The 59,634-nt window shown below is 31.3% G+C and overlaps 1 protein-coding gene across 5 annotated transcripts; it reads right to left on the reverse strand.

The window, feature by feature from the left end:
• Positions 1–4,936: 4,936 nt before the first annotated feature.
• Positions 4,937–26,190, reverse strand: LOC145331375 (uncharacterized). Of its 5 annotated transcripts, none has more exons than XM_080175997.1 (6): positions 26,065–26,189; positions 22,437–22,532; positions 9,759–9,811; positions 8,752–8,781; positions 5,884–6,029; positions 4,937–5,174 (listed from the first exon to the last, which is right to left on the reverse strand). In XM_080175997.1, the coding sequence occupies exons 1-6, from the start codon at positions 26,111–26,113 to the stop codon at positions 5,159–5,161; spliced, it is 390 nt and encodes a 129-aa protein (XP_080032123.1). In that variant the 5' UTR covers positions 26,114–26,189; the 3' UTR covers positions 4,937–5,158. The 5 variants fall into 5 exon arrangements, 4 of the variants coding, with proteins under 4 accessions (XP_080032123.1, XP_080032122.1, XP_080032125.1 ...); XM_080175996.1 differs by having other exon boundaries at positions 5,884–6,041; XM_080175999.1 differs by lacking the exon at positions 8,752–8,781 and having other exon boundaries at positions 26,065–26,190.
• Positions 26,191–59,634: the final 33,444 nt, after the last annotated feature.

Below are 59,634 nucleotides of genomic sequence, written 5' to 3' on the forward strand. Positions count from 1 at the left end.
ACTAGTATAATAAACAGCCCATTGTCCCCTCTCTCCATGTATATTATGTCTACTGTCAACCACCTTTAAAACAAGTCAGGGAGGGAGGGGACATTGGGTTGTTTGTTAAGGTAGTCCCCAAAATCTCAAATTAACGTTTTCGTATTCGTTGGCTTAACAACTTTGGAGGCTCTTATTGATTGACATAAATATTATTCTTTATTGATATGATTAAGATATTTTCTCGTATTCATTCGAATCCGGTGGATAGGAACCGGTTCTCATCCATACGAAAAAACTATGTCTATCATCGTATTATATCCAATTTGAAACATTTTTTTCTTTCCAGCAGTTTTTAAGTTGTAGTTTTTAACTTAGTTTATCTTTGATTTTTTCGTTTAAAGATAACTAAATTACCCTGTATTATTGTTTGGGTACATAATGGTTTACTATTAGGTACTTTCGTAGTATATTTACGGTCTAGTAAATTTAAATTTCAAAGCAAATTAATTTTGATTTTGTTTTAGTTTGTTGAGGCTGTGAGGCAAAATTTGTCATTTATCCATCGATACAAGTTTTGGCGTGAACCCAGAAGGGTGCCGCTGAAAAATCTAATTTTTTTTCTTATTTAGGCTAGGATAGAGCTACAGAAGATTTAAACACGGCAAAATGACCGTCTCAGTGCGTAGAATTCACACAAAAAATTTGGGGTTGATAGCTCAACGTTTAGGGGGCTGGACCACAAGATGTAAGTCCATCGATACAAGTTTTGGCGTATCTTTTTCAGCAAACATCGTTTGGTCCGACAGGGAAGGAGTTGGAATCTTGACCCTAAATTTTGTACACGTGTGTATCTCATCAAGACGGACATTTTGCCACCTTGAAGTCCAAAATCGGTTGAGAAACAAAAAAGTTTTCCTAGGAAAAACTGATTTATAAAGAAAAATTGATAAAAAAATCGCCAAAACTTGCATCAGAAAATCAAACATCGTTTGGTCTACCTCCCTAAAAATTGTCCTAAGTCCACCAAATTTTTTGTGTGAGTCCCTGGGGTCGAGACGGTCATTTAGACACCTTAGTATCGATTCTAGCTCAATCCGTTCGCTAGTTATCGAAGAAACATGGATTTTGTCAATTTGGTATTTAATGTTTTTAAACATTTATAAGTGCAATTTTGAAATCTAGTGTATTTTCTTGGGGAACTATGATGTGCGTCTATCTCCGAAAGTCCACGGGGACCCTGTATGAACTCAGTAGAGGTTTTAGTGTAATATCACAACTCAAAAGTGTCTACTAAGCTAGTCAACTGCCCTTTAGAGGGTAGATAGAGCCCTCTTAGCGTAGTAAAGGAAGCTTATAAGTATACAATGGTTGGTTATAACTTTTAACTTATGGTTATAACAAAAGTTAAATATCTTTGGTTCTAGCTTCGAGAGGGCTATGTTGGGGGTACCCTGGCCCACCTGGGTACCAGCTAACCTGGGTATTGGTTTCCTGGCTTAAGTAAGAGTGTCTTTAGGCTGGGTTACAGTAGTCTAAGTACGTTTAAGTAGAGAAAGGATGCCTATAAGCGGGTGACGGTAGGGTAGAGTAGTCTAACCTTCTCCCGCTTGGCAATGGTTACTCTAGGCTTACTTACACTTAATTTGATAAACCAACCAATCAAAATTTATCCAAAGTCCTCAAAGTTGCGAAGCCAATAAATAAGAAAACGTTATCATAAAACTTTGGGTACTTGTGTAATAAACAGCCCATTGTCTCCTCTCTCTCTGTAGAATTCATTATTCAGTGGCATGAACAGGGTTTTGCCAGGGAGGTGCGCTAATCATATACCTATCAATATATATGACATTCAATATACAATATATCTATCTATCTATCCATCTGAAATAACATTTAATTTCTGATAACAATTATGGAGTTGCTTCTCTATAAAAACAAATTTTATTCAACTGTTATAAACTGTTACAGGAATCATCATTTAAAGTTTGAGATCGATATAACAATTCTAACATGCCTAAACTTAATTTAAATTTAAAAATCAATATTTTTCAAATTATAGGTCAACCTATTTTCTCTAACAATTATAGAGTTGCTAAGCTCTGTAAATTGTACTTAAATATCACAGAAATCTTCATGCTAACAATCATTGACCTATTAAATCGAATGAAAAAGAAATAAGCTGAAAATAAATGTTTCTATATTCTTATCTTAACTAATGGCCCAGAAAATCACGTTTTCCCCTGAATGTAGCTGACGGGCATATGAAAATACGGACAGACGGACAATTGGTATCACAGACTAGCTTCGCTACTAAAATTAACATTTTTCGGAAATGAAGAAACAAGGATGGCAACAATTGAAAAAGCAAGGCTAAACAAGCATTGAAGACATTTAATAAAAGTTTCTTTAAAGACGGATATTTGTAATTATAGAGTAGCTGAGCTACTAATAATAGAAAATCATGTTTCCCCTAAAGATAGCGAATATAAGGACGGAGTCTAAGAGATCTTAGCTGACATTCTGATTTTGTTATATTATATTGGAGTAGTTGAGTGATTTTTTAGCTTGAAATTTCGTATATTTAGCAATATATAAAAATAGCCTAAAAACTACCCTGGACTAAATCAAAGTTTTCCTGAAAATTGTATAATTAGTTTTTTTCAGCGGTTTAAGAGATCTTAGATGATATGCAGACTTTGTTATGTTATACTAGCGGCTTCACCCCTAGCCTCTAGGGGCTGTGCCCCAAGAGGTTTGATTCATCTAACTTTTCGTGTTTTAGATTATAAGAAAATATAAAAAAAATTGGAGGGGTATTTTTTTTGGGGGGGGGGTAGGGGTGACCCACCCCCCAAGGAAATAGTTATAAACCTTCCCGGGACCTATGAGAAGCTACCCTGTAAAGGAGAACCCGATCGGTTCAGCGGTTAGCGAGATCCTTGTTACAAACAAACAGACAGACAAACTGACAGACAAACAAACAGACAAACAGACAGACATCGTTCTACTTTGTATTATAGATTGGAGTAGTTGGGTGATTTTTTAGCATGTATAAATCTCACAAATACTTAAAATGCAAAAGGAATTTAGACAATGTCTCTCATAAATACCTTAAAATGCATAAACAATTGCATTATTGAATTCTTAAAGTAGAATTTTGTTGGAATTCATAATAATTTGGCTTCTTTTGAAGCAAGTGGCTGGAAGCTGGCTGCATTATAAAAACACGAATTCTTAATGTAAAATCTACACCGTAAAAACAGATTACTTTAAGATTTCGTTTTTTAGCAGCCGACTGCTAAAAAATAGCTGATTTGAAGCCGGCTGCCGAATTCATATTGAAGAGTTTAAAAAAAGGGAATTAATTGAGCCTGTAAAAGATTTACAAAGTTTTTAAGCAAATTAGTCGACTAAATAACAGCAAAACAGTTTGACAGGGAAAACCAATTTTAAATTAATTTACCTTTATGTAATGATAAATAATTATCTTTATATTTTTATAATAGCTTTAAGTGTTTACCAGTTTTGTTACATTTGTTGAATAAAAAGATTCTCTGTAGATTTAGTTTTATTTTTTGTGTGATTATCAAAACAAGACGACATATCAAAACCTGGAAAATTAAAAGCCAATACCATGACTGAACTTTTGTCCGTTTATTAATAGGTAGGTTGTTTGTCTGTGTGCGTTTGTCTATATCTAAAGATCATGCAAATGCTGGACCGATATGGTTCTCCCCCATATCTCACAAGGATATAGGCATTGGACAATGGGCAGTTAATTCAATTTTAGCATTCGAGCAAAATAGTTCTTGAAACGAGAATATTGCTGTGAATAGTCTGTAAATAATTAAAAGAAATTCAACTTACATTTCAAATTAACAAAATAAAAATATTATTATGGTGCGGGAATAATTGATTAATTACAGAAGTAGGTAGGAGAAAACAGTTTTTTGAACCAATAAACTTTCTGCGAAATTGCGCAAATACAGGATTCTGTGTATGTAAGGATATGCTTACCTTTTTATGACTTGATTAAACAGATGCTTTGATTAAAAAATTGTACCTTGATGTCCAAAGAATCAATCTTCCAAAATTAGATAAATATGGATTAATTATATCATACAAAAAGTTATTGTTAAAAAGTAAAAATCAATGTTTTAAATGGAAGCACCGACTTTCTGAGATGGGGTTTTAAAAAATGCCGCGTTTTTTCGACAATTTTTTAGACATTGATTGATTGAACGAAGACGATGGGATTTCAACACAGAGTATACAACATAAGAATTCAAAATTTTAAAATTATTATTTTAGCCATTTGTATAATGTCTAATACAACTTAAATCCATTTTTGCTGTATATTTATTAATGCATCTTTTTAGATCTGTATTAGACATTATACAAATGGCCAAAATAATAATCTTAAAATTTTGAATTCTCAAGTTGTATACTCTGTTAAAAACCTTATATCATCTTGAAGATCATTGCCCCGTACGATTTTAACAGAGTATACAACTTGAGAATTCAAAATTTTAAATTATTATTTTAGCCATTTGTATAATGTATAACACAGCTCTGAAAAGATGCATTAATAAATATGCAGCGAAAATGGATTTAAGTTGTATTAGACATTATAAAATGGCTAAAATAATAATTCTAAAATTTTGAATTCTTAAGTTGTATACTCTGTGTTGAAATCCCATCGTCTTCGTTCAATCAATCAATGTCTAAAAAATTGTCGAAAAAACGCGGCAGTTTTTTAAACCCCATCTCTGGTAACTAATCAGAGATTCTAAATCTTACCTAATGTTACAGTAATCATCATTGAAATTTTAAAAATCAATAGGACAATTCTAAAAAGCCTTAATTAACGAAAGATGAAATCAAATCAATTACATAATTGATTATCATAATTTTAGATTATATTAAATGACTTCAAATTAAATTAAAACTGAAATTTTATAACAACAATCATAATTTATTTTATTTTAAACATATAATCACAAAATAACGCATGATCAATTAATAAAACCACACTTGCTATCAGTAATAGCAATCTTTCTGGGATTGTTTAAGGTCCAGCGGTTGTTTCTAGAGGCTAGCTGGCACCTGAAGGTTAGCTGGAAACCTGGAGGATACGGGAAACGGTCGCAGTCAAGTATTTTCATCACTGCAACTTTTAAATGCTTGTCATTCTAAAAATAAAATAAATCATTTTTAGAAAAGTCTCTGTTTATTATTTAGTTTATTATCCCGTTCCCGACGCTTTAAAGGGTTTCCTAGGTTAGGTCAAATTTAGTCTATGAGATCCCTACAGGGTTAACGTCTCGCAAGGTTAGAATTACCTATAAAGCTAGAGATGGTACTTTAAAGAAAAAGGAGGGAATATTCAGGAATGAGGTATGGCCAACAAGCGAAATAAATCTAAAATAATATTTGGGGAGGCTAATGGAGGTCGTCAATTTTACGATGTGTTGCCCCCCAACGACAGCTGAAAAACACACATAAGGATTCGCGATGTTTTCAGAATTAATTTCGTTATTGGTATAAGCTGGGGAATATTAGGCATTACAAAATTAACAAATTAGCACATTTAATTCGTTACCTAAAATACAGAGGTGAATTATTTTTTTTTAAAAGGGTCACTGCTCACCGGTGAGGCAATATTGTTTTTGTAATAAATGCTCAAAATCGCAAAAAAAACTATAAATATAAAAGAAAATCTTATGTTAAAAACCATTTTTTTTATTTTATATAGCTTTTAAATATTTTTATGCGATTTTGGATGATTAAAAAAAATTGCCTCACCAGCGAGCAGCGACCCTAATTTTTTCAAGAATCCAACTCTGATTAATTAACGGACATATCCAATTTATAGAGAAGCTACACAGCCTGAAATCTTGCCTGCAAAAATAAACCACCACAACCGATATCCCGATTATCCATAGTGATTGATCGATTGCGCGCGCACGGGTTGCCGCGTTGCACAGATAAAAGTTACAATAGCAGAACTTCTCTGTACCAGCCCCGTAACTGTTGGTCTCACATTCCTGAACAAAAAACTAAAATTCATTTGAATTGTGAAAACAAAATAGATTTTTAACATTTTTAAATAAAACAAGGATGACAACATCCATAAGAGCGCAGCTCTGAAATGGTAGGCGAACGAACATTAACTCTTGTGGAGTGTCATAACAGCACAATATAGATGTATAAGTCAAAACAAAATTGCGAATAAATTTGTTGCAAAACTGCTTAAACACAGAATACTGTTTAAGGACATACTTACATTATTAGAACTTAATTATAGAAAAGCTTCACTTATGACATTCTACCTCGTTGTAATAGGAGTCAGTATTCCGAAAATCAAATGAATAAGATAATTATATCAAATAAGAAATTTTTGTCAAAAAAGGTTAAAATCAATATGATTTTAAATGGACGTATGAACATTCTGGTAACGATTATAAAGTTACTGCGCTTTCTAAGTCGTACCTAACTGTGAAATCAGCATGCACAATTTAAAATCGAAAGGACAATTCTAACATGTCTAAATTAACGAAAAGAACTAATCGTTCTGGACGTTCCGACGAAAGGACCTAACCTAGTATATATAAGCTTCGCTTTTAAAAATAGTTAAATTTATTTTATTTATGCTAAAGGTGTAGGGTGCAGTAATTATAAGGTCTTTTGGCTATAGTCCCTTTCGTAACATCGCACCTTATCGGGCATATTTTTCACAGTAGCTTTTCTCCTATTTCTAGCCCATGCGGGGGGCTCTAACCCTGCGGGGCCAATAACCTTACCCTGTAGAGCAATCACCTAACCCAATATAACCAAACCTAACCTAAAATAACCTATAAAAAAGGCCATTTTATAAATACGACGAATCGCCCCTTATGGGGCGATGTTACGAAAGGGACTATTCCCGGTCTTTTTTAGGTAAAAATGATTTTTTTTGTTTAAGTTACTTATTTTTATTAGGCATTAGAAGTTTATTATTCTAATTTAAAGACAGTATATCAAATTTTTAAATAATCTTTAAAAATAACCATTTTATGATTTTAGTTGAAGATCAAATGTGCTTTTTTGATAAATTTCTTAAATAGTTCACAACTTTCTACTTTTTATTTGGGATTGGGGAGAGGAAAGGGCAGAGGAAGAGCGATAGAAGGGTAAATAGGGGCTTAAAGAGAAAAAAGATTTAAAAATAATTTTATTAATTGTTGGACCTCAGGGCTCGGCGGCCGCATTTTTATTTTTGCAAGAATAGGCCACAACCGCACTATTTTAGAAAATCTTCATCAACTGACTGGGAAAAGTAAAGTGTTTAAGAATAACAAAATCAATATTTTTTTTCAATTCTCGGTCGTAACTACAGCTGCCAAAAAGTTACTTATTTAAATAATTAGCAGCATTAACCAAGCTACTTTTTTGTAAAACTCCCGAAGAAGAAAAAGCCAAGCCCTGGTAAACATTTCTACATACATGCTTGCATACAAAACTTTGGAGAATTGGCCAAATATTAAAACACTGTTAAAATGTACAATAGGATTTCTGTTATGTTATTAATTAATCTCTTCGGCTCCTATATAATATTGATTTTTGGAAAATATTCGGGTATAGTCCTTTCCACGACATCCCTCCATAAGGAGCGATTCTTCGTATTTTTAAAATGGCTTTTTATAGGTTATTTTAGGTTAGGTTAGGTTATATTGTGTTAGGTGATTGCCCCACAGGGTTAGGTAATTGGCCCCGCAGGGTTAGAGCCCCCCGCAGGGGCTAGAAATAGGAGAAAAGCTACTGTGAAAAATACGAAGAATCGCTCCTTATGGAGGGATGTCGTGGAAAGGACTATACCCAAATATTCTAGTCCATAGGCACTCTAAAATCATATCGGCCATGATGATATCATTACAAAGATAGGCGAAATTGGAATCATACTTTGCCTTTTTACAGGGACAAAACTGTAATCATAGATTATAATTCTGCTTTTAAAAAAATTATTTCACCCTCCAAACTGTTTAAGTTGATTGGCGGATTTTAAATATATAATGGCAGTGGCTTGTGGTAGGGGAGTAGTTGGTTGTCAACACCCCCCTTAAAAATTCAAATATATAAGGCATAACTTCCCATTTTTCACCCCATAATGGTTTCACCCCACCCCCTTCTTCCCTTAAGAATCACTAAGCACGCCACATTTCATTTACCAGCTATTCGTTTTCAGTAAATTGTTTTAAAAGACAGTCAAATATTTTTTTTTAGAAATTTAGCCTTTATGAAATGTATATAAGGAATTTAAGGGGCGATTAGTCGTATTTTTGATAGATTATTTTAGGTTAGGTTAGGTTATATTGGTTTAGGTGATTGCCCCTCAGGGTTAGGCAATTGGCCCCGCAGGGGCTAGAAATAGGATAAAAGCTACTGTGAAAAAAATGAAGAATCGCCCCTTAAAGAGCGTTGCCGCGAAAGGGACTATACTCAGAAATTTTAATGATATTAATGATATTAATGATATTTTCTTTCTAAACTGACCCTAACTGTTCATTGCCAAGTTTGATAGGACATTCTAACATACATAAAGCTATTCGTGATAGACGGACAGATATCCCAAAGTTAAGAAAAAGCTTCGCTCTTAGAATTATTATCTAAGGGGTAAACAGAGCAAAAAAATCAAATGAAAATAAGTCCTCTTTATACAGTAACAAGAACAATACTGTCCAAAATTAAAAGTAACACAGAAATGAATAAAAATGATGTAATTCATATTACCTTGTAATAAACAGTCTTTAGTTGAGCATCCTATTTTAAAAATTTATTGATAATAACCCAATGTGAAGTGTTAGCAAGGCATTTTAAACAAAAATATTTATCATGAAAATTTGAGATTCTTTTAAAAAATACTTAAACTTGTATATTGTTTTGATCTTAAAGTTAATATGCAAAAACCTTTTTAATTTTCAAAAGTAATGATTTGAGGCACAGAACGATTTACAATAAATTTACTTCCTCTTATTGATTTTTTAAACAAGTGTTCCCTATTTGATAGATTTATTTTAAATTTAAATTTTCTTTTACAAAATATTGTGAACCAAAAGATAGAAAAGTGGGGCGTGGAATGTGGGGTTATTTATTACCCACTCCCCAAACTCTTTTTAAAATCTATTAATAAGTGTCACCCTTCATATGAAGCTATTCTTAAATTGGCGTTGCTACAAAAGACCAACTCTACAAAAGACCAACGTCTACAAAAGAACAACACTACAAAAGACCAACGCCTACAAAAGACCAACAAATATATAATGTTATATAAACATCAAATAAAGGTCATGGCCGCAGCGCTCGGCCCCCTGGCCTGCCTAGCCGCGGGCGCTCGGCCCCCTAGCCTAAAACCTAACCTAACCTAAAAATTGTAAAAAAACAATATTAAAAATTGTAAAAACAATAATAAAAATTGTAAAAATCTACTAACAACTTTTTGTAAAATCCACGAAATTCTAAACCACCTAAGTATTAACAGTTGAGGATATTTTTCTTAACTAAATGTCCTGGGGCTAACATAGGTTTGGTTAGGTTAGGTTATAGGCTAGGGGGCCAAGCGCCCGCGGCTAGGCAGGTCAGGTACACCATTTGCAGCTATAGACCTTTCAGCTCTACGATTTTTTGTAGGCGTTGGTCTTTTGTAGTGTTGGTCTTTTGTAGGCGTTGGTCTTTTGTAGAGTTGGTCTTTTGTAGCAACGCCCTTAAATTACTCCTTTAAAAAAATATAAAATTTTTACCTTATAATAAACTTTGTCTTTTGTGGAGCATCCTCTACCAGTTATCTCTCCTCCTAGATAGATAGATAGATAGATAGATAGACAGATAGATAGATAGATAGATAGATAGATAGATAGATAGATAGATAGATAGATAGATAGATAGATAGATAGATAGATAGATAGATAGATAGATAGATAGATAGATAGATAGATAGATAGATAGATAGATAGATAGATAGATAGATAGATAGATAGATAGACAAATAGATAGGTAGATAGATAGATAGATAATATTTGATTTGTGTTCCTTAACAAATTAATCAAACGTTTAATTTGTGAGTGTAATCAATCTTATCTAATTTAGTCACGGATACTTAAAGGATAGGAATATTGAAGAAATATATTTAGATTGGGGATGGGGGGGGGCGGGGGGGGGGTAGATGGAAGGAGAGGAAAAATTTCTTTTGGTAGTAGATTTAATATAAAAATAAGAAAAGTTAAATTGTAGAACTAAAAAAATTAATAATTTCAAATTTGTATAAAAAATGAAAATAAAACATCAGATAGTTTTTTTAAAAAACATAAAATAAATACAACACACAAATGACAGACTTGCTTCGATGACAAAGTAGCTGCATTTAAAAATTATTTTTTTTAAAGAAGAAATATTGTTTTTCAAATATGCCATATACCTTATGTCCTTTAATTTAGCCAGCACAAAACTTTTTTACTTTTATTTTAGCAAATACATCTACTAATCTAGACAATTGTTGATTCTGCAATTGGTTGGTTGGTCTGTTGGTAATGCATGTGTGACATTTGTGTGTCCCTATGTTTTTGTTTAGGATTGTAGAATGGTTTTTACAGTATTATAATAGTCCAACCTAGAGCAATACGGCCTCGGGTCGGTTTGCATGTCCGACCGTACGTTGGAGTAAGCTAGCAAGCTAGGAGAATGGTTTTCACAGTTTTAAAATCGTCCAACCAAGCCTTATCATTATGGGGCATTATGAGTAAATTAACAATAACTCTAACTTTATATTAAAGCTATCAGAATGGTTCTTACAGATTTTTATCGTCTAACAAAGCCCAATCAATCTATGACTCTATGTTTTGTAAGCCTATCTGTCTGTACGTCCGTTTAGATAGTCTAAGATCTATGAAACTACTATTCCCCCCCCCCCCCCCCCACCTCCGGAATAATATTAAAACCATCATAGAACAGTAGTTATATTACCTATAAACACAAACTCGTCATTTAAGCAATTACTGAGATCTATTACTTTGTATTATAAATTAACTAACAGTTTAACTGTATTAGAAATGCTTTTTCTTAAGGAAAGTCTAAATGAGAGGTATTAATGAAAATAGGTTATAGCCTAGCCTAGATTTAGATAGCAATAGATATAAAAAAATAGATGAAAAAATTGCACAATTCCAATGTCCCGATTTTCATCCATTTTTCTTTCAAGCCCTTGTAACTTTGAGAGATTAATAAGGCGGAAAGGAATTTTAGGAGTTTTGACCCCATTTGCACGATTTTTAATAGGAATCTGCAAATGACCAATGATGGGCCAGTAAACATTTTACCATTGCTCAAATGGTATGACGCCATTTTTTATTAGGCACTAGTCTATAAGCTGCTTCTTATAGTAGGCACTTTTACCAGCTTAATGTTTTTTTTAATTGTCATAAAGTAAAACAAAGTATAATTTTAATCCATAAAATGTTCAGAAAATATAAAATAAAACTTGCATGTTTAGGTTATTATACAGTTATAGAATAGCAGATAAACAATATAGGGGCATCAAAGTATTTATCTAATAAAAAAACTCTATTCTTAAACATCTAATATATCTCTAGATAAAATTTCCCAATATTTCATAATATTTATAATCCCTACTTCTAAATTCCAAAACTACTAGAGAAAATATTAAGAGTAGATTTAATCTTAAAATTGTTTAAAAATTATCTGGATATATTTAACAATTGTTAAATACTAGCTCGTAAATGTTCAAAAATAAACTATACGGAAATCTTAACAATAATTTGGGATGTGGTTGTCTTTTAAAAAATTACTCGGAACATCAGAACCACTCTTAAAAATAGACAGGTGTTATTTTAATTTTTTTCAGAGAACATTTCTATTTTATTGAGGAATACTAAACCATTTGTAAAATAGCCTAAAACATGTCCAGAACCCACAAACACAAATTTGTGTTTTATTAACGCAAAAGTAATGTTAAATACTATTCTGAAGTCAAATTGTTTTAAAATTATGATACCATACTGGAATAAAAAAACGATTTAAAAAAAACCTTACTAAACTATGTAAGAAAATGAGACGTTTTCCCTCAAAGCACTTAGTCGAGTACTTAATCCTATCGTCCCTTTTAAAAAAATAACTGGAAAAGTTTTTATTTCGGTGATTGCTCATTTGTTTGCATATTTTTCGTCAGACGGACTAACAGTTTAATTTTTTAGTTGCTGCGCTTCTGTTATATGCATACATTAGGGAACCTACGAAATTAGTGCACTGAAATAAAAAAGTAACAGGATGTACTGACTGTTTGTACCGAAGGATCTCGCTCACCGCTAAACCTTTTCTCATAGGTACTGTGAAGGGTTATAATTCTTTTTGGGGAGAGTACCACCACCCTTCCAAGAGAAATTGCCTATAGAAAAAAAGACTTACGACAAAATTTTGAATATATGTTGTGGTCATTAAAAATTTTAAAATGAAATTATCATTTATTGATTAGGAATTATTACAGATTCTTGGGAGGGAGGAAGGAGTTAATTCCGTTTCAAACAATTTACAATCCCCTTTTGCCCAAACAAAATTATTCTTATGGGATACTAGCGGCTACGACCCTAGAGGCCTCTAGTAGCTCTGATAAACCTGAAAATTAACATAAGAAGAACCATATCGGCTGAGCGGTTAGCAAAATGGTCATGTCAAGCAACATCTGACTCAAATCTACCATTTTTTAGTCAAATGCAACCCTCTAATACACATATATATAAATCGATATATTATTAGTTGGATGTTGCACCAGATTTTCATGTTCTCTAATAAAGTAATACTAACAACTGGCTAAAATAACGATCTATTCCGATCACAATCTTTAAACCATCCCGTCCATTCCTACTGGGTGAACGAACTGACCAATACAAGCAAGCTAAACTAATGACAAAATTTCCCCTGTCATAATATCCACGAACAGTATATCCATTTAAATATATCTCCGGCCCCGAGAAATGTAATTCTACCTCAAAACTTGTGAAACTAAGCAAATGAAAAAGTTTTTTTTTGGCTAAAACCAGTTTGGTAATTGGGCAAGTTCAACATAATTAATTGGAGTTTTATTCGCATAGAATAGTTGGGTGGTAGGACAATTAGACAACCGTTGATAGGACATGGCGGCAAGTGTAGCTTTTTTGACAAATTTAAAATGTTGACATCATTATTAATTAATAGGTGTTTACACCTAACTAGAATAGTTTTTGAACTAAACAATTTAGCAACTAATATCTGATTATTATCAAAAACAGCTGCGCTCCTAACTTTTGAAAGGTTATTGAAGACATCCCAAAGCCAGAAATGATGTGAAGCTACCAATATAACTGAGAAACCAATAAGTTTAGTAGTTTTCAAAATATTGAATTTATACAGAAAATCCTTTCAACTTTGTATAATACTAGCGGTTTCGCCCCTATTATCTAGGGACTCTGACTTCAAAGACGAAAAATAGTCTAAAGCAATATAAAATAAAATATCCTGAAACCAACTCAGGACCTAAGGGATTGTAAAAGTTTATTAAAAGGGAGAACTCAATTAGTTTTGTAGTCGAAATCTTAAGCTTCAGCCAGAAAAGCCTTACTACTTTATGGTCGATTAAAAAACTAGCAAACCCTTACAACCAAAATTCAAAAAATGCAATCTTAACTTGACAGAAAGCTTCGAAATAATGAAAGCTTTCAAATCTAACATGCAAACTTTAAACACCAGAAATGAAATCTTTAGCAAGTGTCCACATAGAGACAAGTTCCTTCTTTCAAAGTGCAAGACGTGAACCATATTCAAAGCAGTATTTTTTATATAATATGTATTAATTTGAAACTGCAAATAATAAAATATGACCTATTTCTTTCTCTTTAAAGATTCCTTTTAAATACCTCCCCCTTTTTATATAAAGTTGCTAATTCCCCCAAGCTCATGTGGGATGTAAGTTGTAAAAAACCCTGCAGGGGGTACAATTTTCTAACACTTCTTTTGTATTATTTAGTCTATTAAAAAGATTCAAAATGCAAGGACATATATTTTTTTAACTCTTATTTTATACATCTTAATTGGAACTGATGATCTATTTTAATAGTGAAACAATTGTATTCCATCAATAAAAATTTAAAGAAATAAGCTTTGTTTATATACATAATACTTTATAAAATAGTAAAGTGCTGTTTTTCAAAAATACAATAGACAGACTTTTATTGGTGGTAGGATTGGAAGGGATTTTCCTTAAATAGTTGAAACACCACATTTTCCCCCCACCCAAATATGTGAGAATAGATTTCTTTAAAAAACGCAAAAAAAAAAAAAGATGATACAAAAATTAAAAAATATATTTTATCAAACAATTTTAAATGTCTTTTAAATGGCAAATATTAAGCAAAAATGCTAGGTACCTAATTTTAGAAATAACATTATAAACAATGTCATAATTACACCACAAAAGTTTTCATAAATAAGGAGATAACAGAATAAAAATAATATTTTGCTTCCATAAAAAAACAGTGATATTTTCCTTTTTCTGCTGCAAAATTCAAAATAAATGTTGTTTTTGTATCTTTTAAATATTTTTTCAAGATCGTATGAACACTACAGTGTTGAAAGTTTGAAAGAATGTGTATTCTCTGTTGTTTTACAATAAACCTCATGTTGGTACAAAACAAATAAACTTTTCCGGGTAATACATTTATTTACTATATAATGATACTAGCTTTTATGCCCCTAGAGGCCTCTTGAGCACTAAGTTTTAACAGAAAAATATTTAAAAAATTAAAGGGGTCATTTGTTTCTATGGGCAACTTCTCTTGGGAGGGTGGTAGTTCCCTCTCCCCAAAAATAATTTAAAACCTTCCCAGGGCCTACTCTGTAAGGAAGAATCAATTTGGTTTAGCAGTTAGCGATATACTTTAGTACACACAAACAGAAAGACTCCCAAATATCCTGTTCTCAAAATACCTTGTTTGAAAAATGAATCTTAGGATACTGTTTATAAGATAAATTTCTATTTTGTTTTCTATTTCATTGGCCCTTCTTTTTCTCTCTCCTTACATCATTTTCTTGTTTCAAATATATTTCCTTCCCTTTACTGGGTACTTAAATGGGTGACAATATTTCTGGACCAAATAATATTCAAACTTTTCAGAGATACGTTTTTTTACCTTTTTACAACATATTTTGATTATTTATATCCTAAATATTCCATATTCACACACTTTTATATGAAAAGATAAATGGTATAAAATTATCTAAGTCAACTTATGCTATAAACTTTAGTGCCTAATTTACAAATTGTTTCAATATTCTGAGTAGAATCACATATTTTATAAGCGGGCCACCTTCATTCACCCAATAAATGTATAAGTATAGATATATCCCAGATAACTACTGGATCCAGTGTTCGAGACCTTTTTCTTCTGCTAGGAGGTTGCTTTCTGCTTTTTTGTAGTCACTTGGCTGTGTTAATATTTCCGACGCTATTCAAAGACCCAATTGAAAGTCGGCACAGTGTCAACGTGAAGGAAACATACAATGGTATTATCAATGGTTTATTAAACTACACCCGTTGATGTCTTTGAGGCATAAAATAGTATTTTTTTAAATATATGTAAATATTTTGATGGGGTGGGGAGTTCAGCTATGATTCTCCAATAAACTGAAAGCTTTGGTTGACATATGATAAGCTTCAATGCAAAAGAGAACTATTTAGGTTCAGGAGGAAGTTAAGCTTTTTGAATTACACACGCTGAGCTTTTCCTCCAATAAAGAGATCTTAAACTCTTAAACAAATAATATATTATGTTATAATAGGTAAGCCATAGCACTTTTTAAAAGCGAAGCTTTTCTATAATTAGGGTCCGTCCGTCCGTAACGGATAGCTTTTTTCGTTAATTTAGGCATGTTATAATTGTCCTATCGATTTCAAACTTTGCATGGTGTTTCCTGCAGTAGTTAGGTACGATTTAGAAAGCGTAGCAACTCTATAGCCATTACCAAACGTCCATTTTAAACATATTGATTTTTTTACTTTTTTAACAACAAATTTTTATATGATCTAATTATCTGATTGATCTGATTTTTTGTATACTGATTCCTGGGACAACAAAGTACAATACTATAAGCGAAGCAACTCTATAATTAAGTCCTAAAAATGTAGGTATGTCCAGAAACATTATTCTGCTTTTATGGATGTTGTCATCCTTGTATTCAATACTAATACAGAAAACAATGCCGATAGTATGTCAGCTTCCTATTGCTAATTTTTTAAAAATATTCCTGTAATACAAAAAGTGAAGTAGCTGTTATTATGTATGTAATTAACTAAAAACAAGTACTCCCCATTTATTCCATCCTTTTAATGATTTCAGCTCCCAACTTCATTTTTTTTATTCCTGTCACTAAAAATATTATCTTATGGACGCGCCTTTAATTAGAAGAGATACATTTTCAACCTGTATTTGATTAAAACTTAATTTTGATATGTACCATTAAAAATACCGGTACACCGACAAACGTCCTACCGCGACAAACGTCCTACTACGACAAACGTCCTACGCGACAAACGTCCTAAGCGACAAACGTCCTACTGCGACATCTCTTAAGTAAAACGTCCTAAAAATTTAAAGGTCGAATTTTGTAATGCAAGGATGTATCGGGTTCGAAACCATACCATTTGATAGCCAACACAGACTTTGGGAAAACTGTCGGACAGATTTTTAAAATTTAGCCTATGGTTAAAGTTATTCAAAAAATAAATTTCAGTTAAAGATTATTTTCCTGTGTTTTATCGCCATTTTGAATTTTATATTGATAAGTATTCTTACAATTAGAGGATTTTGTCCTTAAATTTGGAAGATTTTTTTTATTTCATAATTTTTGAAAATTTTTAGGACGTTTTACTAAAGAGATGTCGCAGTAGGACGTTTGTCGCGGTAGGACGTTTGTCGCTTAGGACGTTTGTCGCGTAGGACGTTTGTCGCATTAGGACGTTTGTCGTATTAGGACGTTTGTCGGTGTACCAAAATACCTATTCGGATTCCAACCAAAAATACACGTAGCAAATCACAAAAAAAATCACGGATGAAAATTTAAGGTGATTTAATGGGCAGATGTTAAGTGGTCATAAATCAAGAATAAAAATCATTAAACCTTTCATATGTGTTCTTATATGTTGTAATATTTATATTTTTACAAAAATTCCTTTGTTACACTATTCACGTATATTTTTTATATCTATTGATGTGTGCCTGTCCTTTACTTATAGGGTGGATTACATTTTATATTATTCTGATTGTTTGAAATGACCCCAGGAATGGTTTTCTAGGAGGTCCCTTGCCAATTTAATATGTTCATACATTTATGCAAATATTATGTCAGGTATTTTTAAGGATATGATAATGCACAATAAATTTATGAGCATAACTATTTTTAATAGGCAAAATTACCCAGGGCGGGAGGAGCCATTAGCCTGTTTATTACACTAGTCCCCAAAGTTTTCTTATTTGTTGAATGTCGAACTAGCAACTTTCATTAAATCCTAATTGGGTTGAGTGTCTAAACGTTTCAACCACAGAAGTGGTAATTTTGAGTATCATCACTGGGGATGTACATCAATTTATCGGCCATTGTCATATCCCTTTAGATCCCTGAAAAATAACCACTTTTGTTGATTAAAATTGATGGTTGAAAAGTTTGGACACTTCTATTATGAAATCAACTAATCAAATAGAATAAAAAGTATCGTAGACAAATATATTTCTAGAATTATGATTTTAATTAAAACTAACGGCTAAGCCCCTAGAGGCCTCTATGGGCACTTCAGGGAAGAAAGGTTGAGTCAAACTTTTAGTTTTTAAAAAAAATTGGGGGGTTAATATCTTTCTAAAGGACGATTTTTTTGGAATGTTTTAGTTAAAATTAATTTTTTGGCCCTGTTAGAAGTTTCACTGTAAAGTAGAACCACGCCAACCCAGCGGTTTGCTAGATCATAAAGCACAGTCATCCTGTTTCTTATATTAAAGGACAACATAAAATTAGTTACAAGAAAATTCATCCCACTCCTTGAGCACAAAGTAAAATTAAAATTCTAGACTTAAGATTTTAATTTTGGTTTTCGCATTGCAGGGGTGTAATAAAGGAAGGGCGGGGGGAGGACAGTGCAAATTTTTGTTGGAATTACAAAAATAAACTTTTTATCTCTGCTTTTGTGACGCCGTTTTCATTTCCAAATGCCTGATTTTTGGCGTTTTTTTGCCTATACAATACTTATTTTGCAAAATAACTTTGCTAAATTGCTTGTATGTTAATTTTTTTGTACCTATATGGCTGGTTTTTGGCCAGATGAATGTTAGTTTTGCGCGATTTATTTCTTTTTTATCATTTGGTTATGCAAATGATATTTTACTTCAAAAGCCTAAAACCATCAGATTAAACAGCTTCCCGAGCGTGAAGAACTATATTTGTTAAGAAATTAATAAAAATCCAGGCTACATACCACTAAACCATACTACTTTTTATAGTAGGATATTTATGAATTTATTTTTTACACAAATACAGTCTTTAAATGTTTGGCATTAAAATTACAGAATATTTTCACTGTGAGGTTAAGATGAAAGTAATAGAAATTGAGAGAAAATTATAAAAAGAACAAGGATAACAACATCCACAACAAAAGAAGCTGTCTTACGTGTGAATGAATAACCAAATCTTGCATTTTATTATACTCTAGTTTCTCGTGTATATTCTAATATTCAAAACTACATCTGAGCTTTAAAAAAATTAAGGGAAAAAAATTCAAGAAGGGGAGGGGGCATTTATTTCTAGGAGCGATGAAAAGCTATTCTCTAAAGGAGAACCAAATCGGTTTAGTGGTTACCGAGATCTTTAGGGAGAGACTGACACAGATCCTGTAACTTTTATAAAAGTGGGGGGGGGGGGCATTTATTTCTAGGAGCGATATAACTTTATCAGGACCTAACAGAAGCCACACTGTAAAGAAGAACCATATCTGTTCAGCAGACAGCGAGATCTTTCGCAACAGACAGACACAGATCCTGTAGCTTTAATATAAGGAGAAAAAATAACTTTGGAAATGTACCTACTTCAATTTACACTAATCTAAGAAAAACTGCAATATAAAAGGGGTGGGGGGGGGGGAAGGTGCAATTTTATCTTATTGTTTATCTTAGGAGGTGCAAACACCCCCATACCTCCACGCCCTTTTTAAAATACGATATACGTAATACCGTTGCAACTAATGTTCCTTACCTAATTATAGAACAGCTGTGCTGTTAAATAGGGAGAGAAAATTAGAAAGAGAGTACATACATACGTTGGTATAATTAAGCAGGTAGGGAAAAGACATTGGACTGTTTACTACACTAGTTCCCAAAGTCTTATAATAACGTTTTCTTAGTTGTTGGCTTACCAGCCTTGGGGACTTTTATTGAATTTTTTTTAGTTGGTTTATAAATTGAGTGTCCAAATGTTGAACCATTAACTACAATCTTTTCTTTTCTTTTTCTTTGGACTAACAACTTTTGGGACTTTTATTAAATCCTGATTAGGCTTTCATTAAATTGAGTGCCTAAACGTTTCAACCACTAATTGTAATCTACAGAAGTGGTAATTTTGAGTAACATGATTGGGGATTTACATCAATTTATCGGCCACTGCCTTATCCCTTTAGATCCCTGATAATTAAGACATGAGGTAAAATGAAAAAAAGAATAAATATAATTTTTGAATCTGGCACAGTACAAGAAATTATGTTATTTGAAACGATTTTAGAGTTACAATTTCTATTATATATAATTATCCTATTGATCTGATTTTTGGAATGTTCTTTCCCAGGATAACAAAGTACACTTGTATAAGCAAAGCATCTCTATAATAATAAGGAGATTGGGCTCAACTCATAAATCCCCAACCCAAAAAAATATTTAGATTTTTAACTTCAAACAAAAATTTGAAACCCCTGAAATAGTTGTTTTGAGCCTCGCGCCGTGGTTCAGAGTCTTTGGGATTTAAAAATCAGATTAATTTTATTCCAAAAAAAGTCAAGTTTAAAATTATGCACCGGGAAAGGTTTCCATGAAACATACCCTATTTTCATGGTTTTATCAAGGGCTCGGCAGCCGCGCCCAAGCCACACATTAGCCTCAATTTTTACTCGTGCAAATAAATCGAAAAGATTAATTGTCTGTTTAGGAACATGTTTAGACATCCAGCTCAATTAGTTTATGGTTATAATATAATGATTTTAATGAAGCTTGAAGCTTGCTTACAGCTTTGCAAATTACAACAATGAAAGATAATTTTTTTCGAGTTCGCAAAAGTGAAATTTGTTACCTAATTATTCTTAAGAAAATTGATTTATATTTCATTGTCCAATCCCTATCTTCTTGCGCATTAAGTTGCCGAAAGGATTAAATATTATAATCTTTAAGTCAGAGAAAATATTTAGCTACTCTTATGCTAATTCTGGAATAAAAAGCATATAGAATCTAATTTGAAAAAATATTTCCTATAGAAAGGTGCTCTCGTACGTCCATCCTTTTGCTGTGTAACGTAAAACTAGTTATGTTGAAGTGGTCCTAGGTAATTAAAACCTTAGTTAAAGAAGCATAACAACTTTTGGACTGAAAAAATTATCCTATTCATTTGATGTTTAAAGATTCGTATAAGTTTGATTTAAGAGGTAAATAATTTTCCAGTATGGCTTCGAAACCGATAAATATCCGCCGGATTATAACCAGTTCTCATCCATACTGAAAAATCATGTATAGCATTGTATGTCCAGGAATATTCTATTTTTAAATATCATTATTTAATATCAGTTTTGTTAGCCCGGACCTTTGGTCCCCTTCGGTCTAACAAAACTAGTTTTAATCTTAAATTTTCATATTAATATCCGCGGAAAGCTGTAAATAATACGATGAGATAATAGTTATTTCTCGTATCGTATTATAAACGGCTTTCCGCGGATATAGAATGTACAATTATAAGATTAAAACTAGTTTTTTTAGCCCCGTGGTGCCAAAGGCACCGGCTAAAAAAACTAGTTTTAATCTTATGATTGTACATTTCTATATTCGTAGAAAACTGGATATAATACGATGCTAGACATAGTTTTTTCGTATGGATGAGAACCGGTTCCTATCCACCGGATTCGAATGAATACGAGAAATAACTATTATGTACTTTGAATTACAAGTAATATAACAAATAAAATAAAAGTACGGCAAATTATTTTTTTATCAAATGCTATATAACTTACAACCTTGGCTAATATTCTTGACATTTATAAGACTTCTTTTAATGTAAAATTTTATCAAAACAATGAGATTATTTTCTAGATTTTCAGAAAAAGAAATATAATAGTGGATTTCAGTGCATTTAATTAAATAACTAAGGTTACAGAAACCAGGTAGGCTGAGAATGTACACAAATTAAAAAGAACCAATTATCATCTTAAAAGGCTACTAAAAGTTTGATATTATATTTAGTTTAAAAATCTTAATGAAAAAAATGTGTTGTACCAAATTGCAACTAGAATTATCCTATCATTAGTTTTTATAAATGATGTAGAATACAGGGACATTTACATCCATAGTAAAGGACTTTATTCCATATCCAATGAAAATTCTGAGGCTAGCATAAGGACCGAATGACGAACATATGAAAAAAAAACTAACTATAGAGTTGCTGCGCCATTTTTATGTAAAAGAAAAATTTGATGTGTCCGTCCGTCTGATAAAGTATATATGTTCAGTTTTTAAGAATCTGTTAACTCAAGGACGTCCAAGATTTTTTAAAGGGGATAAATTGAGGGTTTCAAAGGTTTTAGGAGTGGGGAGGGTAATTTAATGTATTTTTTAAATTTTGATGGGGGTCAAAATTAGGTGTTTCATAGTTTGAGGAGGGTCAACAACAATTTACCCCCACCCTCTAGGTTTTCAAGCTGTAGCTTTCTATTGGAACACACAATCCAGAAAAGATTTCAAGAAGATTTTTTTTTCGAATTGAAATAGTCTAAACAATTTTAAACAATAAAAAAGCACAAACGAATATTAAAAACTAGACTTTAGTTTTGTTCAAATTAAAAGTATAGGTTTGTATATTTAAATATTGTTTTCTCAGCAAAATAATGCTGGCTTTTATAAACCACGGGAAAAGTATTTAGATAAATAGATATTACAAAATTGTCTATATTTTTCATATCAAATTGAAGAAAAAATAAAAAGCATTTTGTAATAATTAATCTCTCGATTGGTGTGGGAGGGGGGGGGGGTATATTCGATTTCATTTAATTTGTGTTAAAATAGAAGGTTCTTAATAAGTCTTAGATATGTTACTTTTATAAAAGGATTTCAAAGGAGCGAAGCTAAAAAATAAATAAAACTTACTTTCACTGTATCTTGTAAAGCAAGTTCTGTAGCCCAAATTTTCATCACATTTCACTATTCGTTCTAGCTGGTCACTATAGCATTTCAAACTAGTTCCTAGAAAGATAGATAGATAAGAAATAACAGAATTAGTGAATTAAAGAGTAACTTCAATACTGCCATGTTAATTACCCTGTACGGGCTAGGCTGCTGTAATACTGCATTTTAAAGTTAGGTTCAACAACCAAGGATAAATAAGGAGAGCCATATATCTCCTTTTGTGTCGAAACACCTGGTGTAACATCCATCAGACAACCAACTCTTTGATTGCACGACCTTTGTCTGGAAGTTCCAACTGTGCATGGTAATGATTTGCTACTGTTTTGGGTCAAGGCATTACCCATATTCTAACCATAAACGTCGCACATATGCCATAGTAGCAGAAAGAAATTTTTAGCATTTTTAACTTGTAGCTGTGTTTAGTGACCTAGGAAAATGTGGATAGATGTCACCGCTTTTGGCCTACCTATTCTATTGACGTCATAGTAGAGGGAAAGAGAAAGTGAAGAGGGAAAGAAACCCCCTAGAAAAGAGATGGGGTAAAGGGTATTTCCTGACGTAAATAAAATAGGTAGGCCAAAAGCAATGACATCTATCCCATTTCGCTAGGGCACTATAGACAACTACAATGTTGAACTAACCTGTATGTATAGCTATGAAGAAGACAGATAGATAAAGAACTAACCTGTATGTATAGCTATGAAGAAGACAGGTAGATAAAGAACTAACCTGTATGTATAGCTATGAAGAAGACAGATAGATAAAGAACTAACCTGTATGTATAGCTATGAAGAAGGAAGATAGATAAAGAACTAACCTGTATGTATAGCTATGAAGAAGACAGATAGATAAAGAACTAACCTGTATGTATAGCTATGAAGAAGACAGATAGATAAAGAACTAACCTGTATGTATAGCTATGAAGAAGACAGATAGATAAAGAACTAACCTGTATGTATAGCTATGAAGAAGACAGATAGATAAAGAACTAACCTGTATGTATAGCTATGAAGAAGACAGATAGATAAAGAACTAACCTGTATGTATAGCTATGAAGAAGACAGATAAATAAAGAACTAACCTGTATGTATAGCTATGAAGAAGACAGATAGATAAAGAACTAACCTGTATGTATAGCTATGAAGAAGACAGGTAGATAAAGAACTAACCTGTATGTATAGCTATGAAGAAGACAGGTAGATAAAGAACTAACCTGTATGTATAGCTATAAAGAAGACAGATAAATAAAGAACTAACCTGTATGTATAGCTATGAAGAAGACAGATAGATAAAGAACTAACCTGTATGTATAGCTATGAAGAAGACAGGTAGATAAAGAACTAACCTGTATGTATAGCTATGAAGAAGACAGATAGATAAAGAACTAACCTGTATGTATAGCTATGAGGAAGGCAGATAGATAAAGAACTAACCTGTATGTATAGCTATGAAGAAGACAGATAGATAAAGAACTAACCTGTATGTATAGCTATGAAGAAGACAGATAGATAAAGAACTAACCTGTATGTATAGCTATGAAGAAGACAGATAGATAAAGAACTAACCTGTATGTATAGCTATGAAGAAGACAGATAGATAAAGAACTAACCTGTATGTATAGCTATGAAGAAGACAGATAGATAAAGAACTAACCTGTATGTATAGCTATGAAGAAGACAGATAGATAAAGAACTAACCTGTATGTATAGCTATGAAGAAGACAGATAGATAAAGAACTAACCTGTATGTATAGCTATGAAGAAGACAGATAAATAAAGAACTAACCTGTATGTATAGCTATGAAGAAGACAGATAGATAAAGAACTAACCTGTATGTATAGCTATGAAGAAGACAGGTAGATAAAGAACTAACCTGTATGTATAGCTATGAAGAAGACAGGTAGATAAAGAACTAACCTGTATGTATAGCTATAAAGAAGACAGATAAATAAAGAACTAACCTGTATGTATAGCTATGAAGAAGACAGATAGATAAAGAACTAACCTGTATGTATAGCTATGAAGAAGACAGGTAGATAAAGAACTAACCTGTATGTATAGCTATGAAGAAGACAGATAGATAAAGAACTAACCTGTATGTATAGCTATGAGGAAGGCAGATAGATAAAGAACTAACCTGTATGTATAGCTATGAAGAAGACAGATAGATAAAGAACTAACCTGTATGTATAGCTATGAAGAAGACAGATAGATAAAGAACTAACCTGTATGTATAGCTATGAAGAAGACAGATAGATAAAGAACTAACCTGTATGTATAGCTATGAAGAAGACAGGTAGATAAAGAACTAACCTGTATGTATAGCTATGAAGAAGACAGATAGATAAAGAACTAACCTGTATGTATAGCTATGAAGAAGACAGATAGATAAAGAACTAACCTGTATGTATAGCTATGAAGAAGACAGATAGATAAAGAACTAACCTGTATGTATAGCTATGAAGAAGACAGATAAATAAAGAACTAACCTGTATGTATAGCTATGAAGAAGACAGATAGATAAAGAACTAACCTGTATGTATAGCTATGAAGAAGACAGATAAATAAAGAACTAACCTGTATGTATAGCTATGAAGAAGACAGGTAGATAAAGAACTAACCTGTATGTATAGCTATAAAGAAGACAGATAAATAAAGAACTAACCTGTATGTATAGCTATGAAGAAGACAGGTAGATAAAGAACTAACCTGTATGTATAGCTATGAAGAAGACAGATAGATAAAGAACTAACCTGTATGTATAGCTATGAAGAAGACAGATAGATAAAGAACTAACCTGTATGTATAGCTATGAAGAAGACAGATAGATAAAGAACTAACCTGTATGTATAGATATGAAGAAGACAGGTAGATAAAGAACTAACCTGTATGTATAGCTATGAAGAAGTCAGATAGATAAAGAACTAACCTGTATGTATAGCTATGAAGAAGACAGATAGATAAAGAACTAACCTTTATGTATAGCTATGAAGAAGACAGATAGATAAAGAACTAACCTGTATGTATAGCTATGAAGAAGGCAGATAGATAAAGAACTAACCTGTATGTATAGCTATGAAGAAGGTAGATAGATAAAGAACTAACCTGTATGTATAGCTATGAAGAAGGCAGATAGATAAAGAACTAACCTGTATGTATAGCTATGAAGAAGGTAGATAGATAAAGAACTAACCTGTATGTATAGCTATGAAGAAGGTAGATAGATAAAGAACTAACCTGTATGTATAGCTATGAAGAAGACAGATAGATAAAGAACTAACCTGTATGTATAGCTATGAAGAAGACAGATAGATAAAGAACTAACCTGTATGTATAGCTATGAAGAAGACAGGTAGATAAAGAACTAACCTGTATGTATAGGTATGAAGAAGACAGGTAGATAAAGAACTAACCTGTATGTATAGCTATGAAGAAGACAGGTAGATAAAGAACTAACCTGTATGTATAGCTATGAAGAAGACAGATAGATAAAGAACTAACCTGTATGTATAGCTATGAAGAAGACAGATAGATAAAGAACTAACCTGTATGTATAGCTATGAAGAAGACAGGTAGATAAAGAACTAACCTGTATGTATAGCTATGAAGAAGGCAGATAGATAAAGAACACCTCGCATTTTCTATAGATTAACATAATATTTTCATTATAAATAGTCCAACCACCCTCCTACAAATTAAAACACATTACTTTCTGAAAATATACATATAAATTTTTATAATTATAAGATACATATATGAAATTGTAAAATACTTAGCTATGTCCATCTTGAAACCATTCATCTATTTGGAGAAAACATTTTTTTAGTCAACGAAAAATATTTCAGTTTTACATACCAATGTAATTTACAATTAAATGCCACGGACCCCCCCGCCCCCTTCCCCACTAATCTTAATTTAAAAATCAAATACAAATTAAAGGTCTCAAATGACAAACAGTCAGTCAACATGTTTAAAATGGACTCTATGGTAAAGATTAATTATAGAGTTGCTATAACTAAAAGCAATATCCACTAAATCCGTGTGTATTCATACTATTGATTCTTGCAGTTAGAAAAAAGGTATTCATACAATATTGCAAATAGAATTATTTTCTACAGAACATATTTGTTAAGAATACTATAAATGTATTCTGAAAGCTGATAAGTTTATTCTTCAAGTAAACTACACTAGAATAATTATAGAAAAGCTTCGCTTTTAAAAATCAAAACAAATTCTAACCTATAAGTTGATAAGATTCAACATAATTTGTAACAATTTTTTTTTATTTTATGTAAAATTTCTATAATCATATTTGTTGTTATCTAATGGTTACTTCATACCTATATTTTTTTAGACAAAATGAATTGAAAATGATTACTAAAATCGGAATATATCTTCATGTCTTAGAATAGTGTATCTTTAGTAAAAATAGACTAAAAAACATTTTTTTTAAAGAAAAATTTAATGAATTTTTCATACATTTTTTTAAAATAAAATCCCAAATCAAGATTTCAAAGTCCCTATAGTTTTTAAGGCAAGAATTAAGATAAACTGTTTATAAATCTTAAATTATATTTTATTTACAGTCCAATGTCACAACAATCCCGGTAATATTATCTATAGCTTTTTAATTTTATTGTTAACATAGAAATTTACACTGTTTTTGAGCTAAAATGAACATAATTTTGGCGGTTTTTTTGGGACGCCCGTTTTTTCTGAGAACTCTTGCATTTTTGTGATCTTGAGGTGCAACAACTTAATTGATTACTTTCATTAATAAGAACCAAACCTTAAATTAGAACAGGAATGGTGACAAACATTCTAGTCAGTCATCTAAAGGGATAAGACAATGCCCGATAAATTGGCGTACATACCTAATAATGATACACAAAATTACCCCTTATGTAGATTACAGTTAGTGGTTTCAACGTTTGAACACTCAAAGCTAATTTGAGCTAACAAACAATTGTTAAGCCAACGAATAAGAAAACGTCATTCTAACTTTGGGGAACAAATTTTTTTTAAACGATAGATAAAATATTAGGTTATATTTTAAAATATATCATACTTACCAAGGATGTAAAGGGAAGGTGGGGGTTCATTAACTTCGCCCCCCCCCCCCCCTCCGTCTGTAAATAAAAAGCTTGGACGTCCTTGCACCTCACTGTATACAATGGAAACAAAATTAGTAATATAGAAAAAGGAAAGAGAAAAGAAAGTAAATTGTTACAAATGGCTACATATTATTAGTAATCAAATTTACCCTGATTCTTATACATATAGTATATTATAACTAGTTGCTTCGCCCCTAGTCTCTCCAGGTTAGAAAGACTTAAAGTGACAAAGAAATAGAGTTAAACCAACCCAATTGGGTTACTTTAACCTTGAAAATCTAGTGTAAGATCCAAGTAATAACAAATCCATTAGATATATGTCAAGTAATGAAGTGTAACTAACTGAAGCCATTTTTGATGCCAACGTTTTTGTTTTTTGTTTTAATGTGTAAATTACCAAACAAATAGAAAATTTTCTTGAGCACTACGTAAGCGATTACGTTTCTTACGGATCCCTTATACCAAGTCAAGCACAATCATTTTACTAGCAAAAGCTGTAATTTACAATTTTTATACTTTGTTTGAAATAGGTGTTTTTTTTGTGATTTACGTAAAATTTAAGACTTAATATTTTTTATATTAATAGTATAAAGCTAATCTATAAATTACTTTGTTCATCAGCCAGTCCGTAACGCCATGGGGAAATGTGAGTTTCTCTTTCTGTCTAAAGGACATGAAAGTTCTTTTAAGAAATAGGTTTTTCTTGGCTGACATTAAAAATAGATGATCTATGTTAAGATCAGCTGTTTGCCAATAAATGTTTTTTCGCCCGCTACATTGGGTTATTCATATTTTTGTTTTTTTGCAATTTCTTTCAGGAGTGTGGTGGTAACGTCCCACAAAATAGCTATAAACCATACCAGGATCTATGAAAAGTCATCCTGTTAAGAAGAACCATATCGGTTCAGCGGTTAGCGAGATCCATGGTTACAAACAAACAGATAGACAGATCCTGTTACTTTTAAAAAGGATATGTCTAAGATATGAGCTTTGTTACACTTATATATTATGGGCATTGTCATCCTTGTTTATATTAAAACAGTACGTAATATTTTTAAATTCTAAATGTATTTTGAATTTATAAAAAAAAAACGTTGAAAAGAATTATAAAACCATCAAATTATACATTTTTAATCGAAAATCACTTTTCTAACCATATCACAATAAAATTAAAATTAATTTCTTTTCACTGTACATTTACATTTACATATATAATATAGAACAATGCTTTATTCAGAGTAATTTGAAACTAGAATTTGAGATAATGTTTAAAATGATTTAAACACATACTTCTCAGAGAGAAAGTAATCTTTAATGGTTATTTATAGCATTGTATTATAAACAGCTTTCCGCGGATATTAAAAAACTCGAAAGATAAAAGAAGATTTTTTAGCGTTGAGGAGCCAAATTCCCGGTCTAACAAAACTGGTATTAATTTTCATTCTAATGTTCGTGGAAAATTGGTTTTAACACGATGCTATTCATGGCTTCAGTATGGCTGAGGACCGGTTCTAATCCAGCGGATATTAATCGGTTTTGAAGTCATGATGAATGAGCTTTAAAGATTTTACTTTTTTGTTCTTATATATTCTATGGTACTGTATACAGTTGTTCGCGGATAAGAAAATGAGGACAAAAAATGATATTTTTTTTTTTTTGCTGTTGGGCCAACATACGATACATGTGTTTTCAACATGTCTCAGAAAAGGTTCATTTTTTTCTTTAATTTAAATTCTGCACTGTTAACTGAAAAGTTTAAATTACTGAGACTAGTTTTTAAGGACAAAACTGCATTACTTTTGTGTCACTTTTGATTCCTGTGACGTCATAAAAAGAGGAAGATGAGAGGAGAAGTGGGAAAGAAAACCCATAAAAAAGAGATGGAGAATATGACGTCAAAAGTGGTGCAAAAGTAATGCAGTTTGGTCTTCGTCAATGAACAAATAAAATAGGCAAATATCCAATGATAACTAACAAAATAACCACTTCTATACATTGAAATTACTGGTTAAAACTAACCAATTAAAATTTAACGAAATTAGCCAAAGTTTTTTGGCCTACGTATTATATAACATGCTTCTACAATTTGGAGTACAAGTGTCATGTACGTACACTCCAGTGTACTCCGTGTAATTTACCAAAATCTTGGTTAGAGAAGATGATCTATGAAAATAATCAAACCAAAGATTAATAAAAACAAAAACTAATAAAAAAAACTAAAATGTTTTTTTTTTATTATCAATCAGAGATTCAGGGATTGACAATACAATAAAAAAAACTTTGGTGGTCACAATTAAAGCAAGAATTGATTACACATTCTTAAGAGACTAAATCACAATTTATATTCAGCTTTTGGTAGTGCTAGGAAAAAGTCAATTATGGTTGGGTAGGAACCACGAAAAAATTCTGGTTTACTTTAAGTTAATTGTGCACAACCTTTGTCTTAACTGTGTATGGTAATGTGTTCTGCCTATTATTGGACTAAATCATCTCCCAAAATCTTACGTTTAAGTGGTATAATTTAGACTCGAAAATCCATTTCTTTATGCCTGAACTGCAACCCTACAATATGGTGCAACCTAGAGCAAGCAAAATATAGAACAATTTCTCAGTCAGCTCAAATTTACCCAGTACTCTTTTCTGGGTGAGCCAAAATAAACTTAATTTAAAGGCTAAAAATTACTGATAATGGTTTATTGGAGAATCAAAATAAAGGACACATTCTCAGGTTAATAGGTGGTCAAAAAATTTCCTAGATAAGTTTACTTGGCGATAAAAAGAAACTTAATTTAAAGGCTAAAAATGACTGAAGTTGGTTTAGTGGTGGCTAATTATGAAGTACAATTTCTTAGTCAGCGCAAATTTACCCAGTACTCTTTTCTGGGTGAGCCAAAATAAACTTAATTTAAAGGCTAAAAATTACTGATAATGGTTTATTGGAGAATCAAAATAAAGGACACATTCTCAGGTTAATAGGTGGTCAAAAAATTTCCTAGATAAGTTTACTTGGCGATAAAAAGAAACTTAATTTAAAGGCTAAAAATGACTGAAGTTGGTTTAGTGGTGGCTAATTATGAAGTACAATTTCTTAGTCAGCGCAAATTTACCCAGTACTCTTTTCTGGGTGAGCCAAAATAAACTTAATTTAAAGGCTAAAAATTACTGATAATGGTTTATTGGAGAATCAAAATAAAGGACACATTCTCAGTTTAATAGGTGGTCAAAATTTTCCTTGATTTAAAAGCTACAAAATTTTAGTTGAGTAAAAAATAAGTTAAATTGTTAAATTGCCAATTTACTGGATGGCATACGAAAGAATTGAATACCTTTTCGATCCTTATATGTTATAGGTTTTCATATTTTAAAAAAAATATGCATTATTATGTCACTAGACTACCAATATGTCAACGAACCTCTTGAATAATACCATCAGACATAAGCATAAACTGGCCCTGGAAAAAAACTCAAATATGGCTTGCTACCTTTTTTGAAAGAGTAAATTGCCTTTTTTGTGATGTATTTGTTCTATTTATCTAACTTTTTTAATGCTAATTCCTATTACAACAAAGTACGATGTTATAAGTAGCATCTCTACTAACAAGTCCTAAAAATGTAAGTATGTCATGAAACAGTTTCCTCAATATATTTAGTTTTTTTTCAACAAATTTACTTACACTTTTGCTTAGATTTCATACATTTATATTCTGCTTATTTAGTTCTGATACTCTATAAGTGTTAAGGTTCCTACCGTTTCAGAGCTTACCATTTATGGATGTTGTCATCCTTATTGATTATACTAGAGTTGGCTCAATATAACTTTATCGCTATTGGCTAGTTTTCTATAAGTACAAATAAATTATCTATTTCTCAATAAATCTATTTTCCTCCCCCGTCATTACTATCTAAAAGAAAGAAGTAAATATTTATAAATTTAAATGATTTTAAAAAGATTTTTTCAATTATATTTTTTCCACATTACCATCACCAAAGGGTTAATATGACTAAAATTTTAGTTTTAATATTTTAACACAAAGGAAGTGTCGCTACAATCGAATTCTTTTAAAATACAGTTTTCTTAGATTTACTCTATTATGAATGAATATTTTTTATTTATGAAATAAGGATTAAATACTTCAATATAATTCAAATATCTACATGAAGTTAAAAACCTAATTCATTCAATAAACAAATAGAATAAAGGTCCTATCGCTTTGGTCAATGAGAGTTTAATGAGGATTATTGGAGCACTATGAGTTTTAAACACTTTATCATTGGAAGACTCGAGCTCATTTATAGACGTTTATTTCCTATATAGATCTGTCATGGATCTTGATGCAATAAAGCAGGCCGTTTTGTAAATGTTAAAAATTGGAAGATTTCATTAAATAAAAGTAATCGCAAATATAAGTATTAAATAATAAAGCTGCTCTAATTGTAAACACTGATTAGGATGGTACAAATATATTCTAACACCGTAGAGTAGCTCCTTTCAAAATCTGTCTTTAATTAATTTGGTAGAGCTACTTTATGATAAAGGTATGTCCATACGTTCATAAAACGTTTTTATATGAAAGATTTAAAAATCATGGATTAATTTACAGTAAATGAAAAAATTTGAAATAATAAATTATTTAATTTCTAAAATCTTTATTCATAAAATCGCGTAATGTTACTTTATTAAGTGTTTTTTTTTATTTATTCGTAGCTTATCACTGCTGTGCTACTATGAATATAATTGTTATTGTTTGATTACATATGTAAAAACTGATTGGGATAAGTAGGGTGTAATAGGAATCTTTTTTCAATGGATATAGAGTACATGGATACATTGACAGGGGAAAATTTAGGTTGCTTATATAATACTCATTTATTAGTCAGTTTGTTAATCCAGTAGTAGGAGAGGGGATGGGTATAAAGGGGTTAGATGAGGGGTATCGTTATTTTGGCCAACTGCGAGCATCACTTCATTATAGTTTAAAGTCTATGAAAATCTGGTGCAACATCCAAGTAAAAACATATTAATTCTTTTATCCAACCTTCCATTTATATTATGTTCATTTATTTCTATTAACATAGCTGTTTGTCTGTCTGTCAGTTTGGTTGTAAATGTGGACATTAACAGGAAATGTATTTTATCGGCTGTTATTTAAGATAAATGCTGAAAAGATTCTACTTACCAATGAGTATCTACTCCATATCTCACTTTGTTCATTTGTCTGTAACTACCAGGGAGTAAGGGAGGGGACAATGGATCGAATATTCAATTTTTAAGGAGTCTCAGACTTTGGGGACTGGCTTAAAGGGAATGTGCACGAATACAGCAGATTCTTACTGATTTTGGGGACTTGCGCATCAATGCCCCGCTAACTAGCTGAGCTAGTTTTGAATATGCAGACAGAAAAGTTTGGTATTTATCGCTGGTTTTAACAAATATTTTTTCCCAAGAAAATGTCTTTTCATGTATAGAAATTCTACTGTGATATTTATGTATTAAATAATCTAAGAACCGCTTGAATTTAGGGGTTGATTTATAAATATATCAGAAGGGTTGAGGTAGTTCTAAACAAGATTTTTCTAGTGATTAATTACAGAATGTTTACTACATTGTGATGTGTTGATAATTTAGTTTTCAAGTAAATGATTTTTTTCTTAGAACTAATTTTGTTCTAAATTAGGTTACCATGATCCCTTTACAATTATGGTAAAATTTTCTTGATAAATCTGGTTTTCATTGCTTTTCAGCGAACCCTCTTAAATTGAATTAATTGCCCATTGTCCCCTCCCTTACTCCCTGGTAACTACACATTTATTGCTTTAAAGATTTAAGCTATGCTACTTGTGGAATTGGATGTTGTCATCCTTGTTTAGATTTTATTTTTGGAAATTTAGTCGTTACCAATTCTTTTGTGGATAATCCTCTACTTGATAGAAAATAAAATCTAAAGGAGATTTTATTGTGAAATGTTATAACCAAAGATAAAGTAGTATAGATAGGATCCAGGTAGAAGATTTAGGCTACGTAGCCTAGAAAAGAACACAGTAATAGTGTCTGACTGATTATGACGTAACAAAAAAAATTAGCCAATGAGAGGCCGTTATTGACCAATGGTAAAATTTATAGTGGCCTCTCATTGGCTAATTTTTTTTGTTACGTCATAATCAGTCAGACACTATTACTGTGTTCCCTAGAAAATATTCTGATTAATTGAGGATCCTATTATTATATCGTTTTCGTCAAATATCTGAAAAATCCATCAAAAATAGAAGTTTATTGAATTATATATTTTTAAAAAATATTTTTGATATCATAGATAATTAATTAATTCAAATGTTATGTCTATAGAGCTTTATCAAAAGTAGTTTGATTTTTAAGCTTTGACTAGTGTATTTTTAAATATTCATAAGATTTTTTTGGCTTTTCACTTCTATCACTCTCCTATTCTGTGTTGAAGACTAAGTTTTTTGTTTTGAAAAAGTTGAAGAGACACCACGAGATCCGAACTCATCACCTTCTGGACGAAGAGTGGAGATCTTTAAGTGCCTGCATATCCATCAGACGAACATACACTAGCTACAAAATACCTGCGCTACTTAAAATTATTCAAAAAATCCAAGATTACTTAAACTATAACTCTGAACTAGGAAAAATAGTGCATTGTTCTTAACTACAAAACTGCAATATAACAATTATATAACTTATATAGACAGGGGTAAATATTTCCATAAATGCGTACCAAAATTTTGAAAGCAGACATAGAAAAACAATGTTCTCCCAAAATATTATTTTAATGTTTTGGAAGAATTTTTGGTGTTTGAAACCAACACCCCCAACCCGCCCTTCCCGCCGGCCTAATTTTTAAAACCGACCTAACCTGGTCTAAAGTAATAAACAAACCAAAACTACACTTACCCCCATAATTTCAAGAAGATTAAAGATAGTTTTTAAACCTATTTTTACAAAAATATACTAATAATCTGAGACACGAAGATATATTTTGATTTTTGCAACCATTTTCAATTAATTTTGTCTCCTAAAAGAAGTAAATCAACCATTATTAGCTTGGTCGTTTTATCTATTTTTAACCCGTTTATCTCTAAAATTATAATAGAAATGTAATTTCTTTTTTTGTGTCAAGGGGAAAGAAAGGTTACTCCCATTAATTTAGATAGTAAATTTTAGAACAAGCCAAAGAAAATTTTAAAAAAAGGGTCAAATAGTTTAATGTAAAAGTAATCCAATGGTAAATGTAGAAATGCTTCGCATCTCCAATAAAAGATCAACAACCTTTCTTGATTGATCTTAATAATTAATTAAGGCTTATGAGGTTCATTGAAAAAATATAATTTTTTGCAGAATAGTTATTTATCGCATTCTATTGGATATTAAAATTTAAAATTTTGAGATTAAAACTAGTTTCGTTAGCCCGGGTCACAAAATTATTATTTTTATTTTAATGTTCGTGGAAAATGGTCTGTAATACGATGCTATACATTATTTCAGTATGGTTGAGAATCGGATCTAATCCAGCGGATATTAATCGGTTTCAAAGCCAAAATGGCAGTTTTCCAACAAATTTTTAAACTTAAATTTTACTTCGACTCTTTCGATACTTTTATATTCTAATTATTCAGTTCAGACACTATACAAGTTTTAATGTCCGTTTGTCCTACCGTTTCAGTGCTTCGCTTTTATGGATGTTGTCATCCTTGTTATTAAAGAGTATTTTTGTCTGTCTTCTGTTTATTGCTGGATTTAAAACAAAACAAAAAATTTTATTTATTCAATCAAAATGTATCGTTTCTGATTGTTTTGAAGATTAATGAAATTAAATATCAATATTTAAAAACAATGAATGGTAAAATATGAATAATAAAATATATTATGCTGAAAAATAAACACGAACTGACTGTCCTAAAAAATACACTGTAAAATAGCATATCTACAATTAATTCACTTTCACCATCAATCAAAATAACCACCTTTTCCAAATCACAAATCATTTTAAATAGTAAAGCTAATCTAAAATTCACTGTCTGTTCATCAGTCCGACCGAAACGCTACTGAAAGATTGTTATTTTCTCGGATACGGTTTAAGATATACAGCTAAAATTTTGGGTCTACTGCAGTTCACGGTAAAATATTGCTGGTAACAAATATTGACAAAAATATATGAATTTTAAAGGCTGCTAGCTGCCAAACGGCTGAACGTACAGATCATACCCGCACAACATTTTAAGGGGCATAAGAAGGCCTACAAATAATCTGGAATAGCCAAGATCCAATGATGCACAGGGAAAGCTTCACTGAAAAAAAAACGCGTAAAACAGGTCTTTTTCGCGCATTTCTCTGCACTGCGAGATAATTATGCATTATTGATTTATGCATAGGCCTTCTTATGTCGCTTAAAACAGTGTGCGGGCATGATCTGTACGTTCAGCCGTTTGACAGCTAGCAGTCTTTAAAATTTATAGATTTTTGGAAATATTCGTTACCAGCAATACTCTACCGTGAACTGCAGTAGATCCAAAATTTTTGCCTAGTATTTCTGGTACAAATTTACTTGACCTGTCGATCATGTTAAAAAAAAGCATAAATTTTTATCTATCATTATCGCATATTCCATAGACGTCCAAGGGAGGGGGGGTAATGGGGCGATTACCCCCCCCCCCCCAAACGATTTTAGGGGCACCTCCAAAGTTTTTTTCATTTTACCCCCCCCCCCCCATTTAAAATTTACCCCTACCCTGGCACCCCAACCATAGAGGGGGTATTTACCCCCACCCAAACAATTTTGGGGGGGTAAATCCCCCCCCAAAAAAATAAAAAATCCCTAATAAATTTTTTTTTATTTTACCTCCCCCCCAAATACGAATTACCCCCCCCCCCTTAAAATTTTTTACCCCCCCCCCAAAAAAAAAAAAAAAGCTTGGACGTCTATGGCATATTCTCTCTCTATCTGCTCTATAACTAACTTTGTCCGTTTGTCCATCAACCATATTTGGCTTTGCTTACTATTGACATCCTAATTTTTATACAGATTTTTTTAAATTGTGGCATATTCGTTCGTCTTCTGTTCAAGTGTCAAGAGCGTTGATTATGGGCAGATGAATATTTTTTTAGAAATGTAAATATTAAAATTTATTGTTTACAAGCAGCTACGCCCCTTGAGACCTCTAGGGGCACTTGAGAGAAGTTGGAATGATTGAATTTGACAACCAAATTTTTTATTTCAGTTTTAAAAAGGAAGAGTTAAAATTATTTTTTTTCTAGAAGCGATATTCTTGAGTGGGTGTTTTAACCCTCTCCCAAAGTAGTTATAAACATTCCCAGGATTAAATGAGAAGCTACATTGTAAATGTGAACCATATCGGTTCAGTGGTTAGCGAGATCCTTCGGTATAGACAAACAGAGATCCTGTTTCTTTATTGTAAGGATTCACAATATCAATATTTGACAAAAATCTTGCTACACAACTCTAGGACATAATTGTCACATAAATATTATGAGTATATAAAAAAGACAAAAAAATGATATTAGGTGAGTGAGTGAATAAATGTTATAAGCTTCCTGACACATGAAGATCTTAGTAAATACATTGTATCAAAACAAATAAGAACTAGGAAGTACATACTGGATGAGTCTTAAAAATATTCATCCTGTACAATGTTTTTTTTGTCTGAAGCTTAAGATTCCAATAACTACTGTATTAATTGAGTTTTCCTTTTTAGAGAGGCTTCACATAGGTCCAAGGATTGATTTATGCTATTTCATTTTTAGATTAAATATTCTAGATGGTTTTAGGCTTTTTTTCTGACCCCTCCATTGAATACAGAGTTCCTAGATCTTTTTAAAGGTATACACTGATACAGGGTGTTTTTTTTATAAAATAAACAAAATCAAATAATATATTTGTCAAATAAACCTATCCTAAACAAATGGAAATAAACTGAACATAAGTTTTTATTACTTTAGGTCATGTTAGGTTAGGTTGTATTATTATGCCCGCAGGGATAAGGCATAAAAAAAGATTACCCCCAATCTCTCATTTTCAATTGCTAATTGAGAATTGACAGAGCTTGTAACGTGGTTGGGCTTCGTGGCAAGAAACATAAAAAACAAGGATGACAACATCCATAAAAGCGAAGCTCTGAAACGGTAGGACAAACGGACATTAACACTTGTATAATGTCAGAACTGAATAATCAGAATGCGAATGTATAAGAGTCAAAGCAAAATTGTAAGTAAATTTGTTGAAAAACTGCTTGATACAGGAAAATGATTATGGACATACTTACATTTTTAGGACTTGATTATCGAGTTGCTTCGCTTATAATATTGTACTTTGTTGTCCCAGGAATCAGTATACCAAAAATAAGACCAATCGGATAATTAGGTCACATACAAATTTGTTGTTAAAAATGTTTAAAAAATCAACATGTTTAAAATGGACGTACGGACATTCTGGTAATGATTATAGAGTTGCTACGCTTTCTACTCGTACCTAACTATTACAGGAATCACCATGCAAAATTTGAAATCGATAGGACAATTTTACCATGCCTTAATTCACGAAAAAAGCTATTTAAAAAATTTAAAAAATCAACATGTTTAAAATGGACGGACATTTTGGTAATGATTATAGAGTTGCTACGCTTTCTAACTCGTACCTAACTACTAAAGGAATCACCATGCAGAATTTGAAATCGATAGGACATGTCTAAATTAACGAAAAAAGCTATCCGTGACGGACGGACGGACGGACGGACGTACGGACGGACCAACCCTAATTATAGAAAAGCTTCGCTTTTAAAAATCTTGGCATAAAGGAGAAAACAGGGTCTTGGAAAAACTGTTTATCAAAATAAAGATAAATTGAACTTCTGTTAGCGATTATAAGGTTGCTTGCTACGCTTGCTAAATCGTACTTACTAATACAAGAATCATCAAGTAAAGTTTAAAAACCAAAGAACAATAGTATCAAGTCAAAAATAAGAATTATCCGTACGGACGTTTAATGCAAAGAAAATTAAAGAAAAGCTTCACTTTTAAAACAACCTTTGAATTTCCAGTTCTATAAAAAATATTTTGAAAAACAAGAAATCTATGAAATAATTTCTTTGAATCACTCTGTAAATATTTTCTTTTTATTTGTTATATTTCTGTTAGATCTGTATGGATAAAGTTTTGTCCTATTGTTGATAACTATTAGAGTGTTTATCCTAATCACAATCTTATCATACCATACTCAATTTTTCCCTGCTTCACCCAACCCCCCTTCCCCCCACCCTTCCTTTTTCCTAAATTCTCTGGACCGCCGATTTTGTGACACTCTCTGTGTTGTGTACTCTGGGAGATTTTCAAATTTCGAGGGTGTAATACCTCCCCCCACCCCTCTATTCCGGTAACTGAATCTCCGTAAACAGAGGGTGTTTATCCATGTTTCCAGACGCATGACACGGTTTACTACTTCCCTCCTCCCTCCCCCCACTATCCATTTGTTTTTTCCCCTTAAATTTCCCCTCCCTATTTTGAAAATACATATACTTAAGAATATGTTTCCTTTTATCTTAAACCCAGATAAATGGTAAAGTAACATAAATGAATTGATTGAATATTAAATAAACAATAGATTAATATAAAATTTTCATTTCTTTAAAGATACATAATAAAAAATAAATTAAGCTTTTTTAATATTAATCTAAATGAATGTCAATCTCATAATAGACAAAAAAAATCTGGTCCAAGTGGTCGAGACCTTTTTCGTCTGCTAGCAAATTGTTTTCTGGTCTTTTATGATCTTGTATTCTTATCATTGTTGTTGGGTTAACAACTTTTGTTGGCTGGTTCATTAAATTAAGTATCTTAACGTTTCATCCACGTTACAACACTACAGAGAAGGTATTTTTGTTTATTATCATTGGGAGATGTACATCAATTTATCGGCCAAACGTCGGAGTGGACAAACGCAGGAGTGTTAAAATATTATTTTAAGTAAGTATTTCTATACAGGTTAGGTTAGGTTAAGATATTAATATACAAATAAGCTCGCCGCAGGTGTCAGGCATTTAAAAAACCTATAATATGGTTTAAAAGGGGTTAGGTTAGGTTAAGTGTCCACTCCTGCGTTTGTCCACTCCGACGTTTGGGACTCCTGCGTTTGTCCTCGGCCCCCCCCTTAGATATCATAGACATATAAAAAGTTTCTTACAGGCGTAAGATCATAGAACTGTAGAGTGTTTTTGCTACAAAAATAATATAAAATGGTAATATGTTTTATTATATTTGTTATTATAAAATTTATGTTTTTTTCATAAAAAAAATGTCCACACTGCGATTTTTGACATTAACAAGATAGGTTTCATATCATGGGGGGAAAAGGATTAATAATATTTCTTTTGTTTTTTCAAGATTTTTTTCCCTCAAAACTTTGTTTACAGTTAAAATGATGCTTTTTTTCTGTACTGAAATTTTTATAGCATGACATTGTTCTTTTTGTTTAAAAATTAATTGGTTGCTTAAAATTCTGACTTTTTTAACGAAAAAATATGCAACTTTTGTTTTTAAAATATTTTTAGGACCTATCGGTTACTTTAGTAGTCATTTAAAATCCACGTAAACTGGAATATTTAATTCACAATTTTTTTGAAAGTCAAACATTTTACAAAAGTCCAAACTACAAAAAGTATCATAAAGTTGATAAACTATAAACAAGGATGACATCCATAAAAGCGAAGCACTGAAACGGTAGGACAAACGGACATTAACACTTGTATAGTGTCAGAACTGAATAATCAGAATATAAATGTATAAGAGTCGAAGCAAAATTGTAAGTTGCTTCGCTTATAATATTGTACTTTGTTGTCTCAGGAATCAATATACCAAAAATCAGATCAATCGAATAATTAAATCACATAAAAATTTGTTGTTAAAAAGTAGAAAAATCAACACGTTTAAAATAAACGTACGAACATTCTGGTAATGATTATAGAGTTGCTATTCCTAACTACTATAGCAATCACCATGTAAAGTTTTAAATCGATAGGGCAATTCTAACATGCCTAAATTAACAAAAAAGCTATCTGTCTCGGACGGACGTACGGACCGAACCTAATTATAAAAAAAACTTCGCTTTTAAAAAAGAATCAAAGATTATTCAAAGAAAGATAGATACCCTATAACTATTAGTCACGCATTCATAAAAGAAACCAAGGATGAAAACATCCAAAAGTAGCGAAGCACAAAAAAATCACGGATGGGAATACTGACGAGGAGATTTGTTAAAATCGAGAACATAAATAGTCAAGAAAAAAAAATCGAGAAATTTTTACTTATATTTTTATATTTGTAATATTTGTATTTTGCAGCATGACGGACAGACAGACGGACAAAGTAAATTACATACTAGATTTACCCTCTCTAGATTACCTCGTACGGGCGGGATTACAGTCCAGGACCTTTTCGACTTGGTGTACTGTCTAGGTCCTGGTCCAGCAATCCAGGAGAACTAAGGATGACTGTAACGCACCCTTCTCTGTCCAAAACCCAAGGACCTTTTGTCTGAGAAGTCCCAACTGTACATGGTAACGAGTTGCGCCTGTTTTGGGCCAAGGCATTCTCCCTACTCTAACTATTTATGTCGCGCATCTGACATAGCAGCAGAAGGAACCATTTTTAACGTCTTTAGTTATGACGCGGTGTCGGCCCGAGATTCGAACCTATCACCTTCCCGACGACGAGCGGATGCGCTACGTGTTGAGCCACGGTCGCGGGTTACATACTAGATGCTCATTGGTATAGAGTGTCTTCACAAAAAAAATCAACTGTCTATCTTGAATAGCAGTTGAGAAAATCACCAAGGACATATTACGGACAGACAAATTGAATTAAAGAGTGGCTTCGCTACTAAAAAGACAATAATAAGAAAGGAAAAGAAAATAGCAAATAAGCCATCATATTAATTATAATAATAGCACGTTTACACAAATCTACCAAAAAAAAGAAATAAAAAACTTAAAAGATAGCAGAAAACGTATTAAAATAGCTAGTGAAACAATTTTCCAAAACTGATTTTGGGCACAAACAGACATACAAAATATGTTACTACTTTTTCCTTATATCAATTAAAAAACTACTAAAAATTTAATATTATAGCATCATAGTCGACCAAAGGGGAGTGGGTAAAGTGGGGATTACCCCCCCCCCCCAAAGATTTTTTTTCATTTTATCCCCCCCCCCATTTAAAATTTACCCCCCCCCCCCAAAAAAAAAAAAAAAAGCTTTGACCCACCTGTATGCATCTTATTTTTATGTTATTATTAGAATTGAAGTATTTTCTATGATTAGGGTCAAACCGTCCGTTCATCCGACTATCCGCAACGAATAACTCTTTTGATTAATTTAGGCCTGTCAGAATTGTCCCATATATTTCAAACTTTGCATGATGATTCGTAAAACAGTTAGATAAAATTTTAAAAGCTTTGCAACTCTTAATTCGTACAAGAAAGTCGATGCATTCATTTAAACAAGTTTCTTTTTAACTTTTTTGACAAAATTTTTTTGTTTGATATGATCTTATTATTTATCTGATTTTTGAAATAATGATTTCTAGTACACTTAGGTACAAGAAATGTAATGTTACAAAACTATTTTGTAGAATAGCATTTTTCTGAATTGTCTTGCTGGTCCTGTGGTTAACCATGCTTAATAATATCAATACAAAGTGTCACACACCAGAGGTGGATTCTTAAAAAAATTTGCCCCACTAATCGCTTAGTGGGGCAAAATTGTTTTCGTGAAAAATCCACCAAAATCCCATTAAAAATCTACAAAAACTAAACAAAATCATAGAAGGGTTATTAACATAAGATTTTATTTAATTTTTGTAGATTTTTTATGCGATTTTGGTGGATTTTTCACGAAAACAATTTTGCCCCACTAAGGGATTAGTGGAGCAATTTTTTTTAAAGAATCCACCTCAGATTTACACAGATTAGGGGAATATTTGCATCCTTTATCAATTGGTGGCTTAGGGATAAAAAGAGGAATAACATTTGAATTATTCTACGACCCTTTCTACTACCCCTTCCCCCTTTAAGTATTTGCCAGCTAACAAGTGAAAAAATTTCACATTTGTAGTTATAATCTGATCTCTTTAATTAGCCACAAATAACTTGGTTTTCATATAAGGGCAGATATATACATATATGTAGAATATTTTGACTATTAAACAAAGTATAAACAGAAAACTTACCCTTTAGGCTATTGCATTTCTTAAGCTTCAAAGTCTCTTTTTTATAATATGGATAAATGCATATCTTTAAAAATAGATAAATATAAGAAGAATATAAAAATATTTCAGTGTTTTTATTTTTTAAGACAAAATATAAAAAGCAATACTATGAGGGGGAAAAATATTTTTAGAATTCTTAAAAATCTTTTTTACTCGTTTAGTAACTTTTTATCTGAAGAAAAACGTTTTGCTTCCTTCTTTTTGCATGCAAGTCAACAACAATATTATGCTGTAAATGTTATCAACAAAGAAAATTATACAATATGTATCTGAAAGGTCAGAGATAAATTGATTCAATTTTCTTTTAAAAATATCTTTATTTCATAAAGTAACTTCTTAACCATTATGTATATTATGTCACATGTCTATGTTTCTGTATTATAATTGAATGCATCAGAAGCTGTTTAAAGTGCCTATAATTATGACGTCATGCAATATATGATCAATGATAGGCCAATAAAAAAACTAAAATACCAATGGCGGGCTAGTATACATTTTAATTGACTAATGGTGGGCCAGTATTAGGTACTAAAAAAAGCTTTTTACATCAACTTTCGCAAATAAGTAAAAATGTAACACTTTTCGTTAACACTTTTTAGATTTGCTATTTCTAAAAAAAATATTTTCAACTTTTAATGGGGACACCTTTAGTAAAAATTGTGTTATCTGATGTCATATGTCATTCAAAAGACTGGACAAGAATAAATATACAATTGTCAAATGCACACTGGGATACAAGCAGACAAAAAAGCAGCATATTTTGCCCAAAAAAAAATGACGTAATACAATACAAATGACCTATGATAGGCCAGTATACATTGCAGTTAACTATCATTGGGCATTTGTATTAAATGACGTCATTTTAATTAAGCACTATAAAGTATAAGTTGCTTTAAAAAAAGGATTTTCCAGTATGGCTTTCAAACTTATTAAAATTCGTAGGATTAAGAACGGTTCTCAGCCATACTGAAAAATTGAATAAAATCATAAAATTAATACCAGTTTTGTTGGCTCCAGACTTAGGCCACTTAAGGTTAACAAAACTGGTTTTAATCTTAGATTTTTTTATTATAATATCCGCGGAAGGCTGTTTATAAAACGATGCGGAAAAAAAACTATCAACTTTTTTTCATATTGGGGTATATATGCTTAAGATTTCAATAACTTTCGGACCGATAAAGTTTAACATTTTAGGGAAGCTTCACATAGGTTCTGTTGTAGGTTCAGGATTTTTACTCTACGTTTCCCCCGTTCAAAGAAAGAGCCTCTAGATGTAAAGCGGATTCAATCGCTAGTTTAATACCAAGTAGAAAGATATATGCCTGTCTGTCTGATGCCTAAGAACCCGCAAACTGCACTTCTAAGAGCGAAGACACTTGTTGTTATAAACAGTAAATTTTTGTTATGGCCCACAGTGAAAGGGAAAAATTGTATAAATTCTTTTACATTGGGAATAGAGATAAAAATTTACAATGCAGAATTTATCTACTAGCAGCTACGCCCCTAGAGGTAGAAGGGGTGATTTTTGTTGGAATAATGTAAAATTAACCTCCCCCAAAACAGTTTAAAGCCTTTTCTGGACCTACATAAAGCTTAAGAAACGTATCAATACAGCCATTTGTGAGATCTTTTATTACATAATTAGTTTTAAATTTCCATAAGTATTTTTTTTCTCTAAGATTATTTACTATTTCAATAAATTTGTTAGCTTTTCAGGCTAATTAGCAAAGAAAACTATGAACTACACAAATTTTAGAATTAGTAAATAGGTTAATAATTAGAATTATCTTTAATATAAATTCAGGGATCTAAAGGGATAAGACAATGAACGATATATTGATGTAAATCCCAAATGATGACAAACAGAAGTGCCTCTTCTGTAGAATAAAAACAAGGATGACAAAATCCATAAAAGCGAAACACTAAAACGGTAGGACAAACGGACATTAACACTTGTATAGGGTCAAAACTAAATAATCAGAATATAAAAGTATAAGAGTCGAAGCAAAATTGTAAGTAATTTTGTTGAAAAACTGCTTGATACAGGATAATGTGTATGGACATACTTACATTTTTAGAACTTATTATAGAGTTGCTTCGCTTATAATATTGTACTTTGTTGTCCCAGGAATCTATATGCCAAAAATCAGATCAAACAGATAATAACATCACATAAAAATTTGTTGTAAAAAAGAAGATAACTCAACATGTTTAAAATGAACGTACCGACATTCTGGTATTATTATAGAGTTGCTACGCTTTCTAAATCGTACTTAACCACTACAGGAATCAACATGCAAACTTTGAAATCTATAGGACAATTCTAACATGCCTAAATTAACAAAAAAAAGCTATCTGTCTCGGACGGACGTACGGAATATTGAATAATGCTAGATTAGATTAACTTATAATCAATATTGGATGATAGTACCCAAAGTTGTTAAGCTAACAAATGTTGGAGGGTGTTTATAACACTTTTGGTACCAGTATAACATACAGTCTGATATTTATTTTGTAAATAAAGTTTATACTTTATTTTTAGGAAAATTGCTGATAACTTTATCCTTAGAGTTATGCGAATTCTTATGGGGTGGTCTAAGACAAGGAAACTATAATTTGAAAATCAAAAAAATGTCAAACAGGGAGGGGAAATCGCACTGTAAAATTTGCTGGTACCCAAAGTTTTGTGAATACACTCTCTTATTAGTTGGATTAAAGCATGTTAATACTTTCATTTTAATAAATCTTGATAGTGTTGAAAGAGGAGGGGGTAGGGGGAGAGGTCAGTTTTCAGAAATGGGGCGAAGCCACAAACACTTCAAAAATCTCTAGGTGTGGACAAATTCCTTATCCCACCTAAATTGACAAAAAAATAAGGTGCCTAGAATATATAATATCTTTTTTTTATATATCTATCCCTCCTTGACTATGTAAAAATAATGATTTGACCTAAAGCTAATTTGCTGAGACATTTAGGGTTAAAGTAATTTTAAAGCAAAAGATCTCAGATATATAGTTTTATATATAGATATATATAGATTTTGCAAATATTTCACTTTTTTCTTCGTCAGATATCCAGCAGCATCGTATCATGGACAGCTTTCCGCGGATATTAAAATGAGAATAAGATTGAAACCAGTTCTGCTAGCTCTGAGTGACCGAATACCGATTTTTATTGAAATATTCGTGAAAAAATTCTGTAATACGATGCTATGCATAATTTTTCAGTATTGCTGAGAACCAGTTCTAACTATGAGGATGTTTAACAGTTACGAAGCCATAATGCAAAAAATATTTTCGTATTATTTTTAGCTCATAAAAATTTGTATAAAACAAAATTATGGTAAAAGAGAAAGGAAGAGAGTCAGGGATAGGTTAATGGACTATAATAAAAGAATGGATATAAAATACGTGGATATATTGACAGGGTAAAATTTGTCTTTAATTTAGGTTGCTGCAATGGTCCTTATTTAAGGTTCTGTTTGTTAATCCAGTAGATATGGAGGGGATAGTGTAAAAGGGGGTGTATTGGGGTTATCGTTATTTTAGCCAGCAACCCGTATCACTTTATAAGAGTACATGAGAGTCTAGGGCAACATCCAAGTTACAAACTACCGATTACTAAAAAAAATTCCGAAACCGATCATTGATTTGTATGATCAAATTTAACCAATATCCCCCTATTTTTAAAAGCAAAGTTTTTCTCTAACTTGGGTCTGTCCGTGCGTCCATTTGTACGTCTATAACGGATAGTTAATATAGTTAGTTAGGCATGTTAGAATTGTCGAATCCATTTTTTACTTGGCATGGTGATTTTTTGTTGATTTTTAATAGCGAAGCTTTTCTATAATTAGGGTCGGGAACGGATAGGAACGGATAGCATTTGTCGTTAATTTGGGCATGTTAGAATAGTCCTATCGATTTTAAACTTTGCAGGGTGATTTCCTGTAGTAGTTAGGTACGATTTAGAAAGCGTAGCAACTCTATAATCATTATCAGAATGTCCGTACGTCAATTTTAAACATGTTGATTTTTTTTACTTTTTAACAACAATTTTTTTATGTGATCTAATTATCCGATTGGTCTGATTTTTTATACTGATTCCTAAGACAACAAAGTACAATAATAATCAATTCCTAAAAATGTAAATATGTCCAAAAACATTATCCTGTATCAAGCAGTTTTTCAACAAATTTACTTACAATTTTGCTTCGACTGTAATATATTCATATTCTGATTATTCAGTTTTTAAACTATGAAAGTGTTAATGTCCATTTGTTCTACCGTTTCAGAGCTTTGCTTTTATGAATGATGTCATCCTTGTTTGTGTAAAATTACGTATCAATTTTTGATGGTCACCTATAGGACATAAACAGCGGTATCGGCTCTGGCCATATAGACAACTGTGACCTATTCATGTTTATTTTCCAGAGAAGCTTGCCCTGTGCCTGGTTATGAAATGTTACTGTGCCATAAATCTCTACTAGGATTCAAAGTGCTTTTGCGTTACGACAAAAAAATTTCAAACTCATATTTTTCACATAACAAATGCCAAACATTGATATTAAAATGTCAATTTTTTGTTCTTTGGGTTATTATATTGTTTCCTAAAGTTTTAGAATATGTTGGCTTTTTGACACCATGGAAACTGTCCCAATTTTGTATAACTTTTTCGGAACATGTTCCAGTTACGTCATATTTTTCTTTCCCGAAAAAGAGAAGGGGGAAAGAAAAAAAAGGGAAGGGGGAAGAAAAAAGAGATGGGAGAAAAGGGGGTTTTCCCCATCTCTTTTTGAAGAGATTTTCTTCCCCCCTTCCCTTTTTCGGGAAAGAAAAATATGACGTAACTGGAACATGTTCCGCAAAAGTTATACAAAATTGGGACAGTTTCCATGGTGTCTGGCTTTTTGGGTCTTTTCAATAATATTTATTGGTTTGTATAACTCTAAAATGACCAAACATTCCTAACAAAAACTTAACCTATAAAAGGGGTAATTTTATTTATCTCAATTGAGATTGTACTGTACAAGAAATTTTGAAAGCTTCCCTTAAAGTACAAACAAAAAGACGCCGAAATTTTCGAGATCTTAAGCATTAGACAAAAATAATGCTTAATACTTTATATTTTGAACATTGTACATTATTATCGTCCTCTATGGCTAAATTATAAAAATTGTTTGCTGAAATGCTAAGCATCCCAAGATTCTAAACCTCACCCCAAAAGGATTTACAGAGTAGAATGAAGCCTACCAAATATATCTTTAAATCTAACAGGCAAGCACTGCAGCTCTCATCATCTCGGGTGAAAATAAAGGTTTTTGTACATGTAGGCATTGACGTCCTTGTCTACTAGGGTGGGGTCGATTTTGGAAATTTTTATCTGAGACCATAGCGGAAACTTGCACATGATTCTTAAAAGTATAACACACCTCTGGGTAATTTAAAATAATTTATCCAAAGTCTGAAAACCGCTGGCGACCACACATTTAATTGTATAGCTATTCTTGAATGGGAGTCAAAAATTTATTGAATCAGAACTATGGTTTCATGGTGCTCCTTGAAATGGCCTTGAGGAGAAGATTCAGGAACTCTTGTCCGTTTAAAATATCTCGTTCCAAGAATTAGAAATGACTGAAAAATCTCTAAAAGTTGGCCAATTCTCAAACAAAAACAAAAAAATGGAGGGTTTTTAGTCATTTGTAACTCTAGTAACGAGATATTTTGAAACGGACAAGATTTTCTGAATCAGTGAGCACTACGAAGCAATATTTCTGATTCAGTTTTTTCAGTTTGACCTAAAAACCAGTTCTAATCCAGCGGATATTAATCAGTTTTGAAGCCATACTGGAAATTGTGTTATATATCCCTACTTTGCTCCTTTACTATAGAGATGGATGTGTTTACTTTTCTTAAAGTCAGAATGCTTTTATACAAATGTGAAATAAAGAAGGTAAAATAGAGAAAAGATAGTAAACTATCATCAAAGGAGAAAAGAGATAAAACTTGACAGGAGAGAAATATTGGGAAGGAGAAAAGAAGAGAAAATAAATCAAATGTAACAGCAAATAAGTAGAAGTGTATCCTTATGATTAAAGTAATAGGATCTGTGTCTGTCTGTGTGTACCGAAGAATCTCGTTAAACGCTGAACTGATAAGGTTTTCCTTTACAATGTAGCTTCTCGTGGGCACTGGGAAGGTTTATTTAGGGGAGGGTACAGCCATCTTCCTAGAAAAAAAATAATTTTGATATTTAAACCTTATTGACAATAATTTTTGTATATGATATAATTATCCTATTTAGCTGATTTTAGAATAATGATTCCTAGTACAATATTGTAACTGAAACTCTGTGATCTTTATAATCAAATCCTAGCTAAAAAAGCAATTATGTCCTCAACAATGTTAATATCAATTGCAACAAAAGCTACATGCTGCTAATAAGTTATGACAATCTAATCAAGTGATTATGTTAATTTTTTGAGCTTTGCTTTTGTGGATGTTTTCATCTTAGTTGACTAATTGCTGCGACTGTGATAGTTTATAAATTATCTGACAGCTGACAAACGAAATACCCCCCCCCCCCTTATATTCAATTTATTGTAAAAATAAGGGGGGGGGGTGCATTGCTCGCTAGGCACTTGCAGGAAAAGCACTGCTTCACACAATTAAAAACTATTAAAAAAATATAAAGTGGTTAAATATTGTTCTCAAAATTTTAGTAAAACATTAAATAGATTAATTGTTGAGTGGCTAATTGTTAAATACGAAGCACTTTCAAATTTTCATTTGATATAATAATTTGTAATTAAAGTATTTAAAATTGAAACTTTATGGAAAATGCCAATATAAATTTTATTTTTCTATCAACAAAGTTTTTCAAATATATGGCTAAAAAAAACAGGATCTGATGCAGTTCATGGTATGTTACTGCCAAACGGCTGAACGTACATGGATAAGGTTTTGTGCGAATATTGTATATATGTTCAGTCGTTTGGCCGCTAGCAGCATTTTTTTAGTTCGCAGTTTTTAAAAGTGAAGCTTTTCTATAATTAGGGTCGGTCCGTCCGTACGTCCGTCCGTCCTTAACGGATAGCTTTTTTTTATTAATTTAGGCATGTTAGAATTGTCCTATCGATTTCAAATTTTGCATGGTGATTCCTTTAGTAGTTAGGTACGATTTAGAAAGCGTAGCAACTCTATAATCATTACCAAAATGTCCGTACGTCCATTTTAAACATGTTGATTTTTTACTTTTTTAACAACAAATTTTTATGTGAACTAATCATCTGGTTGATCTGATTTTTGGTTAATTAATTCCTGGGACAACAAAGTATAATGTAATAAGCGAAGCAACTCTATAATATTAATTAAGTCCTAAAAATGTTAGTATGTCCATAAGCATTATCCTCAATCAAGCAGTTTTTTAACAAATTTACTTACAATTTTCCTTTGACCCTTATGAATTTATATTATGATTATTCAGTTCTGGTACTATACAAGTGTTAATGTCCGTTTGTCCTACCGTTTCAGTGCTTCGCTTTTATGGATGTTGTCATCCTTGTTTAATTGTTACCAAGAACATTGTACCTTAAACTGCACTAGATCAAAATTTTCAGTTATAGGTTTTATGTTTTTTATCTTAATTTGATTGTATTGTGAAAGGAAAGAATACATAATTTCAATATCTATATTTTGTCTTAAAAACTACTTGAAGAAAGTAATGTTTAAATCAGGCACTCTAGTCTTCCGAGGAAAAATTTCTCTTAGATAATAGGATGAACGAGTTGAGTTGAAAAAGAACAACAGAGATTAAAGACTTAGATTGATTTAAATCATTTATATTCCCCTTCCTCTACTGGATATTTTAATTTTATGAGTTTGTCTTTATTACCCTTTACCCTTAGCAGCGAAGCCAATAAACATTTTTCTCTTTTTAAAAGCGAAGCTTTTCTATAATTAGGGTAGGTCCGTCCGTCCGTAACAGATAGCTTTTTTCGTTAATTTAGGCATGTTAGAATTGTCCTATCGATTTCAATTTTTGCGTGGTGATTCCTTTAATAGTTAGGTACGATTAAGAAAGCGTAACAACTCTATAATCATCACCAAAATGTCCGTACGTCCATTTTAAACATGTTGATTTTTCTACTTTTTTAACAACAATTTTTTTGTGATCTAATCATCCGATTGATCTGATTTTTGGTATGTTGATTTCTGGGTCAATAAAGTATAATGCTATAAGCGAAGCAACTCTATTAATCAAGTCCTAAAAATCTAAGTATGTCCATTTACTTACAATTTTGCTTCGACTCTTATACATTTATATTCTGATTATTCAGTTATGACACTGTCCGTTTGTCCTACCGTTTCAGTGCTTCGCTTTTATGGATTATATCATCCTTGTTAAAGTAAAGCTAGCTTCTATTCAATTCAAACAAAATTATGTATTTTATAATTGATCGATAAGTCTGTCCTAATAATCATGAATTTGGTTTATCAATTTAGCTATCATTTTTATCGGTATTATAACAGCCATATTCGACTTTTCAAAAGCCATGTATTCAACATGATATTGCAGAGTAAATTTTTAAGATAGCAGGTTGATATTATTTAAGGCACGTCCAGTTTTAATTGGAGCCATAACGTCGATATAAACCATTAGATTTTAAATCGACATAAAATTTTTGTCAGGGTTGTGTTACATTAATGAATACAGGATATACGTGGATTAAGCTATAAAAATTGGAAAGAATTTTAATGAATATAATAGATTTGAAATCTGCATAAAATTTTAAGGAATTTTTATTAAATTCGTTTTTTGTATAATTCTTTATCTATAAGCGCAAATACAAATTAAGTTAAATAATTTTGACATCTGTGATTGGTGGATTGAAAACTATCTGCGCCCTGATTGGAGAAGCTTAAGTGACGTACATCATTAAACCAATAAGAGCGCAGGTAGTTTCCAATCCACCTATCCTATTGGTCAAAATTTATTAACTTAAATTGGATTTGCGCTTTTAAATAATGAATTATATAAAAAACGAATTTTATAAAAAATCCTTAAAATTTTATGCAGATTTCAAATCTATTATATTCATTAAAATTCTTTCCAATTTTTATAGCTTAACGTGGATATATTATTATTGACAGGGAAAAAAAATTTGTGTTAAATTTTTCTTGCTAATTTGGACCTCATTAATTAATCAGTTCATTCATCTAGTAGAAGGGCAGGGGATGGGGAAAAGGGTGTTGATGGATATTAGCCATCTGCGAGAATCAGAGTATATAAAAATATAGTGCAACATCCAAGTAAAAATATATCGATTGTTACCATTGCGTGTAACCTTTGGACAAAACTGCCCTTGATTCCTATTTCTTTCCAAATAAACTACTAGGAGAAGAATTCGAAACTGATTAATATCCTCTGGATTAGAACCGGTTCTCAACCAGGGAAGGAGATAATCTACAACTCTTTCTTTCTTCCATAAAATGTATCAACTTAAAAAGGAAGAGTTTCTAATAAAGTGATAAAATATAATTTTAAATTTGATATTCCCCTATACCTGATTATAAAACTGCCAAAACTGTTTGAATATATTTGGTATAAAGACAATAAAATTTAACAAAATTGATCATGGAATCAATATAACTTTACCTATAAAATACCAGGCAGGGAGAGTTCATCTCAAGATAGTTCATATTGGTTTCAATTTATTGAAACAAATGTACTAATTACCTGCAAAACCCTTAGTTAAAAAGATTTTTTCTCGCCGTTTTATTCAATGATTTTTTTTATAAACGTGGTTATTGATTAGTAATTTATTCTCTTATTTAAAGTAGTAAGCCATTTTCGTCTGATACTTAAGATCTCGGAAAATACTTGTCTGAATGGTTTGCTCTTTTCCTGGAATGTCTTGAGGTTGCTATATATTATTTTCCAGACACTTTTTTCACCGTCCCCTAGAGGCTAAGGGGCGAAGAAACTAGTACAAAAATATTGCAACAAGGGTTTTTAAAATGAGTTGGTTTATTCAACCTCCGCCCCCCCCCCTTCTTCAAAAAAAAAATTAGTTCATTAAAAAACTGATTTGAATCTTTTATCCATAGACCTAAGAGTTAGACTTAATAAAAAGTAAAATGTGTTAAAGAGAATAAAACCTAACCTTGATTTTAAGTCATCAGAAATAAACTTCTTCAAAGAGTAATATTCAAAAAAGTGTGACAAATAGAATAAAACAAAATCAATAAGTTATATACCAATATGCTTAATGTTGAGTTCCTTAAAAGAGTACCAAAAACTAGATTTAGAGTCACAAGAAGAAATAAATATTTCTTCACTACTAGTTTCTTGATTTATATTTTCATGATTTTATTTTGTGCACCTTTGTTAAAAAAGAATGTTTAAAATTAACTTCCTTTAAGAGTTACTCTATGTAGTTGTGTAGGGGGATTTTAAAAATCTACTCATTAAAAGATGATTTAAATCTGGGAAATATATTACAAGGCTAAAATTCAACAGCTAACTACTCTATAGCTAGTTTCTCTAAAGCTTGGATACCTAAGCCTACATCTTGTAATAGCACTCCATGGATAAAATTTATCAGCAATGTACTCTTATTAGTTACTCTATGGAAAATAGAGAGATACATAAAATCACTTGCTGATTAAAACATCATTTCTCAGAAGTTTGGATTTCTAAGTCTAAATCTTGTATTTGCACTCCATGGATAAAATTTAACAGCTATCTACTCTTTTGTTAGTTACTCTATGGAAAAATAGAAAAGGATATAAAATCACCTGCTGATTAAAACATCATTTCTCTGAAGTTGGATCATTTAATTCCATTTCTCTATATAACTCCTTGTCTCTTTTACATTATTATGTAAAAAGATGAGGAAAAATATATGTTTCAGGTCAATGGAAGATAAAATAAACCCCACATATCTATTTTTCTTAAATTATAAATAGAATTATTATGAAGTTTAGGTTGTAAACTTGTTTTTCTGTCATTGCAATTTCTCTCTCTCTCTCTCTCATTCCTTTCTATTCCCACGATGCCTAAACCATTCAGAAGGGGGCTCTAACACCGTGTGTCCTATACCTGCAATGCCCTAACCCTGTGTGGCCACCCAATGTAACCCAACCTAACCTGACCTGACCATCCTTATACTAAAGTAACAGGATGTTTGTCTGTCTGTGTGTTTGTACCGAAGGATCTCGCTAACCGCTGAACCGATCGGGTTCTCCTTAACAGGGTAGATTCTCATAGGTCCCGGGAAGATTTATAACTATTTTCTTGAGGGGTGGGACACCCCCAACCCCCCCCCAAAAGTTGAAAAATACCCCCCCCCCTAAAAAAAATATTTTCACCCCCAAAAATTTTTTTACTATTTCTTTTAAAATCTAAAATAATAAATTGGGTTATCAAATTCGATAAACTACCCTCTGTCTGATTTTTAATTTATTTCAATGGTGATTTGGAGTAAGGGGTACTTTGTTCAATAAGGTAGTTTAAGGGAAAAATAAATAAAATTCTCATTAGGCCATTTAATAACATTCGATTAATGCCTTTCCTTTGATGCAATTTGACTAAAATTCGTGTCATTAATAATAAGTAGTGATAATTTTCGTTAGTATGAACTTAGCAAAGCATTTAATATTAATAAAAAATCACATATTGTTACAATTAAGTTTTTGCCATTTGAGAAAAGTTATTTATCACAAAAAGACACTATTTAAAAATGTATGTTTTTCTGGGAAAAATCTTGTATTAAGATGTATATATATATACAGAGAGATTGTCAATAGAAATTTTCAATATGTGTACCATAAAATTATCTATAATACAAAGTAGAACGATGTCTGCCTGTCCGTCTGTCTGTCCTTTAAGATCTCGGTAACCACTGAACCGATCGAATTCTACTCTTCAGGGTATATACCTATTGGTCCTGTGGTGGTTTTAAGCTATTTTCTTGGGGGGTGGGACACCCCCAACCCCCAAAATACAAAAAAATCCCCCCCCATTTTTTTTTTTTTTTTTTTTTTTTTTTTTTTGCTGAAGATTTCCTTGGTCCTTTAATGAATTTCACCTTAATTTTTTTATCACCTCTAGGGGCACAGCCCCTAGAGGCTAGGGGCGAAGCCGCTAGTCTTTATATAAATGAACAGGATGTCTGTCTGTATATGTGTAAAGAAGGGTCTCTCGCTAACAGCTGAAACACTGATATGATATACATATTTGTGTAGCATGACGGAAAAATTAAATTAAATACTGAGCTGGATCTTGAAATTATTTAGTGGTGCACCAGATCGGGGCGATCCAGATCGGCGCACCTGATACCAATCTTTAAATCAAAATGGCATAGGCGAACCGGCCCACCCAGTGGCGCGGCTCTGGCGCGGCAGTTACACTAGATGAGTGTAAATCATGTAAACATTTCTATAATTATTTTTAAATTAAATTATTTATTGTTTCATTATAAGACAATATATAACTTTTTAACTTTAGCCGTGTCAGTACAATATTTTATATAAAACTTTTATATAAAATATTTAAAAGTTTTATAAGTTATAAAGTTGTACCAGCTCACCACTATAATGATTTAAAGATCCAGCTATGAATTCTCTCATTGCTTTAGGAATCTTCACACAAAAAAAACTTTCAGCAGTCTATCTTGAATAACATCCAAGAAAATCGCATTTCCCATTTAGCGTTATAGACTGACGGACAAACTAATAGACAGACAGAAGAATGTGTTTATAGAGTAGCTTTGTCACTATAAAAAGATTTATGCCTTCAAGGTATTAAACTGTACAAATGCAGAAAATAAACGTAAGATATCTCATATTGCTCCATATAACTTTTTCAACATGAAATGTAATTCCAATAATATAATAGTCTATTATTTCTTAGGACAGGGATAGGGAAATGAAGAAATATTTTACATCCAACCTTTCCGCTAATTAAAAATAATAAAATATATAAAATATTGGAAGTTGTGCTGCCGTGTATCCATCCATCAATTCACTGTACCTTTATATTTAGCTGATTTAACTTAGTGAATTCAATCCTTGCATGGACAAGGGACCAGGATTCTGACAAACTGTTCTAAATGAAAATATTCACATAACTCACTTCATGCTTACCCCCCCCCCCCCCATACTTTCTTATCCACTTCCTTTAATTACAGTACAAAACAAGTTGTACAAAAATATTCAAATTTTTAGCAATTTTAAATAGAATTCATTTGGTGAATCACAGCCTTTGGGTTCTTTGACATTTTTTTATTATTTCATAATCAAATTATAAATTTGACATGTAACATACAATAGTAAAAAACAAAAAGAAAGAAAAAATCTTTAGTTATGATGACAAGATGTAAAAGTATAAATCTTCATTCTTCATAATAAATACAAAGCAATTATTTGTAGAGTAGATACTTTGTGGTCATATAAACTTTAACCTATCATTTCAGCAGTCTATCTTTATTAGTCTCTGCGTCAACTAAGAAAAACAAATGTTTAAATGCTTCTTTGAGACGGACGGAAGACTGACGGACGGACAGACAACGTTAGTTATAGAGTAACTACGTAACAAATTTATGCAAAAAATTGAATAGTTATAAATCTTCACAGGACCTACATTAAGAAGCTACAATGTAAAGGAGATCTATATCGGTCCAATGCAATGGTTAGCAATATCCACAAACAGACATCCTGTTACTGTTATATGAGGATAAGAAATTGAAGAACAGGGATGCCAAGTATAAAGCTATAATTATAGATTAACTTGAATGTTAATAATTAACTTTCTTGTTCTTATATCTAAACTTATAGAACAGGGATGCCAAGTATAAAGTTAATTATAGAGTAACTACAATATTAATAACACTCATGTTCTTATATCTAAACTTATAGAACATGGATACCAAGTATAAAGTTATTTATAGAGTAACTACAATATTAATAACACTCTTGTTATCATATATAAACTTATAGAACATGGATACCAAGTATAAAGTTAATTATAGAGTAACTACAATATTAATAACACTCTTGATCTTATATCTAAACTTATAGAACAGGGATACCAAGTATAAAGTTAATTATAGAGTAACTACAATATTAATAACACTCATGTTCTTATATCTAAACTTATAGAACAGGGATGCCAAGTATAAAGTTAATTATACAGTAACTACAATATTAATAATACTCTTGTCTTATATCTAAACTTATAGAACAGGGATACCAAGTATAAAGTTAATTATACAGTAACTACAATATTAATAACACTCTTGTTCTTATATCTAAACTTATAGAACATGGATACCAAGTATAAAGTTAATTATAGAGTAACTACAATATTAATAACACTATTGTTCTTATATCTAAACTTATAGAACAGGGATACCAAGTATAAAGTTAATTATACAGTAACTACAATATTAATAACACTCATGTTATTATATCTAAACTTATAGAACAGGGATACCAAGTATAAAGTTAATTATAGAGTAACTACAATATTAATAACACTCTTGTTCTTATATCTAAACTTATAGAACAAAGATACCCAGTATAAAGTTAATTATAGAGTAACTACAATATTAATAACACTATTGTTCTTATATCTAAACTTATAGAACAAAGATACCAAGAATAAAGTTAATTATAGAGTAACTACAATTTTTATAACACTCTTGTTCTTATATCTAAACTTATAGAACAAAGATACCCAGTATAAAGTTAATTATAGAGTAACTACAATATTAATAACACTCTTGTTCTTATATCTAAACTTATAGAACATGGATACCAAGTATAAAGTTAATTATAGAGTAACTACAATATTAATAACACTCATGTTATTATATCTAAACTTATAGAACATGGATACCAAGTATAAAGTTAATTATAGAGTAACTACAATATTAATAACACTATTGTTCTTATATCTAAACTTATAGAACAGGGATACCAAGTATAAAGTTAATTATAGAGTAACTACAATATTAATGACACTCATGTTATTATATCTAAACTTATAGAACAGGGATACCAAGTATAAAGTTAATTATAGAGTAACTACAATATTAATAACACTCTTGTTCTTATACCTAACTTATAGAACAGGGATACCAAGTATAAAGTTAATTATAGAGTAACTACAATATTAATAACACTCTTGTTCTTATATCTAAACTTATAGAACAAAGATACCCAGTATAAAGTTAATTATAGAGTAACTACAATATTAATAACACTATTGTTCTTATATCTAAACTTATAGAACAGGGATACCAAGTATAAAGTTAATTATAGAGTAACTACAATATTAATAACACTCATGTTATTATATCTAAACTTATAGAACAGGGATACCAAGTATAAAGTTAATTATAGAGTAACTACAATATTAATAACACTCTTGTTCTTATATCTAAACTTATAGAACAAAGATACCCAGTATAAAGTTAATTATAGAGTAACTACAATATTAATAACACTATTGTTCTTATATCTAAACTTATAGAACAAAGATACCAAGAATAAAGTTAATTATAGAGTAACTACAATTTTTATAACACTCTTGTTCTTATATCTAAACTTATAGAACAAAGATACCCAGTATAAAGTTAATTATAGAGTAACTACAATATTAATAACACTCTTGTTCTTATATCTAAACTTATAGAACATGGATACCAAGTATAAAGTTAATTATAGAGTAACTACAATATTAATAACACTCTTGATCTTATATCTAAACTTATAGAACAGGGATACCAAGTATAAAGTTAATTATAGAGTAACTACAATATTAATAACACTCATGTTCTTATATCTAAACTTATAGAACAGGGATGCCAAGTATAAAGTTAATTATAGAGTAACTACAATATTAATAACACTCATGTTATTATATCTAAACTTATAGAACAGGGATACCAAGTATAAAGTTAATTATAGAGTAACTACAATATTAATAACACTCTTGTTCTTATATCTAAACTTATAGAACAAAGATACCCAGTATAAAGTTAATTATAGAGTAACTACAATATTAATAACACTATTGTTCTTATATCTAAACTTATAGAACAAAGATACCAAGAATAAAGTTAATTATAGAGTAACTACAATTTTTATAACACTCTTGTTCTTATATCTAAACTTATAGAACAAAGATACCCAGTATAAAGTTAATTATAGAGTAACTACAATATTAATAACACTCTTGTTCTTATATCTAAACTTATAGAACATGGATACCAAGTATAAAGTTAATTATAGAGTAACTACAATATTAATAACACTCTTGATCTTATATCTAAACTTATAGAACAGGGATACCAAGTATAAAGTTAATTATAGAGTAACTACAATATTAATAACACTCATGTTCTTATATCTAAACTTATAGAACAGGGATGCCAAGTATAAAGTTAATTATACAGTAACTACAATATTAATAATACTCTTGTCTTATATCTAAACTTATAGAACAGGGATACCAAGTATAAAGTTAATTATAGAGTAACTACAATATTAATAACACTCATGTTATTATATCTAAACTTATAGAACATGGATACCAAGTATAAAGTTAATTATAGAGTAACTACAATATTAATAACACTCTTGTTCTTATACCTAACTTATAGAACAGGGATACCAAGTATAAAGTTAATTATAGAGTAACTACAATATTAATGACACTCATGTTATTATATCTAAACTTATAGAACAGGG

Source organism: Acartia tonsa, chromosome 11 (genome assembly GCF_053477335.1).
Source record: "Acartia tonsa isolate MP-2025a chromosome 11, ASM5347733v1, whole genome shotgun sequence".
NCBI classification, from domain to species: Eukaryota; Metazoa; Arthropoda; class Copepoda; order Calanoida; family Acartiidae; genus Acartia; species Acartia tonsa.

Bases quoted from the DNA above. Each gene is read 5' to 3' on its own strand.
- LOC145331375 (XM_080175996.1), bottom strand. From the start codon at position 26,113: ATGCGAGGTGTTCTTTATCTATCTGCCTTCTTCATAGCTATACATACA. The intron at 22,533-26,064 runs GTTAGTTCTTTA...CTATCTTTCTAG, and splicing joins CTTCATAGCTATACATACAG to GAACTAGTTTGAAATGCTAT. The intron at 9,812-22,436 runs GTAAGTTTTATT...CTATCTATCTAG, and splicing joins CTTTACAAGATACAGTGAAA to GAGGAGAGATAACTGGTAGA.